We start from the raw sequence: 72089 nt of genomic DNA, 5'->3' as shown, positions 1-72089 counted from the left end.
ACAAATACACTTAATTATAGAAAAAAAAAAATGAATTGTGCAACGTTTTTTTTTTTGTTAAGTTTTTTTTTTAATACAAGACGTCTTGAAATTAACGTCAAGAAAGTGAAAATAAAATAAAAATTTTAAAAATTATAAAGCCTGTGGTATTCGATAAATATGAACATTAATAAACATCGAAGTGTAAAAAATTTGGCGAATGGAAAATGGCGAATTTTGTTTCGCATAAATGTTTCCCAACTACATTTATGACTTTAGTTTTGTACATCATAGATTCTAATAATTTTAAACGTGAGCTTGAATCGAGTTGCTGGATTTCAATAGAATATAAATTAATATATAATATAAAATAAGTATATAATAATTAATAATTATTTAATTATATATTAATTAATTAATTAATTTATCTTAATTATATAGTATAATCAAATTAAGCTTTTATCTGTTATTAATGTATTTATTTTATAATGTTAAAATGAAAAGAATATAAATAATATAATTTATCAATAGCTTATACGCAAAAGGAAGGAACATTCATATTTTATTTAAAACATTACGTTGTTACATTTATATTATTTTTTGTTATAAAACTTAGTATTATAACAACAAAGATTGTTGTAATTTAAAAAAAAATATTAATTACTTAATTACGTTATAAAATAATTCGGATTGAATTTATTTCGTACTAACATCGTATTTTTTGTTTTTTTTTTTTTTATAAATGTATCAGATATTGTCGGTTTAACTTTAATATTTATTATAAGACAAGGAAGTCAACTTAAAATTATGAGCGTACAGCCAATCTGATGGTAAGTAGTTTACCGTAGCCTATATACGCCTACAACACCAGGAGCATCGCAAGCGCGTTTCTGACCCTACCCCCGTTCTCACCTGAAGCTCTGGTCACCTTACTCACCACTGGAACACAACACAACTTGAAAGCGATATTATTTAGCTGTGATCTTCTGTTTTGAGTTACTTTCCTAGGCACTAGGTTTTAATTTACGAGTATGTTCCAATTAAAAAGGCCGAAGGCTTCCGCAGGGGCTTGGTCGGTAGTGCACCCCCAAGTGCTGAAGCCGACATACGGTCTAGTAATGCCTACCCGGGCGTCCTGGATATCACCCGTAAATGGGTTCCCCTGCGATAACAAAAAAAAGGTTTTAATTTATGTACACTACTCCAGTGAAAATATATTAAGTACATCACACGAATAATTGATACTGTATTACATTTCCTTAGTAAACACTTGAAAGAAGACCAAACATTGTGTAACCTCGCGAGGCTGAACTTGACTTACAACGGTTCGACGCGTGCGACGCTCTGATTGACGCGTAATATACACTCGCTACAATATAGAGCGACTATTATATATAAATAATAATAATTGTATTTGCTTGCAAACGATAAAAAAGTAACTTCAATTACAAAGGTAGTCATCAAATCTCGATCAAATTTAAATGTGACCACAAGACAAGTATCAGCTTTCGGTTAAAACAAGAATCATCAACATTATTTATAAAGAATAAGCTACTACTGCCCTCTAGTGGATAATATAGCTCACTACTTTACAGTAGATCCGGCCGTGTGAGTTCATTTGATCGAAAGTCCGAAGCTTCGATTCAAAGTTATTTTATTCGGTTTCAATAGATGGCATGACAATGACGCGTAAATACGCGTCATAAAAGATTACTCAAAAAGTAAAATCAAACTTAAATATTATGTTAAACAAACTTTCAATAAAACTTAAAGACAAGAAGGTACACCCAATGAAAAGTTATGCAGTATAATACAACGTAGATCGACGACACAATAGTCAAGCAGATACGCATTACTTGATACCTGTAATTCGAAAAACACTAGTTAGATCTCAATTAAATTTAAATGGGACCACATGACACGCACCACATTTTCATTAAAAAAAAGAATCATCGAAACCGGTCCACCCAGTAAAAATTTCTGAGGTAACATACACAAAAAACGAACCTCCTCTTTTTTTAGAAGTTGGTTAAAAATATTCATATTTCTTTTTAACTATTATTTGAAACGTAAAAACTACTTATAAAAGTTGTTTATTAACTTACATTTACATTAATTTCCATATATTAATTAGATTTGTGGATAGTTTTTTCAGTACATTATATTCAAACTCGTTATCTGACATCTCAAGCAAGAGGAGACATTTCTTGCCCAAATAATTGGTATTGCGAACAAATAGGATAAGGCTTTCAATACCATTCGTAGACATGATTTACGACAAAAAAATATTGGTAAACAAAAACCTCAACTTTACGTTACATGTATAAAATATCACGAATTGCGAAATAAAAATTGCCATTTAGAAACATTAAAATATTAGAGAAACAACAAAAGCGCGCACACTTGTTAAGCGAACGAACTAAGCGAGCGTAAGTTTTTGTCATGCGACCATTACACAACTAATTTGATGTACTTATGATAAGTACGCACTTTTTAAGTGTATTGCAATTGTGATATTTCTAGCACTAAATTTAGGTCATTCGAATAAATTGTTTTCTTCTTTGAGTAATCTTATGTTTATTAGTTGTTAAAACCACGTAACAATATTGATATTTATTGCTGTCGTTTTTGACAGGAAAATCAAAAAAATCTATCAAAGAACCTTTGAATCGTGATTTCACGAATTAAAATGAACCTATCACTGATTCGGAATCAAAATGAAAATCAAAAAAACTTTATTCAAATAGGTCCCAGGAGCACCTTTGAATCGTGTTCTCGTAAATCGTTAAAAACTAAAAAAAAAAATGTTTTTTTTTTGTGTATTTTTGTAAAAGTAAAGCTACCACCAATTCGGAATGTAGTTCTGCAGAGAAGAATAGGTAAGAAACTCCGTAGTCGCTCTAAAAAAAATTGTCCATCACCAGACTCGAAACAACTAATATTTTCTTTAACGTACTCACGTGTCCGTATAGGTTATTAGGTAAATGGCTAATAATATAATATTAACAATTTAAATTTTATACATTCATAATACATGTATTAATTTTTGGTCAATCTCAAGGCGCTAATCGTACTCACAACTCAGAAGCAGAAAGCAGGCTATTTGTTGATGTTTAATATATTTTATGATGTTTATTTTGTCGTACTATTAGAAAAAAAAATCTATGAAGGATTTATTACAATAATTAATGTCAAAAAGTGGAATTGTAATTTAGATAATAGGTAATCAGAAACTAAATATTTTTTTTATGTAAATGATGATAAAACCAGATGTTTAAAATTATTTGATTCGAGTTAAATAAAACAGGTATAATTTATTCATAACTAGCTGTACCATGCGCGCGTTGCTACGCTTTTTTTATTTTATTTTTTTCGTCGTACCAACTCAGAAACCTTTGTGGGCTCATGCACAACACTTTGCTGAAGATCATGACATGATCAAATGTTTACCATTCTATAAAGGACATAATATAACATTCATTTATCTATAATTATTACCCGACTGCCAAGGAAAGGTTATGTTTTTCGCGCGTATCTTGTATGTATGTATGTATGTTTGTATGTAATATTCTTTACTACCTCATATTTCCAGAACCACTGAACGGATTTACATAATTGAGGTATTGTTGGGTCGTCTTAGCTGCCCAAGTGTTCTTAGATAGGTGACATTAAAAAAAAAAAACAATCATGGCGGCTGCGCGAAGCCATTGTAGTTAGTGAAAAAAATTTTTTTTTATTTTTTTTTTTCGTCGTACCAACTCAGAAACCCTTTTGGGCTCATGCACAACACTTTGCCGAAGATCATGACATGATCAAATGCATAGTTTACCATTCTATAAAGGACATATAACATTCATTTATCTATAATTATGTCCATAATTTTCACCTATAAAATAATATTATATATTATTATCATATAAATTATTTTTGGAAACAAATCTAACTTCACCTTGCATTTACGCCGAGTGTAAAGCTCAGAGATCAGTTATTTTTGAGGTCTTTGACCTTTAATATTCTAATTACTAACTATATTCTTAGGACTGTTATCACCGCTTGCGGATAAATTTATCCTGTAAGTACCTAAGTTACGAATAGATTTTAAAAGTAGGAGATAGTATGATTAGGACCTGTTTCTCAATTAAGAAACCATTTCAACTTTAAGATTTGCATTTGCAAATGAAATTGTTTTAAATATAGTGCAATTTCTGAGGTGCAATTCATTAGCAAAGATAGAAGCAAAAAATAATATACACTAATCTTTAATCTGTTCGATACATAACAATCATTAAAAATGATTGTAAGTATAATTATGTTTGATAGGATTAATAGGCCAAAAACAGCGTCAGTTATTCGACACGCGCCTCTGCGATAGTTGAGACGCGTGCGAGCGGATCGTAATCATGAGAATCATATCCGATATCATCACTCGCTGTTCAGTCGAGTCAGTTAAGACCCTTCTGATGGCAATCGTTTTAACCTACAAAATGTGTTAAGTATAGCAAGAACAACAAAACGTTAGCGCGATTTAATATACAACTAGCGCCATCTAGTTTCAAATTTTTGAATTACATCGACGACTGATGACAATGTAGAGATACTAATAAAAATATCGAATTAAATGTCTTTAACCAACTTCAAAAAAGGTGAAGATTCTCAATTCGATTTTTTTTTTAATTTTTTTAAAATTATGTTTTATCTCATAACTTTTACTATGTACCAGTATTTGATAATTCTTGATATTTTTTTACCTTTTAATAGTTACTGTACCAGGTTTGATAATTCTTGCTTTAATTGAAATCTGTTATACTTGAAATGTAGTCCTATTTAAATTTGACCATCATCGGATGTGTATTTTTTGACTTATTTCTCATAATAATACGTATTTAATTATATTTTCCACTACCTATGTTGATATTCTTGTTTTACTACTTCTCATGTGAATTGATGTCGGTTTTTAATTTTTATCATTAGATTAAAAACTCAATATGATTGTATAATTAACTCATACGTGAATCAAGAATATATACCTAAATATTTAGTTTTGATTGGTGTTTCAACAAATTTAGTTAAATTATACCTAGTGTTGTCACAACGAAACTATTTAATACTAATACAATTTCACTGACAAAAATATTAACTATTGACGCAAACGTGAAAAATTGCTATTTTAAAATAACTAGTGGTCGCATAGAGGTCGAAATTCGACCAATTTTAAAAATTTAAATTAAAGAAAACCAAAAAATTATGAAAATAAAGAACCTTTTTAAAAAAAATTTCGATTTGACTACAGACTTAGACAGTCAACAAAAGAGTATAATGTACATGGTAGTGTGTGTAATGTTTTTTTATAGATTTAATATATTTTTATGCATAACTTAAAAAAAATACCACTCTGTACTCCTTCTGTATATTATAAACTATGTTTGCGAAATTTCATACTCCTCCATCTGCGCAATTTTCGTAAAAAGGGGTACAAAGTTTTTGCTTATAGATGTCGAGACAAAAAGTTACAATACTTGGATGGAAGGTATTATTTCAAAATAGTTTGTTAACAGACAACAATAATAGTCTTTCATTCCATACCTTTGCAATACCTTTATTATATTTGTTGGTATTTTATTTGTTGCCATTATTAATCATTACAATTTGTAGATGAAAAAAAAAAAATGTTATAGAGTTCAGGTAAATAAATAATAAAGGAATAAATCTTGAAACAATAACGAAGTATCTGACCGGATATTTATTTGATTGAATCTTGTTACAGGGGCTCTCTGTGTCTTTGTCCACGGCTGAGCCAAAACTATCTATTTGCTGTTAGGTAGCGGTCTCTCTCTTCAAATGATATGAAGAGCGATAAAATTAAAAAAAAAGTAACTGAACCCGCCGAAATCGTTGTGACAGTGCTTTTCAATCGTGATGTAACAAGTATTTTTTTTAGGATTGCCCGTAAATTAAATTTAATAAAATTTTACTTAACTTAAATTGTGTCTTCTTATTTAAACGAATGTACAATAGGTTTTGATATTAGTAGGAAAACACACCTTTTTTTTTACATGGGGAAAATCCATCATGGATACCCTCCGGCGCGTAGCCGCCAGAGGATTTTGTCAGACTCCTACTGACTAAAAAACCACAACGTGTGAGCAGTCGTCCGCCTGGGTGGGGCGAGATGGGGTCGCGCTAACATTCACCACCTCGCCCCAGCGGTAGGAGGAAAACACGTCTGCTCCAGCTGCTATCGGTCCAACGACACATGTGTCCCATTCACTTCTACTTATAATTGCTAATTTTATGACTATATCGGTTACGTTCCCTCTGATAATCTCGTCTTATCTTTGATAAGACGATGATGTTAAAGCTCGTTTCATAGCAGGTTACGTGACTTTAAGGTTTGTGGAATTGTCTAACTTTTCCATATCTCGAGCTTCCAACTGCTATCTGTAATAAGTGTAGATTTTCTAGAAGTGTAGAAGAGGATTTTCTAGAAGTGTAGAAGTTCTAGACGTAGGTATTATATTCTTACGAAACTTATATACAAAACAACAAAAAAAAAGTTGGTTGTCTGTAATTAAAAGTTGGTTTACGGAGGACAGTTTAACGTGACAACGTCATAACAAAACATCTCCTCGGACGTATAGGCCAATAGAGTGTGATGGTAAATGGAATCTAGCTTGATGCGGTTTGCGCCTCATCGGTCTATATTCCATATAATATCACTTAGCGGAACGGGACAATGCGGAGCGTAACGCAATGAGTCATACTTTTTCGTGAATGCCGCCGGCGTTTATCGATATATTAGACGTTGTCACATCAAAAACGCCGCGGGCGTTGTACTTGTAGGCGAATTTTATAAGTGGAACGCATATTTGGGCGCTGTCAGGTGTCAGCTGTGTGCTCGCAATATGGCGGCATTGTAAAACAATGATTTAATAATATTCCTGACCTCAAAGTGATGAAAACATGCAGCTTTGGGGTTGTGAGTAAATATTTCGCATGCTTTGGAGTAAAATTTAATTCAACAAGGATTCTTGAATTTACTGTTGCGTTTTTTGAATCGAATGAGAGATAACAAGTAATTTGAATTGTTTACTGAAACTACCGTGATATGTATTTTGAATTTCTTTTAATTAAAATAAAATAAACCTTAAAATGACCTTTGTCCCTATGATCCCTATCTTCAGAAACCATTAACGGTCCACTAAAGGTAAATACATTGGACTAGATTTCAGCTCTATCTACTCCACATTTTCCTGCTTTTACTTTAAGTCAGTTAACCATGTGATATTCAAAAGAATATTTTGGGCATCAGCTCTGATGCGTTTGGTTCTGACAGCATTAGCCGTAATATAATTATTGCGATTCTTGACCTTGTGGCTTCTATATTTATGTACGTCTATTTTCAATTTCTATCTCCAGACCTCAACATTGGCGCCAGCGGCTTTAAATAAATAAATGCTAATGTAATTTGTGGTTATTTATAATTTCCTGCCTGCCCAGCGTGGTGACTATGGGCAATACACATGAGTTCACGCCATTTTTGGCGCTAACTTGTGGAGCCCTATGTCCAACAGTGGACTGTGATAGGCTGAAATGAATGATGAATGAATGATTTGTAATTTCATATAGCATTTACAAGCATGTTATGTCCAATCAACGGTGATCTTAACTATGTACAATAAACTTAAGAAATCTGGAGCGTTCTATGTTGGAAAAGATGTTGTTTTACAAAATCTTTTTATCTCGAACACTATACTCAGTTTAATTTTGTATCAATATTAAGGATTACATAAACTATATAAATAGAGATGTATATTATTTTTCAATGAAATGAAGTTCTTGTTGCTGTTTGTAGGAATTCTGTTTACTTGTGAGATTCGATAAATTATTTTTAACATTATAAGGCCTTTGTATGTAAAAAATTATGTTATATGTTGATATGTAGACTATCTAACACGCTTCTTTTTGGTAACATTGTTTCCAATTTCTTTTGGCAGGTTGTGTCTTCCGACTAACGCTTCTGCACTTTGCTTGATTTTCAAAATTATAGCCTACATGACATAATTAACATAATCTGGCATATCAATATTAATATAACGTTTGATGACGCATTGGTTCAGCGGTCGGTTCGATCCCCGCTGATGACAAACATTCGTATAGGCCATATATATGTTTGTCGTGATCGAGAACGTGCTGAACCTACCCAATCTATCCCAAGAGGTCTCTGGTCACCTTACTCACCACAGGAAAACAACGCTACTTGAAAGCAAAATTATTTTGCTGTGATCTTTAGTAAGGTCGAGGTACTTCCCCAGTTGGGCTGATCCAGATTTTGACCAGGATATTTCCCACTCTTCACTGCAGTTAAAATGAAATGAAAATCTTAATTTTCTTATTATTTCTTAAAAGTCATTTATTATCATTGGTACGGAAACAAACTTAGTTACTTGCCATGGAAAGCGTAAACGATATGATTAATGATTTTTTTTTTCATTTATAGTTTTGTTTGCTTTTTAAATTTCCATGTGTAAAGGAATACTCCATATGATTATCTTACATTGCGTTTTTATGTCTCATATTCACAAGTTCTATATAGTAAAAGCACCAGTGGATTGATGGGAAAGTGTATTATTTGAAGAATCCTTTTATATAACTTTCATGGTAAAAGTACAACCGGATGGCAGCGCAAATTGGTATCGAAAACCGGAAATGGTATATTGCATGCCTGATTCCGCTGGGGCCAGCTTTCTATGAATTATTTTCTGTTCTACTATTTATTCATAGTCCCATTTGTTAAGGACATTTTTCATATGACAAAATTTTCTTTCACATATTTTATAACACTGTAAATGTACATTTATATGTATTTCCTTCTAGGAACAAATTGAAACTACATAATTTTATTTCAAACCGACTTAACAAAAAATTGTAGCAATTTGACTGGTTTTTATGTGTGTTAACTCAACTTTTTACTGAGTGTACGTACCGATTTGGTAATAAATTTTTATTCGAAAGCAGATACTTCTCATCCCGACTAGAAAAAAGGTCGGGCTCATCCAGATCATGTATCTGGACCGGATCAATATAGAGTGAGGCATGCCAGATCTGGCACGCTCTATCAGGATCAGGTCTGGTCCAGACAAGGATAGCCTGGTGTAAAATATACCCGAGTAGAAATTTTTTCGTCTTCCTTAGAAGGACTGGACCAGGCATGCCTGATCAGGACTAGATAAGGCAGGTAACGCAGATGATTGGTCTGGACCTGATCAGGATGAGATGAGATTTCCTGATCGGGTCCAGATCAGGAAATCTCATCTCATCCTGATCAGCCGGTTCGGTGCGGTCCTTTTAAAAAACACGAATGTATATTCTTGAAAAAATTGTTTAACAAAAAAAAGCGTATTGATATTATAAATATGTTACTTAATATAATTATTATGATATTTATTTCTGTTTATTTTTTCCAATGTATTATTTATTTATGTTTTTACTTTCAATATTAAGTAATTATTTTTATTTATTTTTGTAATTAATTATTATTAATAATTAAAATTTATTTATTAACCTTTAATAATTGACTACTAATTAACTACTTACGACTGCTCCACTGTGTAGAAATGGACTCCCTGCTAGACTATCCTGATAACTGTATATATACTAAGTGCACTTAAAAACATTAATAGCGCGATTCAGGCTCAGTTCGCGTAATTTCTTTCAGGCTATCCTGATCTGGACCGGACCGGGTGCTGATCCAGCTTGCCTTACCATACTTGCCTGCATGCATGCTTCATTCTATCCTGATCCGGTCCAGATATATGATCTGGTTGAGCCTGACCTTTTTTCTAGACGGGTAATCAAGTATGGTAAGGTATACTGGATGCTCGTTTAATAGTATTAGATAAACAACAGCGTCATTATATCACCAAAAAATGTAATAAATAGAACTTATGAAATATTAATGAAAATCAACAATCCGTCTTCGCTTACGCATTAATCGTTTGGCGTTTTATATGCATTTGTAACCGGTCTTAAAAATCAGACACGTCGCAATTAAGGTTTAAAATTAGGTACAAAGTACGGTTGTCTCTTCCTGAAGTAATCAACTTAATATGCTTGTGTTATAGGTACCATCCGACCGGCATCGCTAAACATTTTGATAAACAGACATAATATGAATAATACATTATATATAAACAAATATATATATACTTAACTCTCAGATTCAGGGTGGGAATCACACATAGAAACCCCGGAGCAGTATGCAGTCATTACAAACTGTGCCAACGCGCTAGTTTAAGTTACTGGGTGTTGCTACCGATTTGATGTTTTTTTTACCCGACTCCCAAGGAAGGGTTATGTTTTTCGCGCGTATCTTGTATGTATGTATGTATGTTTATATGTAATATTCTTTACTACCTCATATTGCCAGAACCACTGAACGGATTAACATAATTGAGGTATCGTTAGGTTCGTCTTAGCTGCCCAAGTGTTCTTAGATAGGTGACATTGAAAAAAAATCAAACATGGCGGCTGCGCGAAGCCATTGTAGTTAATGAAAAAAAATTTTTTTTCTCGAATACTACAATATGGGTATCAAATTGAAGGGCACAACACAAGGATTTTAAAAAGGTATATCATGATTATTATTATCGTAATACTAATAAAAAAATACAATATTAAAGTTTAAAAAATGTGGACTTTGCTCTTTCCCACGCCTATGCCATGCCAAACTCGCCTCCTAGGCGAAGATCAACTTTGGGGTGTAGCCTTTCTAATAAAATACAATACTTAAAAAAAACATACAATTAAAATTACAAATAAAAATTAATAAATGTCACACCAATTTACAATTACATTAATAAAATCAATAACAAATACATAATACCAAATACAAACAAATAATTTTAATAATAATTTTATTATATTAAAACTAATAGTTGTTGACTTAAGCAGTCACCTATTTGCTAAAGGTCAGGCTTACGTTGCTTTGAGCAGAGTGAGATCTTTCTCCGGGCTTGCTGTCAGTTCTCTTGACCCTAAAAAATTACTTAATCAACCACATGATGTAAACTGTTTTAATTAATTGAACCGATTACGTAATTTGTCTGATTAAAAAGACATAAATAAAATAATAATTAAAAAAAAAAACAAAAAACCCGCCTGCGTGAAGAACAATTAATAGAAAATCAACTGAAAAAGCTGGAACAAGATAAAAATTCAATATGCACACAAAGTCAGCGAAATAAATAGAAACAATATCAAACATTTTGTGCTGTACATTTAAAATATATTAATACGGTAGTCCTTCGAAATTTTATGCAACGTCGTAGATAATATGCAGTCGGAGGCATGAAATTGAAGGATAAGTCAAATCATTCTCTCTTTGTGCATGTCTCCGACTGCATGTTATGTACGACGTTGCATAAAGTTTCGAAGGACTACCGTATTAATATATTTTAAATGTACAGCACAAAATGTTTGATATTGTTTCTATTTATTTCGCTGACTTTGTGTGCATATTGAATTTTTATCTTGTTAAAGCTTTTTCAGTTGATTTTCTATTAGTTGTTCTTCACGCAGGCGGGTTTTTTGTTTTTTTTTTTTAATTATTATTTTTTAATCGTAAGATATTGCTTATAGTGGTCTGATTTTTATTTGACCGATATCTAACGCTGTGCTGCGTGGCTACGGCACCAAAGAATATAGCCACCCCCTCTCTTCCCGTGGGTGTCGTAAGAGGCCACTAAGGGATAACAAGGTTCCACTACCACCTTGGAACTTATGGAGCCGACCGATGGCGGGAAAACCATCTAACCGCTGGCTTTGAAATACACAGGCCGAAGACGGGCAGCAGCGTCTTAGGTGCGACAAAGCCAGCCCTGCGGTCACCAACCCGCCAGCCCATTGTGGTGACTATGGGCAACACACATGAGTTCACACATTTTTGACGTGAACTTGTGGAGGCATATGTCCAGCAGTGGACTGCAATAGGCTGAAATGATGATCTAACGAGAATTTTTTGAGTTAATCCTAAAATGCGTATTTCATTAACAATTTTTTCGACTTCCTACGTTGTATTAGATACTAGTAGTTTCTTGTAATATTATTTTTTAAAGTAAGCTGCGACAGGAAATGTCTTACTTAAAACCCGGAGTAAATTGATAGGGGAAGTATCCCAAAGTTAGAGAAGTTAACAACATTGCTGTCAAGTTGTGTTGTGTTACAATGATGAGTAAGTGAAACACCTTGATACGCTTTGTTGAGAATGGTGGTAGGGTTTTTTTTGCGCAAGCGATCCCGTAGTTCCTCCAACTTCGTGTCGAAGACGGCCATCGCAAAGGTTTTAGTGGGTAAGAATCCCACATAGCCCGTTTCTACCCCAAGAGCCGGGCATCTTCTTGAAGATTTCCTCTGCGTAAAAAAAAATGGTGGTACGGTTTGTTAGAGTCAACTGCTTGCGATGTTCTTTTTGTAGCAAAGATCTAGAAAAAGTTAACCGCTTTATATAATGCGACCTCACTCTTGTTTGATACTTTAATGGTAATAAACGCAAATAAATGCTTCACACTCAACGGCGCCCTGTAGGATTTTCTCCTCTGTCGAGAGTCCGGGAACACATCACACAAGAACAAACGCCCAGACTACGACAAACATCTATCTATATGGCCAATACAAATGTCTAGTGGCAGCGGGGATTGAACCCACGACCGCCAGCGCAACAGCCAGTGCTGTGACTTCGACGTCAACGAATCGTCAATTGTATTTTTTGGAATGTTTTATAATTTATTGAAAGCTTAAATACACAAAAAGAGAGAGTCAGCTGCTTGAAAGCATTAACTGAACCAATAGTAAATCACGGATTACTTGACGCAGAAGATTCGTTTGAGTCGCTATGATCGTAGGAACGTAATAAATAAGTAAAGATTTCCGATCCTTCCTATTTTGTCTCGCGGTAAAGCGAAATTGACAAAATATCGGTAACGCGTTTTTATTTATCTGTAAAAAAAAAATTGCTCTATTAAGAATAACTAGTGGTAGAAATTCGACCATAATTATAAATAATTCAATTTGAAAAAACAAAAACTAATGAAAATAAAGAACCTTTTTTAAAAAAAAAATCAATTTGACTACAGATTTTGACTATCAAGTAGACAAGACAAAATAGTATAATTTGCACGTGTGTGTGTGTAATGGTTTTTTTTTATTATGTTTTTATATTAATATGTTTTTATGCATAATCAAAAAAAAAAAACATATTAACATTCTGCACTCCTTCTCTATGTAAACTATAAGTGTACGAAATTTCATACTTCTCCGTCCGCGCAATATTCGTAAAAAGGGGTACAAAGTTTTTGCTTCACGTATTACAATATAAGTATAGATAGATTACAAATAATACACTAGATTTGTAATCAACGTTTCAATAATTAGGAGTGATTGTTAATTATTACTTGGCTATAGTATTTAATTTAGCCTAACATTTATAATTGAAGCACGAGAGAGCTACCGGATGCAAAATTAATTATTTAAATCCTTGTATACTTTAAGACAGTTATTATATTTTTTAGGACATTTAACTTATTCGATATACAAAAATAATCATTATTATTTTCGTAATATGCAAAGATATATACGGACTAAATTCTTTTACTTCACAAAATCATAGATATCTATATTCTATATTTCAAGAACAATGTCGCTTTCAAATCTACTCCTATCTTAACGCCTGATTAAAAATAATAGCAATTACATTTTATGTAACATTCTTGAAATATTACCAAAAGGCACTATTAAATTGAAAAATAATTTTCGTAACATAATAATTGTAATGTTTTAATAGGTATTTGTATACAGTTTTAAGTTTAATCAATCTTTTGGATGAGTGTAAAATTTGCTATTGTAGCTTTAAACAAGGCTATTCATTTATAACAAATACACTCAGTATATGAATTTAAAAAAGAGTATTTTATCAGGTAGTCTATATAGGAAGACAATTTAAATATAAATAATATAGAATGTATGTAAGTTGTAAGTTTATATAAATCTATTTTTTAAAAAATATGTCTATTATGTTTGCGTATGAGTGTATTTATTCTTTTGTGTATGTATTATATTGTTGATATATTGAATTTATCGAATACTTATCTATTATTCTTCCTTGGTTTCCTTATATTGTACACTTTTCAATCCCTGCTACTATATCGTGTTCTGTGTCATAAGGTTGTCTGCAAGAAATGGCTCATCAGCGATAAGATCGCCTTTGTACATTTTTGTCTTCATTAGTTACCGTGTTTGTTTGTGCCATTAGTGTACAATATTTTATACGTTCGATTCCATTATAATCTATATCCTTAAAAAAAAGTGTGTGTGTCAGCTTCGAAGCACGACTGGAGTTTACTCCATCAGATTGACTAAAAAAGGCTTTAAAAGGCTAAGAAAAAGATTAATACCATATATCAAATGGTATATAAACGAATCAGTTAATAACGCCATCTATCATTCGATTGATGTCATTATTAGAATTGGGTTCCAATAGACGACGACGTCGTTTTTTCAGTAGTTTATATTTCCGATAGATGGCATTACGATAAACAATACCTATTATTATAAAGATAAAAAAAGTTACTTTACTTTGTTTTGGGATTTGAATAGGTACTATAACTTCGACAAATTTAAACAGAAATATTACACTAATAACAACAAGGTTTTATCAAGTTAACTGAACTATAACTATATATAATTACAAGCAATTAAACATTTTCTCTTTGTTATGCTTAATTGATCGCGTATGTTTTAATTAACCGACTTCCAAAAAAGGAGCAGTTTCTCAATTCGACTGTATTTTTTTTAATGTATGTTACTTCAGAACTCTTGACTGGGTGGAGCGATTTCGAGAAATTTTCTTTTGATCGAAAGGTGGTGTGTGGTCATTTGGTCCCATTTAAATTTATTTGAGATCTAACAACTACTTTTCGAGTTATATCTAATAATGCGTTTTTACTTGACGCTTTTTTCGTCGACCTACGTTGTTTTTATACCGCATAACTTTCTACTGGATGTACCGATTTTGATAATTCTTTTTTTGTTAGAAAGGGGATATTTCTAATTTAGTACCATGATAAGGAAACCGGGATCTGATGATAGGATCCCAGAGGAATCGAGAGAAGCCCTAGCCCTATGGAAAATCCGCAATAACTTTTTACTGCGTGTACCGATTTTGACCACCGATTTTTTTTTTATCGAGATCTGATAACTATTTTTAATCTTTGTAATCTTTGATAACGCGTAGTTACTTGACTATTTTTTCGTCGATCTACGTTGTATTACTCGTCGATGTAATTGAAGTCGATTTTTTTTTCGTTTGCGAGCAAACACAATTATATACTTACTAATGAATGCGCTGATCAAGGTAACGAAAGCTACGGTAACCCTTGATATGATTACAGCAACGTTGATTTTAATAATTCCATGACGCAGCTGTCACAACATTTTTTTTTTTTTTTTTTTTTGATATCGCAGGGTAACCCATTTACGGGTGATATCCAGGATGCCCGGGTAGGCATTCTTAGACCATATGTCGGCTTAGCACTTGGGGGTGCACTACCGACCAAAACCCCTGCGGGAGCCTTCAGCCGCTTAATTGGAGGGTCCCGGAACTGCAGGCAACAGGATCCCTCCAGCGACAGGCTGGCCTCGGCGAAAAGACCAGACTTCTCCTCCATGGGACTGTCCGGCTCACCTCTGAACAATCCCGACGACGCCATGTCTAGGAGGACCGGGTTCCCATCCCGGCCCGACATGGGCACAGGGGCGTTACTGGAGACGCATTAAGTAGCGCCTCCTACGCACCCCCGTTCGTCGCCTGCGGACGGAGGCCTCGTCGGCGGCCCCCTCTCTCATCCGCTCGTCGTTCTCCTTCTGGGACATTACTGTCTCGCAGAAGGAGACCATCGCCTTCCAGGACTCGTCGTCACCGAGCATCGCGGTGATAACGCTCGGTAGTGACAAGTCCCCTCCGAGGACTGTCGTCAGATCGCGACGTAGCGCCGCCCATCTCGGGCACACCTCGAGGGTGTGCTGGGCAGAGTCCACCGCCGCGCCACAATCGTGACATTCAGTCGTCGGCTCCCTTTGGGCCGTCCGACACAAGTATTCACCAAAGCAGCCGTGCCCGCTGAGAACCTGCGTCAGACGGAAGGTGAGGGGTTTGCGCTTACGGCGCATCCACCGCTCAAGGACCGGGCGCAAGGCAGCCGTTACGCGTGTGCCATACGGCTGCTCCACCAGGTCCTCCCCCCACCTCCGCATTAATGCTTCTTGCCCCATCCGGCGCACCCGTAGGATCCCGTCCAACGTGAGGTTCTCACCGAGAGCCCTCCTACCCGAGACGTATGAGTAGGTCTCGGCAAGGACCTCCGCCACGAGCTCCCACGGGGGGTCGCCAGCTAGAGCAGTAGCTGCAGCCCACGATACCGTACGATACCCCCGAATCACCCTCACCGCGATGATCTTCTGCGCCGAAGCTGTCACAACAGGTTCGATTCTTGTTATATATATAGCACATATTTTTGTATGCTTTATATTTGTATATCTATGGTCAATTATTGTCTAAATTTAGATATTAGATGTAGAGTCTGTATTATATAATAATACATTGAAATACTAAAATTGATTTCAAATGTAACATCCAACGAATACGCGGTTGCGTTCACACATTTTCTGTCATTTTCATAACGTGGCCTACAGGTAGCCTAGCCAGTATTCGGTGTTCATTATTGTATTTGATGTTTGTACAGGTGAGAGCAGACTTCAAAAACAGGATGTGAGATGTGCATACACATACGTCTTATTCTTGTGCGTCATCTTTTAGGTCTGTGACTAAGCGTCTGACGTACAGCGCCGCGTTGGTGCAACGGTCGCAGCCATGGATTGTTGCCTGGTGCGCTGGCGGTTGCGGGTTCGATTCCCGCACAAGACAAACATTTGTATTGATACAGGTGTTTGCCGTGATCTGGGTGTTTGTGCAGTCCTTGTGGGTCTCCCCACCGTGCCTCGGAGAGCACGTTAAGCCGTCGGTCCCGGTTGTTATCATTTACACCTGATAGCGATCGTTACTCATAGTAGGGAATATATCCGCCAACCCGCATTGGTGCAGCGTGGTGGATTAAGCTCTGATCCTTTTCCTACATGGGGAAAGAGGCCTATGCCCAGTAGTGGGATATTACAGGCTGAAGAAAAGCGAAGTACAGCGCTATAATGTTTAAACAGAGTTGAAATAAATGTTGAAATAGAGTGATCGAAACCTACTGGAGGTTGTTGTATGTGAGGATGTATATACATGTTGTTTGTTTCTACTTGCAATTAGCTTTCAACAATGATTCAAGATATATTATTAACCAACTTCAAAAAAAGGACGTTATCAATTCGAGGGCTTTCATATTTCGTAGTATTACTGGTCGTTGTAATTGAAGTCGATTTTTGAAGTGAAAACTTATTATGCCAACCGTACACATATTTTTTCGTTGGTAAGTAAGGCTGATCGGGTGAATTCGGGAACGCCGAGTGTAACCGAGCAAGAAAGATACAGATGCTGCTTTTCGCTGCTGAACGGTGAAAGGCTCGATCGGGTGAACTCGGGACTTATCGCGTTATTGTTTTATTGCGATTGCCAATGGAGTTTTTACTTTTGCTATGCGGTCCCAATTAAGCACGCACTCTATTATTATTACTTTTTTTCTTTTGTGAGCAGACATAATTATTTCGCTATAACTAATTTTGTTTATTTCGTTTATATTGACAACAAAATGTGCCAAAAGGAAAACAATCTTCGTCAATCTTGGAAATAACAGGCTGATGCGACAGAAGCGGAAAGACAAAGACAGCTGAAATGCATATTGTTAGTGGTTCAGACCGGAACTAAGTTGAATATAATGCGTTTTATTACAATACTGTCATTCCTTACAATCTAAAGAAAATATTTCCAAGGTAAACAGTAATGTATTAATCTCACGATATACGCATACATTTAAATATTAATGTAATATAGATAAGTAAAAGTTTTACAATATAGAAGATAACAGACAATGATGTAGGGGACGTGTTAAGGCGTGTCTTTTTGTGCACAATTGTTGATGGACACAGTAGGAAATATCAAGTTGTTTAAGTATAAGAACAGGGCTTCCTTGATCCTTCTCCTACATGGGGAAAGAGGCCTATGCCCAGTAGCGGGATATTACAGGCTGAAGCGTAAGAACAGGGCTTCTGAACTAAGTAACTATACACTTTACACTTAATGGTCTCTACGTCTTCGCCTGTAATATCCCACTGCTGAGTATAGGCCTCTATCCCTATCTAGGAGAAGGATCAGAGCTTAATCCACCACGCAGCTAGAATGCGTGTTAGCACTTTGGCAGATATATTTCCTACTATGAGTAACGATCGCTATCAAGTGTCTATGATAACAACCGGGATCGATAGCTTAACGTGCTCTCCGAGGCACGGTGGGGAGACCCACAAGGATTGCACAACACCCAGACCACGGAAAACATCTGTATGGCCAATACAAATATTTATGTGCGGCGATCGAAAATGATCCCTAGCCAGCGAAAAATGTTTGTCATGAGCGGTGATTGAACCAGCAAATGCACAGCCGGTGCTGTGGCCAACGCGTCATCAAAAACTTTTATTATCAAGACTTATATTTCACGGATACAGAGAAATTACGTTTGTGTGCGTTAAGTACGAGTATTTTAAACCTTAATTGCTCCGTCTTGTTTCGGAGACCGGTTACAAGTGCATATATATAAAAACAAACCATAAAATAACACATGCGAGAACGGAATTTAAATTTTGTTCTTTTTATATAAAAAGGTTATACGACGTTAGTACGACGCCTGTAGTCGAAATGCCTTATACACTTGCGTTTCGTATTATTTTAGTGTCATAGTGTCACTCATACTTTAGGGAATTCTGGACATTTTCGCGCGGTCACTTAGAACCGAACATAAAAAAAGGTCGAATTTCGACCATTGGGCGACCACTAGTAAATATATAATATATAAAATACACATTACATTCTTGTATGATTTTTTTTTAACTTATCGCCGTTTATACTTATACACATACATATCAATACATACAATAAAAATGTAACGGGTTGTTGTCTGTACATTTAAGATATATGAGAATAATATTATTGGGACCTTTATAAAATATATATACAAATAGCACCCAAAACAATGATTGACAGAATTTTTGCCTGTTTGTATGTGCCTTTGTGCTAATCTCATAAACGGCTTATGCAATTTAGATGTGCTTTTTACTTATATATTTTGGCAATCTGAGCTTAATATTTAGTGTTTGTTTCATGTCGATCGGTTCATAAATAAAAAAGTTGTGCCAATTTAAAGAATCACGTTGAACACGTAACGTCACTATTCCACGCGGACGAAGTCACGAGCACAACTTGTCTCAAATATATATGACACTTGCATGTATTACATTACTATCATATACACACAAAGCACCATATTACTATATATACATACTAGCGACCCGCCCCGGCTTCACACGATTACTCAAAAAGTAGTCATGATAATTATCTCGATCAAATTTATATGAGACCACATGACACGCCACCTTTCGATTAAAAAAAATAAACTGAAAGAAGAAACAACATTTAACATTTTTTTCTTAATAATAACTATTATTTAAATATTTACAATTGCAATATAATTCTCACAATCGTTTAATATGAAAAAACAGCTCCATAGCAACCAATTCGCAGATCAAATACAACTGAGGTAGGGCACAGCAGGAATTTCCTGCTTAAAATATGGAGCAGCCCGACTGGGGTAGTACCTCGACCTTACAGAAGATCACAGCAAAATAATACTGTTTTCAAGCAGTATTGTGTTCCTGTTGGTGAGTAAGGTGACCAGAGCTCCTGGGGGGGATTGGGGATTGGGTCGGCAACGCGCTTGCGATGCTTCTGGTGTTGCAGGTGTCTATAAGCTACGGTAATCGCTTACCATCAGGTGAGCCGTACGCTTGTATGCCGACCTAGTGTCATAAAAAAAAAAAAAGATCAAAGAACAATTACAAATTAAATAACTTAAATGAAGTGTGAAGCACTATGTTTACATATATTCGGTATGTTTACGTTAAATTAAATATTCAACGAATCTATACAAATAAATAAAATTGTAGTCTGTTTGTAATATTAAAATAACCGGTTTTTACTAAATGCCATATACCAAAATTACATTCCTTACACTTTTTGACTGTCTGTCTGTTTGTTCCGGCTAATCTCTGAAACGGCTGGACCAATTTTGACGGGGCTTTCACTGGCAGATAGGTGATGTAGCAAGGAGTAACTTAGGCTACTTTTATTTTAGAAATTTATTTATTTTATAACTCAGCGAACTGAACAACAACTTTTTGGGTAAATTCCACGCGGACGAAGTCGCGTGCACAGCTAGTGTGAAAATAAAATTAAAAATCTTTATTTATTTCGTTTAAGATTTTAATTTTATGTCCTGACTTTGACTTTGACATTGCTTTTTATAAATACACTTACGAGTGTATTATAAATCACTTAACAAACGCTTTACATTCAACGAACCTTAAATTCTATTTGTTAATTTTTCATTTAAATTTTTTCAAGTCTTGAATATGTATGATTTAGTAGCACAAAATAAAATATAAAATAAATAGCCATTTTAAAAATGATAAAATTATGTTAGTTAAAATTAACAAAATAAAGTCACTAGGCATAACCTTGTTACCGAGTATTGTGACTTTGGGAGTACACTCTACATATATATCACATGTTAATTATCCACGTAGGACATTATTATGGAAGGATTACACTTACAGAGAAGAAAAAAATGGCAATTATAGAGACTGCCGATAGAAGTGAAAGCTTAGAATTTTTAATTTTTAGTATTAAAATATGCACTAATCTTGCACAACGCGTCAGCTGTATATACATGTCAATGCACGAGATTTCACCTATCCAAAAAGCGTTTAATGCGTACAGCACACGGTCGCTGCGCGTGCGTCAGCTATGAGCATGTCGGTGACGCTAAACCATCAGATTTTCCAAGAAGTGCCCAACGCGGCAAAAAAAAAATTCAGTTCAAAAATAAAAAAATTGATTCATAAATGAAAAAGAAATATAGCAGTAGGTAGAATATAATAATAGGCAGATTTCCGGACGAGTTAGTTTAATCATAAAAAATGTTGATGACTGCAACACATTGGACAATTATTTTAATTGTGTTCCTTTCAGGATAGATTTTTGAAAAAATAACAAACCGCGACATCAGCTATTCGGAAAATAATGTACGTAAATGTATTAAATGTATTGATTTGTTTTAAAGTTAGGTCACGTGGGCTTCTTGCACTGACTTTAAGAAAGCAGGGTAGCAGGAGTCAGTCTGCCGCCTTATCACTAGCACAGCGGTCATGGATTGTATCAATTTTCACGTCAACGGTATTCCACATTCGGGTATGTGATTAACCGTTCGATTTCATTTTTTTTTTTTGTTTATGTGTGTGTATTACCGTTTTTATATTTGTGTATTGTATTGGTTTGTTGTAAACGTGTGTTTTTAGCAGTGTGATTTGTGTTGCGAAATTTATTAAATTCGATCGATTTAATTAAACGGTTATCGAATATTTTTTATTTTAATTTTTTTTTTCATAAATACCGTCAATTTTACGAATTAAATAATTTAATTAGATAAGGAAATTGATATTTGTCACATGCATGATAAATGTATTTATTAATATTATATACTAGCTGTGTCCGCGACTTTGTCCGCGAAGAATATTAACTTTGGACATCACTTTTTGGATATATCTTTTGGTTTATTTTTTGATTATAAACACCGTCGTTTGGGTGTTTACACATTCAACGTGATTCTTCAAATTGGCATAACTTTTTTATTTATGAACCGATTGACATGAAAGAAACACTAAATGTAAAGTGAAGCTTACCACATTTTTTTTTGGGTAAACCACATCCAAGGCCGTTTCAAACAGACAAAAACATTTTTATCATATATATCATATATATTGATGGTATTTAATTTCTGTTTTCGCATTCGAGATAATATTTGTTTGATTTGCACTTTTTTATTTTATGAATTGTTTAACGGACATTTTATTAATGTTACTAAATAGTTTGTTTCCTTAAGTATAAATAAACAAATAGTCTAAGATCCATGAGCCCCCAGACCTTACTTATTTTCTGACAAAATTAAACAATAGGCAGTATTAGAGAAAATCGAATGTATGACCGCTAGCTGAGACTGATGGAAAATTCGTAGATATCAGCTGCTAATGTAGTACGTGAAAATTCTATACAATTAAGTACAATTATTACGAGTCAAATTATTTCTTTATTGCCAGGTGGATGTAGAACACTCTTAGAGTAATCATGTGGTTTTCATCACATCACAGCAGCCTTTCGCAGTCCACTAATGGACATAGGCCTCCACAAATTCACGCAAAAATGGCGCATGTGTTTTGCCCATAGTCAACACGCTGGGTAGGCGAGTTGGTGACCGCAGGGCTGGTTTTGTCGCACCGAAGACGCTGCTGCCCGTCTTTCGTTTATCATTTTGGTTTTAATGCAGTTTTATTCTAATTACGTAATTAATTGTCATTTATTTCAAATCTGTTACTTATTAATGAAATTAACTAAATTAACAATTTGAATTTACAGTTATTGCTTAAGGCACATGCTCATCTAATAGACATAACACAACCAACACCAAAATAATACTTTTACTGTGTCATAAAATTTATAAAAAATTACTTATTAATCTCGAGGTCTTATCGAGTTATCACAGATGGAAATGGCATGTTCCATAGATAAATACCGACTGCATTGGTAACAATGTATTAATTTTAGCGGCACTCTTTTGTTGGATATAATTCGCGTCTCTCTACAGGTCTGGTTACTTTTTAGTTAATTGATGTTAGTGGTCGTGATCTTTGGAGGATCCACTAATAATATTTAGAATCAAGTGACGAAGATTTCGAGGAGAAAGTGACAGAATTCTAACTAAGGTAGAGTACAGCAGGAAATTTCCTGCTCAAAATATGGAGCAGCCCGACTGGGGAAGTACCTCGACCTTACTAGTCGTATTCCTTTAAAGTGGTACTTTCTAGAAGTGTTCCTTTTAAGGTATCCAGAGTTCCTGGTGAGGGTCAGCGATAGAGTCAGCAAGGCGCTTGCAATGCTTCTGGTGTTGCAGGTGTTTATTGGCTACGGTAATCGCTTACTATCCACTGGGGCGCACACTTGTTTACCGACCTATTCGTGTAGAAATATTTATATTCACAACCGACTGGTTGTTGCCCAAAACACAATAATATAAACAATGTATGTGTACCTATGTTTATTATATTTATTTTAAGCATATTGATTAAATTTGTATAATTTCGTTATCATTTTTTTTTATAACAACCGACCGAAGTTACTCAGTCGTGTTTTATTCTTAAAGGTTATCTGGAGAACGCTCAGCGACAACATAATTTATTGTTTATTTATATTTACATAATTTGTTTGCTGGCAGTAAACGAAAAAAAAGTTTGTTTGTTGAAAAAAAAAAACTGACTTCAATTAACAAACGAAAAAAATTAACAAACGACAATTTTCGAGGGTTCCTTTCGATTTCTTTGGGATTCCATCATCAGATACTGGTTTCTTTATCACGGTACCACCCTTGGGATATCTCCTTTCCAACAAAAAAGAATTATCAAAATCGGTTTATAAACGACGAAGTAATCCCCGAACTCACATAAAAAATAATATTATGTATATTACGGTCGAATTGGGTAACCTCGTCCTTTTTTAAAATCGGTTAAATAGAATAATTTGTTATTAATAATTATTGACGACGCGTTGGCGCAACGGTCACAGCTCTGGTTTATGACTGTTGCGCTGGCGGTTGCGGGTTTGATTCCCGCACAAAATAATACAAATGGTATTGGCCATGAAGATGTTTGCCGTGGTCTGGGTGTTTGAGTAGTCCTTGTCGGTCTCTCCACCGTGCCTCTAAGAATAAGTTAAGCCGTCGGTCCCGGTTGCTATTATGTACACCTGATAGCGATCGTTACTCATAGTAGGGAATATATCCGCCAACCCGCATTAGAGCAGCGTGCTGGATTAAAGTCTGATCCTTCTCCTACATGGGGAAAGAGGCTAATGCCCAGTAGTGGGATATTACAGACTTAAGCGTTATTTATCATTAGTATATTGGTAATATACAAATATGTATGTAATTTTAATGAAAGAACCTTTTCGGATTTTATCGCTACTTTCGATTACATTACAGCAGTGATGTACCTGAGTACTCGATTGTTATGATGCTGTAAATGTAAGTACCTCAATACTTACGACATTATGTTATTACGTGACCCACATTCTCAACCGACGATGCAATTGCGTAGTGTACTGTATTTATACAATTTGTATGTAATTACCTGTTTCTACGTAAAATAACTGCGAATTGTACGAGTTTCACTGATTTAATTCTTTAATTTATTTATGTATGTTTATTTATTCCATTACCCTTTTCGAAATTTTCATACAATTAGTATAAGACAATTATGTTACATAGATTTTTTTTAATTAAGAGAGTTAAGTCTTCATCCCGCCATGTAACTACTAAGCTATACGGATTTTGACCTGATGGTAAGCGATTATTATCGTGGCTTATGTATAGACGCTTGCAACACCGCGACCGCGGTGCAGTAATATTATATTATTAGATATAATAAAAAATGTTTTTTTTTCAATTTTTTTTTTAAAAAATGAGTAGTCTACTACTCAATAATAGCAAACTATTACCTTTTGTTTAAATAAAAAAAATGTTTTATTTTTTAATATTTTAAAGTGATATTAACTATCCACGTTTTGATACTTTAAGAATTGTTTTATTTATTTTTTATTTTTCTGTATGAGTTTACAAAAGTGTAGGTAATTAGTCGTCAGAATTAATGTAACAATTATTCTGTTTGTGCAAATAAATCTCTACAAATAAATAAAATTGGAGTGTCTGTTTGTAATATTAAAATAACCGCTTTTTACTTAATACATTTATGAATGTATACACGGTATATATACCAAAATGACTATTCTTACAACTTCTGTCTGTATGTCTGTCTGTCTGTCTGTTTGTTCCTACTAATCTCTGAAATGGCTAGACCGATTTTGACAGGACTTTCACTGGCAGATAGGTGGTCTAATAAGGAGTAACTTAGGCTATTATTATTTTAGATTTTTTTTTACAACTCTGCGAACTGAACAATAGCTTTTGTTAAATTCCATGCGGACGAAGTCGCGGGCACAGCTAGTAAATAAATAAATGTGTGTGTGACATTTCATTTTTCAATGTTTAATTTTAAAATACATTTACAAAGTTTAAAACGGTGTAGTTAAGTTTTTTTACAAAAAAATGCCCGAGTAAAACAAGTTTGGTAACGGTAAAACGTAATAATGCGTTCACACTGTACGAGTACGATGCATCCGTAGTGATATGCTCACACAATGTGGCCAAAGTGCAACGTACAAAATAAATACACACAATTGACTAACCCGATGATGTATTTTGCAGTGACCTTTCTCGTGTGTAAAAAAATTAAATACACACACACACACATGTGCGCTCACATATATGTTCACCTACATACACGCAGAACACACAGAGACACATAATTGTGTTTGCTCTCAAACGCAAAAAAACTGACTTCAGTTAAGACCAAAGAGACCAAATATAGTTATGTAAATACGTATTTTTAGAGATAGCTCAAAAAGTACTAGTCCGATCTCGATTAAATTTAAAAAAAGACTACCAAACAAGTTTTAGCTTTTGATTATAAAAAATTGTAGCGACATCTATCTAGTGGCATACAAACTAGAGAAAACTGACGTATCCTACATCGCGCTATCAAAGTTATAAAAGTGATTGAGTATATATACAAGATCCCGACGACAATGGTTTGGCCAGTAGCTCACCAGACATACTAACCGTCAGGTCGGAGAATCCTCCTTTTTCGATGGGGGATGAGGGACTCAAAACCTTCTCACGCACCCCCAAAAATTAAATTTAAAAAACCCCCGACACAATAACCTGAGTTGTCTTTAAAAAGTAAAAAACAATTAAAGAAACTCAATCTAAAGTACCTAATTATGTACCACTATTAATAATTCTAAAAAAATACATTGCGTTGGAGGACCGCTCCTACTTATTTATTACCTACTATTTATTTTTTCATTAGTATCACATGTCTACCTAAGTCTTTTACCCGAGCCTTATTATCTTACACGCGAGGGCAGACGCCATTGACGGTCGTATCCGAACGCAATATTTTGAAGTAATTTTATAAAAGTATTCTTTTCTTAATTTTATTTTTAAATTCATCTATGTTGCTTACTTAAGTTAGGTTAGTTTAGACTATTTGTCATGAATTGTTAGGTTTGGAGATTTTTTTTATTAAAATCGATCAATTCAGTAAAAAGTTCTGAGAGAGAATTATATAGTACAGATGAATTGAGAACCCTATTTTTTTAAAGTCGGTTAAAAGTCCAAGGGAACGGACACTAAGGGATTTGACAGGTAGTTGCGATTTTATCGCTAAAACAGCAATATCTTGAGATCACTTGAATACAAAACTATTGTAACAATAGCAATTTGAATACGCCATTTAAATACATTACACGATTTTGAGATAAATTCCACTATACGTTCTTTTTTACTCCAATGTCGTGACTCCGTCATTTATTTGGTTTAATGGCTTTCAATGCTACCAAAAGAGCACGGATGATTTCTTTCATATATATATGTCGGCAAACAATTGTACGGCTTAGCTGATGGTAAACGTTTGTTTTCATAAAAGATTTGTGATGGGGACCGTTGAGTGTGAGACATTTAAATTGTGAGGCGTTTTAAAAGATCATGGTAGCTTGTAGACGCTTGAAATACCAAAAGCATCGTAAACATTGCCGTTCCTACCCCTCAGCCCTCCCCAGGAGCTCTGGCTAACCATATTCACTACACGAACACAAAAATTGAAGCTTATTTATTTCCTGTGATCTTCTGTAATGTCGAGGTACTTTCCCAGTCGGGCTGCTCCAGATTTCGAGCAGGATAGTCCCTGCTGTGCTCTATCTTAATAAAAGATTCAACAATATCATTTAGAATGGCGAATACAGGAAGGTGATTCGAACTCGGCCATAAACTATCGAATATTTACTAAAGTATTAGCTGACCCCGCAAACGTTGTTCTGCCATAACACAAAATTTCAAATATTTTTCTCAATTTGATCGTAACACCAACTGTCGGAACAACTGAGAACTTTTAACTGAGGTAGGGCACAGCAGGAATTTCCTGCTCAAAATATGGAGCAGCCCGACTGGGGTAGTACCTCGACCTTACAGAAGATCACAGCAAAATAATACTGTTTTCAAGCAGTATTGTGTTCCTGTTAGTGAGTAAGGTGACCAGAGCTCCTGGGGGGATTGGGGATTGTGTCGGTAACGCGCTTGCGATGCTTCTGGTGTTGCAGGCGTCTATAAGCTACGGTAATCGCTTACCATCATGTGAGCCGTACGCTTGTTTGCCGACCTAGTGACATAAAAATAAAAAAAAAAAAACAAACTGAAATTAAAATAGAATAATATTTAATATATGATGCTGCGATGGTAGCGCAGTCTACCGGATCCAATTAAAACATTCCAAAATTAACAACTACTTATAAATGAAAAATTAGTTAAATAAACATTTTCCAGTGGACCAAATTGTAAATCTAAACCATCCTCGAATCCCCTTGAACTCACACAAAAATTTCATCAAAATCGGCCCAGCCGTCTAGGAGGAGTTCAGTGACATACACACGCACACAAGAAATATATATATATATATATATATATATATATATATATATATATATATATATATATATATATATATATATATATATATATATATATAAAGATTATTAATTCAATTAAACGTAATCAAAAATCAATATTGATTAAAATCAAAAATCTCTTTATTTAAATATACATACTACAAAACACTTTGGATTCCTCATTTTTAATTATAAAATAATAAATGACGTTAAAAAAATAATTTTACTGACTGGCCCAATGGCGCAGTGAGCTGTGATCCTGTTTTCTGTGCCGATGATTGTAAGTTCGATTCCCGCCTCGAGTCTATGTGTAACATATGTATTTATTTATATATGTATTATTTATAAGTAATTTTACCGAAAAAAATGTACCTATAACGGTCGGTTGTTACCTATAAACACAAGCATTAAGTTGCTTACAGAACAGACGACCGTTTTTATTTATTTACTAGCTGTACCCGCGACTTCGTCCGCGTGGAATTTAATAAAAAAGTTAATGTTCAGTTCGCAGAGTTTATTCCTAAAATAAATACATTTCTAAAATTAATGTTGCATAAGTTACTCCTTATTACATCAGCTATCTGTCAGTGAAAGTCCCGTCACAATCGGTTCAGCCGTTTTAGTGATTAGATGGAACAAACAAACAGACAGACTGACAGACGAAAATTGCAAAAATGTTATTTTGGTATATGTACCGTGTACATCCATATGCATTTAGTAAAAAGCAGTTATTTTAATATTACAAACAGACACTCCAATTATATTTATTTGCATAAATATTTAACATAAAGCTACAACCGACTCGAAATGTAAATTCCTCAGCTAAAACAATCTAATGCCTCTTTCCCTATGCAGGAATCGAGTAACTCCTTAGACCAAAATAACTAATAATCTATCTGTAATATAAAAATGAATCGCAAAATGTGTTAGTAAGCGCATAACTCAACAGCGCCTGGACCAATTTTAACAATTCTTTTTTTTTAAATATCTGTTGAAGTCCAAGGATGGTTTTTACGGCGAGAACAATTCGAATAATTTTCAGGAAAACCCTAAAAACAGCCCTTTTCTTTTTTCCATACAAACGTTTCCTAACTAAAATGTAGAGTCAATTTGAACTTTATTGCCATTCAATAAAGTTCATATTAAATTACAAGCTCTCACTGTTGTCTAACAGTTGTCTACAGGTGTCCGTGGTCTGGGTGTTTGTGCAGTCCTTGTGGGTCTCCTCACCGTGCCTCGGAGAGCACGTTAAGCCGTCGGTCCCGGTTGTTATCATGTACACCTGATAGCGATCGTTACTCATAGTAGGTAATATATCCGCCAACCCACATTGGAGCAGCGTGGTGGATTAAGCTCTGATCCTTCTCCTACATGGGGAAATAGGCATATGCCCAGTAGTGGGATATTACAGGCTGAAGCGTACTGTTGTCTAAGCAATGTAGGTGTGTTCCTAACGTCAAAGAGTCAATTTGCAAATTCAATCATATCTCATAACAGTGTGCGTATTCGCGTTGGACGATCTAATGCCGCGTTCCGAAACTCAACAAAAGTGATAATATCGCGAACCCGACCAAATTGACTAGTTAAAAAATGTTATAAGCTATATATACATCATTAGCACTGATTTTTATTTTGGTTGGCTTTGCGATATTATTTCTTTTGTTTTAGTTTCGGCACGCGACATAAAATGCATTAGTTTTCAAGTCATTACATCTGTCAAACAAATCGCGTGAAAAAAGGGTTTTATTATCTTTAATTATTAATTTAATATCACGTCACGATCAGGCCAAATCGGCGCGATCGGGCACGACGCGTCTCGCGTTCTGTGACGTAGACTTGCGCCACTTTTAAATACAATCACGCCGGTTATTAACCCGTCTATCTCTATGTTATGTCATTGAGATTGATTGTCATTGATTGACTATAAAATAGGTAGGAACAAAAAATTGCCACATTCCAAATTTTTTTGACAGTACGAAGTCTGTCGGGTCTGCTAGTATTAGTATAATATTTTATCTTTCATTTAATACACCTTAACAAAACCCATATAGATATCTTTTTTACTAACATAATTTGAAACCGGTTAATATAATTTCGATGTTAAATACTTTTTATTACTAACATTAAAAGTATAATTCATTTCAAAATATAATTACGGAGATAATTATCTTGCAATTTTTTTAACTATGCATCGTAATAGACTATTTAACATACTTCTTATGTATAACAGTTTTTTTTCATCTGTGCAGGCTATTTTTAGATTTTGTATTTAAAATTCTGATTTTAATTTTTTTATTTCTGTAGTTATGAAGCATTTTTTTAAAGTTATTTTAAAGGTTTTTTTTTCTTTTACTTCTCTACATGCTTGCTGCATATACATAACAATTTTGATAAAATCATGAAAATAACTTATACTATATATATATATCGGTGGCTGTTTGTTTGTCTCACTAAAACTGAAGAATGGCTGGACCGATTCGGCTTATTATCTTAAAATATTTGTAGAAGTTCATGAAAGATTTAAACGATGACAAACGTAAATAACAATTGACGGAAAATTCTTAAACCGACAATTTAGTTTTCCAATACAAAATGTTTCTAGCTGTGAATCGTTTGATCTCTTTTGTCAAAAACTATTTTCACTTGGTTGTCAAATAGTTAAAGATGCGTTCAGAAAGTCTTTTGTCATCTATTATAGAATAGTAGTATTAAACGAGCAATTTTTGTATATATATATAATCTGAATCTCGGAAACGGCTCCAACGATTTTCATAAAATTTAGTATATAGGAGGTTTCGGGGGAGATAAATCCATCTAGCTAGGATTGATTTTTAGAAAATGTCGTTTTATCCCTGTTTTTAAGGAGTGAAAAAATATCGTTAGAATACGAAAGTAAATTTGTCAATAAAGTTGTAATAGCTCGGTGGGAAATCGGCTGGGAGGGATAAACTGAGAAGATCACGGTTCAAATCCCCATGTCCCTGATTAAGTATTTTTTCCTTTTTTTTTCTAATTGCACTCGTTATTTTTTATTTAAATAGGCAGTTCTTATTTTTTCGGTAAAATCGAAAAATAATATTCATATTTTATCATTATTATTTTTTAATTATGTTTTATTATTGATTTTTTTATATTTATTTATATTTTTTATTATTGTCGTAAAAAAAAATATTCATATTTTATAAACATGTAATTCATATTTAAATATGACTTCCAAAAAACACGATTTGTTGGAGCGCCTATCAGTTTTTGAGAAGCAATTACTCTCAATCTTGTAATTGTGTGATTTGCATCAATCTTTAAGTAATAAAATTGAGTAACCTCTTCCTTTTTTGAAGTCGGTTAAAAAAGACTTCATCCAAACAGGCACCGAATCATTTTAACTCTCTCTTCTATAATTCTTCACGATTTACAAAAAATACTGAGCTGAACTCGGTCACCCAGGTACTAGTCATTAACTTAGAAACGGAAATGTGTAATAAGATGCTAGTGAACTGCTAGCAGACCTACTAGATGACAATAAAAATCATATAACAAACCGCATAAAATATGTAAATACTCAATGAAATACGTAGTATTATTGATAACTCAAAAGTAGTGAAATAAAATTTAAATGAGATCGCATGACACGCACTGGCTCATAAATAAAAATAAAATAAAATTATGTGGTGGGACGCCAGGTAGGAACGAAGTTCCTTCGGATAGTATAGAGGCAATACAATTTGAAAAAAAAAATGTTGAATTTTATATATATTTCCTAGTTCTTGATTTTTTTTTTTTTAATTTTGTTGATTGGTTTTTAATTAAGTACATAAAAGTACTTAGGAAATTTAGTATTTTAGAAAATAACAAATACCGTAAAATAAAATAAATCAAACTAAATAATAATAATAATAATTCAAATTATTATTTTTTTATAAATAAAGTTATGTCCACATGCTTAAAGTGCCCATGCTTTGTTATTCCGATTTGAATTATATTGCGCCTTACTTTAATTATTGTTGTCACTATTATAATTATTATTATTATCTATGTTTATATATACACTTACTTGCTATCTATAATATATGTACACTTATTGTCTAGTTAACGTATATGTACACTTATGGCCTACTTGGCCTACTTACAATATACTTACTTTCATTACAGCCTATACAGTCCACTGCTGGACATAGGCCTCCACAAGTTTACGCCAAAAATAACGTGAACTCATGTGTTTTGCCATAGTCACCACGCTGGGCAGGCGGGTTGGTGACCGCAGTACTGGCTTTGTCGCACCGAAGACGCTGCTGCCCGTCTTCGGCCTGTGTATTTCAAAGCCAGCAGTTGGATGGTTATCCCGCCATCGGTCGGCTTCTTAAGTTCCAAGGTGGTTGTGGAACCTTGTTATCCCTTAGTCGCCTCTTACGACACCCACGGGAAGAGAAGGGGTGGCTAAATTCTTTAGTGCCGTAGCCACACAGCACACAATATACTTAACCTATGTTATTATTAGTAATTGTTTTTTTTTTTTTTTTTACTTCTAAGTTTTTTCCTTACATTAAATTACAATTTATTCCTGAAAATAAGGTGTGCTACAATTTTTAACATTTCGAGCACACCCTCAATGACGGCGGCATCCCTGTGATGAATCGCCATCCTGAGGCTGTGCTCGAGGATGTCTTTTTCAGAAGTTTCCGCTGCCTTCGCCACAAAGCGACCAATTGCGTCGTCACGGTCGTCGGTGTAATAGACACAGGTGTTGGTGTGCCTAGTCACCGCGACTACAGCGTGCGAGACGCTGTCGTGAATCTTGAGCCTCCTTGTCTTCGTCTGGAGGACAATGACGTCCTCATAGGTCTAGCCCTGCGCCTCATGGATAATTAAGACGCGCGATCCCTCACCGGACCCGTATCCCTGGTCAGTCAGCAATCTCTTCTCCTCTTACGTAAAGACCAGGTACAAGGTCCAGTCCCTTCCTACAGGAATGCGCGCGCCCGTGAGGCTCTCCACTTGCAAAGATCGGATCTTTGTGCTTGAGCTGTACACGGTCTTGTAAACCTCACTGATGGCAAAGGCGACGTCTTTGGGGTTACGATGCGTGCATGACAACTCACATGAGATGATTGTTAACAGGGTTGGTCTGCGGTATCGCATTTCGAACAGGTTGTCCCTGTCGATGTCCGGCAGCTGATTTATATCTCCAATGAGGACTACCTTCTCTGCTCCCGATAGTCGGGCGGCCATTACTATGGCTCCGAAAGGGTTCATGAGGGCTTCGTCCACCGTTAGGCGTTTGATTTTTGAGCCCTCACGGAAACCATTTACCAGCACGGATACCATAGTGCGCACCTTTTGCTTGGCCTTGTTGCCATAGCGGTGCGCCAGTTTTTCCTTTAGGTCTTTTGCCGCCTCGACTGTGGTCGTAATCACGACCTCCGTGTCCTCATCGAAGTCTCTGACTATTCGAGCTGTCTTGCCGCATCCCGGTACACCGTTTATCCACTCCAGCGATGGTAGCCCCCAGGTCACGGACGGTAGACCGGCTTCCCGGTCGCCCGAGATGGTTTTCGCCATCCGCAGCATCCGGTCCCCCAGCATTACTTTCGTGGATCTGGCCACTTACACCACCGGGTCCCCTTCAAGTGTGTCGAAGGTTTGAGACTCCTCGTCACTCCCCTCAGACTCGACCGCGCTCACGAAACCTGCTGTGATGTTATATGCAGCCATATACCTACCCGACATCTTGCCCTTGAGTATTTGTCGGGTTTTGCTGTTGTATATGGCTGCTTCGGCTTCCTCGAGTTCCACATGATGATCGTATCCCTTGGTGATCGTACTGGTAGGCCTGCATGATCTTTTGGCAGGTGGCCAGGCTTACCTCGCGGTTTGCCTTTATTATGGCCAGGAACTCGATTAGGGCGTTCTCCGCATGTTGAAGCGGTGTGGACGCAGGTCGAAGTCTTGGTGGTTCTACTTGTCCCATATCGGCCCTAGTTCGAGCGGCGAGTGACGCCTCCGGGTGCCTCGGACTGTCGTCTTTGGTGAACCCGCTCAGCGCCCCCGATAGTCGCTCTCCCTGTCCAGCCTTTTTGGGAGAGGGTGATGCGGGAGCTTACCTTGTTTCGGGGAGAGGGTTTCCTGGATAAAGGTCGCCAATGACATCGAGCTCGGCTTAGACTCAGGTGCGGCCCTTGCTTTGCGTTGTTCAACCTTCTGGCTCTCGATCTTTTGTTGTAGGCGCTCCGAGCCACTAGGTGCAGGTTCGCTGACAGTCGGCAATGCAGAGGATGAAGGTGTTTTGGATTTCGGTCTTAAGTAACCAAGATCCTCCTCCCTGTCTTCGTAAACAATGACCTCATAATTCAAATTATTAAGTGAAACAAAAAAAAAACACAATGTCTTCATTTATATTTTTCGACAGTATAAAATTACATAAATAATTTAAAAAAGTTTACTAGTAATATTTTACAAACGTCATATTATACAGTCGTGTGACAGATATTACGTCACTTTCGTTATATATTTTTCTTACGGTTTTAGTATCACATTTTTTTCAGTTCGGTCGCCCAGCCAAATGTCAAGCCTGCCGTAAGGAACTTCGTTCCAAAAAAAAAAAAATTATAAAAATCTGTACACCCAGTAAAAAGTGATGTTGGAAACACACATAAAATACGATTGAATTCAGAGCCTCCTCATTTTATATAACTAGTTCGGTAAAGAAGCGTACTGATGCTAAGTGATTACCGTAGCTTATAGACATCTGCAACACCAGAACCATGGTAAGTGCGTTGCCAACTCTTTCCCACAGGTTCTGGTCACCTTACTCACTAACAGGAACACAGCACGGCTTGAAAACAGTGTTAATTAGCTGTGATCTTCTGTAAGGTCAAGGTACTACCCCAGTCGCTCCCAGTACATCCCCTGCTCCACATTTCCTTAGAAAATTTCCTGCTGTGCCCTACCTTAGTTTTAAAAAGCAGCTAAAAATAAAACTAACTGCAGTTTAGGTGAATTTTTGTCTATCATTTTTTATTTTTACAAAATCGTGAGTTGCATATATTTAATGTTTGTACATATCATTATTTTCGCATTTGTATATCAGATGTACTTGTAATTTTTATAATGATTAGTTACAGTGAAGAAGATTGTATTTATTCATATAAATACAATCTACACAGGTCTTTTCGTTATTCATGTCTTGTTTATTTATTACTTTTCATTTATCATACAGTAAATAAATTTTATGTGTGGCTACGGTAGTAAAGAATATAGCCACCCCCTCTCTTCCCGTGGGTGTCGTAAGAGGCGACTAAGGGATAACACAGTTCCACTACCACCTTGGAACTTACAAAGCCGACCGATGGCGGGATAACTATCCAACTGCTGGCTTTAAAATACATAGGCCGAAGACGGGCAGCAGCGTTTTCGGTGCGACAAAGCCAGCCCTGCGGTCACCAATCCGCCTGCCCAGCGTGGTGACTATGGGCAGAACACACGAGTTCACGCCATTTTTGGGGTGAGCTTATGGAGGCCTATGTCCAGCAGTGGACTGTGATAGGCTGAAATGATGAAATAAATTTTAAAACCACTATGTTTTAGTGTCATATTACGATCACGGTTCAGCCTGTAATATCCTACTGCTGGGCATAGTCCTCTTTAATATGTGGGAAAAGGATCAGAGCTTAATCCACCACGTTGCTCCACTGCGGATATCGCCGATCGTTATCAGGTGTGTATTATTGCAACCGGGATCGACAGCGTAACGTGCTCTTCAAGCTTATAAGCTCTATAATGATGCGTCTAGTTCTTTAAACAACAGACACACACGATCGTCTGTTCCTATTGTTAGCAACTTAACGCTTTTGTTATAAATATACATAGAGTTACGTTTTTTTTTTCTCTATACCTCCAACATGGGGGTCGGAGCACGTTTTCTGCTATTACTCTTTCATTCCAGTTCTCGCTTTCATGCCTCTCCTACTTTCATACCGCATACTTGTTCTTTCTTTCATTCATCTCTTTCTTACTCGGGGTGGGTTCCCACTATTGTTTGGCTTACTTTATCTTGGCTAATTTACTGATCATTTCTAGATCTACGGGTAAATAATTACACACAGTTTAGTTGGTATATTTTTGGTTTCCCTCTCTTCCCGTGGGTGTCGTAAGAGGCGACTAAGGGATAACAAGGTTCCACAACCACCTTGGAACTTAAGAAGCCGACCGATGGCGGGATAACCATCCAACTGCTGGCTTTGAAATACACAGGCCGAAGACGCGCAGCAGCGTCTTCGGTGCGACAAAGCCAGTACTGCGGTCACCAACCCGCCTGCCCAGCGTGGTGACTATGGGCAAAACACATGAGTTCACGCTATTTTTGGCGTCAACTTGTGGAGGCCTATGTCCAGCAGTGGACTGTATAGGCTGTAATGATTGATTGATTTTTGGTTTAACAGGGCTGTTCTTTTGCTTGTTACTTTTGTACATTATAATTTTTTGTCTTGGTGATGTTATCATCACCATTACAAACTTTTTTAATTTTGACAATCTTTTATTACTACAATTTTGTTTTCTCTTATATCTCTTATATTTTGTATAATCTTATACTATAGGGTCTTAGTTCTATTCTTAAAATATCTTTATAAATTTTTATGTTTAGTTTATACGTGTACTTACTTACTAACAATTTATTTATTAGTCTTGATCTTAAGTTTTATTACAATACTTGATTTTTTACTAACTACTACGACTAAATTACAAAAGTATATCGTGTATAATTAGTTATAATTTACAGTAGTATATAGTGTTATAATTTTTTGTATGCTTATATGTATGTTTACTTAATTACTATAATTTATTTATCTTCTAAATCTCAAACTTAGATTTTGTAATACTGATAATACTGCTAGCACTTTTTACTTTTGTTAAAACTAGTTTACGAATGAAATAACTTATTTTAATCCTAATTTAAACTTTTAACTAGATACTAAAAACTAATTTACAAAAACTGATGACTTATTCCTATACTAATTAACAACTTAACCTATGCTATTTACCTGTATACTTATTATATAGAAATAGCATAATTGCCTGCCTCATTAATGAAGAACGACTAATTTACATGCCGTCGTGTTATATTGAGATTAGGACTCGCCACCAAGTTTGCAGACCTACACGAGGGAGGGACGGCCGCCGCCCAGTCCACGCAGTCCGACTTGAGGTGCAGGCCACCACAGTGACTGCGCACGTCGGCCAACTTCGCACAGAACCTCTTGCTGTGGCCATAACCCAGGCATCTCGCACACTGGACCAGCGGTGACTGGTCCTCAGCCCTGACCCTTTGGAGATCGATATGCACGTATCCTTTCTGGATAATCCTGTTCCAAAGGGTGGGCGAGATTTCCAGCACCACGTGGCCCGCATGCGGATTCCTGGCCTTTTTTCAGAATTGACATAGAGTTACGTTAGGTCAAGCTCATTTCTCAGGCGGGAGTCGAACTCGCAACCCGCGGAACAGAATGCAAGGCCACTAGAAACTGCGTCCTCGGGTTAGTCAATTTATAAGGTAGAAAGGCATAAACAAATAAATAAGCTAAGCAAGAAAAAAGTCATATTTTAATAAAAAGAAAATTAACGCACATATGGTTTCAAAGTTTTTTTTGTATTTGCATTTTAGTTGGGTCGGAGGTGAGTTCAACCACGAGTCTCCTCGACTACCTCCGGAATACGCTCGAACTACGGGGCACGAAATACATGTGCCTAGAAGCTGGCTGCGGAGCCTGCATTGTCACAGCTACCAAGACTCCCGACAAAGTTCCTCTAGGTGTCAATTCGGTGAGTTAGGTCATTTCTAGCATCAAATTTATCATACAATACAAATGCTGTTTCTTGTACATCAAAAATTTACAATTATACACAAAATACATCTTATTATATATAATTATATGTAATCTTATATATAAAATTCTCGTGTCACAATGTTAGTTAAAATACTCCCCCGAAACGGATGGACCGATTTTTATGAAATTTTTTGTACATATCGGGTAGGTCTGAGACTTGCCAAAATTTATTTTTCATACTCATAAGATATGGGGGGGAGGGGCGTCCGTCCGTCCGTCCGTCCGTCCGTCCGTCCGTCCATCCGTCTGTCTGTCCCTGTCTGAAAAATGCCCGCGTATTTTTCGAGTGTATTATTACAATTGTTTTATTTTACATGAGTTTAAATAATAAATAGAAAAGGTACGATAGTCGAAAGTGTTTTGTATCTGAATTTCCTCTCCTGGTTGCTATAAATATAAGTGCAGATCTATATAACAGATGGCACTTAGAATATTTGCTGTTGCAGTGTATGGTATCAGTAACATCATGTCAAGGTTGGGACATTACAACTATAGAGAAAGTCGGAAATCGTTTGGAAGGCTACCACCCTGTGCAGAAGACCCTGGCTGAAAACAACGGGACTCAATGTGGGTACTGCTCTCCAGGATGGGTTATGGCTATGTATAGGTCAGTAAGTTTTATTGAATGTAGATTTATCTTTTTTTTACCCTTCTATCGCGTTTATATGTGTGTTTGTGTTTGTTTGTGTATGTGTGTGGGTGTGTCAAATCCCGTTCACGACGAATACTTGTATAAGCAAACCAATATTTCTCATGGTCCTCTGAATCAAGATTAGAATTACAAGAATAGATAATATTTAGATAGAATTATAATTTGAGTTAAAGAATATTTTAACTTCAATTGTAATTCTGACTGAGTATTCACATTGCTTAAAATAACGTGAGTACTGAATTAAATAACTTTTTCATGTTCTCATTAAAATTGACATAGAAGAGCAAAAAATTATTTTATAACTCAGTTACAAATGTTATTATATTAAATTTTTATCGTAATTAAGATCGTTGTGACGTCGAATAGCATTTTAAGTGATTAAATTTAAGTTTTCAAAGTTAGCGATTCGTTGCCAAAGTCACGACTTTAAAAACAATATATATATATTTTTTTATAGTCTTCTAAAGAATAAGAAGATGACAATGCTTGAAATCGAACAGTCATTTGGCAGCAATATATGCAGATGCACTGGATATCGACCTATCCTAGAGGCCTTCAAGAAATTCGCCACAGACGCTCCAAATCCACAGGAACTTCCAGATATTGAAGATTTAAAAATATGTGACAAAACTGGTGAAATTTGCGAGAAACAAAAATGCGAACACAGCGATTGGTGTTTCATTTCTAAAAGCGAAGTGAACACTGAAGTAAAATGTATAACACTATGCGACAATAGATTATGGTATAGAGTTGGGACACTAGCAGATGTATTTGTAATATGGCATACAAGAGGCGTCGAATCTTATATGTTAGTCGCTGGGAATACAGGAAAAGGTAAAGCTATCACATTTAAGTGCAAAAGTTAGATATAAAAACCTTTATTGCCGTCACTACAGTCACAAACACTTACATATACGGGACTTATCGGGAACTTTGATATTCCGGATATTCCGGCGTCGTTGTAGATACCGTGGTCACGAGGGACTATTGGTATAATTATATGAGCGGCAAGTCCCGTAAAATTAAAAATAGTGATCATTAAAACTCAAAAATTTATACACCAAAAAATATTTAAAAAACTAATTAAACGCATAACATAGCTTCAGTGCACAAAGACGGTCTTATTATTGGCAATTGTAACCAGAGAGCCCTTTGTGAATGTAATCAACTTGCCATACGGCGTTAGCGCTATGTACAGAAAGTTACAGCTAGTGTTGAATAAAAAATTACGTATTAATAACGCTACGGTACGCTTCAGCCTGTAATATCCCATTGCTGGGCATAGGCCTCTTTCCCCATCTAGGAGAAGGATCAGAGCTTAATCCACCACGCTGCTCCATTGCGAGTTGGCGAATATATTACCTACTATGAGTAAAGATCGCTATCAGGTGTACACGATAACAATCGGGACCGACAGTTTAACGCGTTCTCCGACTAAATAATAAAATAAAAAGCATAACAAATGCAAATTTAAGTACAGAAAGTTACAGATAGTAATAATTATGTAACAAATTACGTAGAATATAACATAGCAATACATTTTATTGTACACAAAAACAGAAAAAATACATATCAGATTGATTTTAATAGAGTATCATAAGGTACAAAGGGTGGCCTTCCAGGCAACCTAGGGGCAGAGGACGTATTAATAAGTTAGACGTATTAATAACTATAAGTTAATAATAAGTTAGTTACGCTAAAAAGTACCTACCTAGGTAACAATATGTAAATGTAACAATGTGTAAGAATACTAAAAATATACCTACTAATATAACGATATGACCGTAAGTTTTGGAGTTTCATACATAGTCTTACTCAAAGGTCAAAGCTGTGCAAAGTTGACTGATTGTTTTTTATATCAGAATCATTTAGTTGTGTCACATAAAGATTTTTGTAGTTTGATTAAGTTCAATGTACTTTAATATGACATAATGTAAAACTAAAATAAATTGAATATTTGTATTAAAAAAATTTTTCAGGTGCCTTTCCAATATTAGAATACCCTAAAGTACTTATAGATATATCTGGAGTGTCAGAACTCAAAGGGTTTTATATAGATCAGAACTTAATCATAGGAGGTGGAAACACGCTCACTGAGGTTATGAGCATTTTCACTAGAATGTCGACGTACGATTATTTTGATTATCTGAATGTTCTAAATGATCACTTGAAGTTGGTGGCTCACATACCAGTGAGGAACGTAAGTCAATGTTTATTTCCATTGCTCATTTGTTTCGAAACAGTCACTTCATCATCACTTCAGCCTATCGCAGTTCATTACTGGACATAGGCCTCCACAAGTTCAAAAATGGCGTGAGCTCATGTGTGTTGCCGATAGTCACTACGCTGGGTAGGCGGGTTGGTAACTGCAGGGCTGGCTTTGTCGCACCGAAGACGCTGCTGCCCGTCTTTAGCCTGTGTATTTCAAAGCCAACAATAAAACAGTGCTAGAAAATAAATATAAAAACGATACCTTCCGAATTCTGAGTCAGATTATTTTAATAACAACAAAAAAAAAACATTTATTTGCATGAACATGGTATTGTAGTTATACAAGGTTAAAATTAACATAATACAAATATATTCTACCTCGCGTTGTGCAAATATTAAATACTAATAAGGCACAATAAAAAAAATAGCATTATTAACAATAGATATCATTATTAACAGAAGTTCATTTGTATTTTGTTTTATTTCTTTGCTTTCAAAGCTATTTTGAATTTTCATTTTGAAATTGGAAGCTAAAACCAGGTTTCAATATTAGGTTCATTAAAGAGTCCATATCTAACATAAAACTCAATGCAATTAAGGATAAAAGAATAATAATTAATTATATTTCAGTTGGGGACGATTGCTGGAAATTTGATATTAAAAAATCAACATCACGAATTCCCGTCGGATATTTATCTACTTCTTGAAACGGTTGGCGCGCAAATAACTATACGTAAGTATATTAAAAGTCCTCCTGTGACCATGGTTGCTGTAAAGCAGCGGTCGGCAGCACGTGGCTCGCGGGCCATCTTCCGTCGCAATGTTTTTTCAGTAGTTATTTTTAGAGCTATCAAGCCCAAACATTAACATAATGTAAGTGTAACGTGTACGAATTAAATTCCGTATGTTTTAACTATTTGAATACCATTTTAATTTTTTCTATGGGATATGACCAAATACCAGATAGGTATTAGATAGAATCTAGGGCTAACATCAAGTGGGGCCGCTTTTAGTTTATTTTGCCACATTGTGGCTCTTACCTGTTGAAAGGTTGCCGACCGCTGCTGTAAAGTATCCGATTCGTTGGGCATCTAAAAAACTTAATAAACCGCGATACAATCCGAAAAAGTTATTTCATCATGAGTATATTAAAAGCTTATTTTTACATATACATTACATATGCGTCTTGCCAAGTATCCAAGTTCTCGAAAGTCACTACTGCATCTTACTGATCTTTGGACTAGCAGGTCACCTAAGCTTAGGTTATAATAATTATACTTTTTTTCTTATGTTATTGTCTAACAGTAAAATATTACTTTTTTTCAGTTCAAGCACCTGGATACAGTCGAATATTGACAATGCAGGATTTCCTCAAAGAAAATATGACTGGAAAAATTATTTTAAACGTTCTTTTACCTCCACTTAATAAATTTCACAAGATAGTAACGTTTAAGGTTCGTTAGAAATAACTTTTACAAATATGAAAAATTTATAAAAATTTTCTTTTCGTTTTTATGTATCTATCTGTTTGTTGCTTAATCAAACTTAAAATAAAACAATACTTTATTCGAGTAGACTTCAAAAGTACTTTCGAATCATGATTTTACAAATTAGTTACTGAGGTAGAGATAGAATTTGATTACTGCGGTCCCTACCTCAGAGCAGGAATTTTCTGCTCAAAATATGGAGCAGCCCGTCTGAGGAAGTACCTCGACCTTATAGAAGATCACAGCTAAATAATACTGCTTTTGAGCAATATTGTGTTCCTTTGGTCAGTAGGGAGACCAGAGCTCCTGGGAGGGATTGTGGGTAGGGTCAGCAATGCGCTTGCTTGTGTGCTGGTATTACAGGCCTCAATAAAGTAAGATAATCGCTTACATCAAGGTAATCCAGGTGAGCTGAACGCTTGTTTGTTGACATGGTTTTACAAAAAAATCCATGTGTTTAATGATAGCTAACGGTATAGTAATGTGAGACAAATTTAGTCATGTCTTGTATGAAGCCAAAATGTGGCAGCATCATCAATGTCGAAAGCGTTTTATTATTAGCAGATACATTTATAAAATGGGCTCGGACTATGTCGTAAAACGCGTATCTTCTATCTCTGTACTTATCACATGATATAAACATTGCGTAAATCTTCATTATAAGCTCATTTGAACGCGTATTTCAACAAATACACACAATATGTATATTTCCTTTTGGTTAAACGGCCTCTAAGAATGCGTCGTCCAAAAACAAGTTTACATAGCCAATTGCCTAAAACTAACATTAATTTGGAGTTATTGTTTTTTTTAATTTATTTCGAAACTCTTACAATAATAGACATATTTGTAAAGAAAACCTTGAAAGATAATTTTTTAGAGACTATTTTTAATATTTACGTCAAATGGTGTCAATAAAGCTGATATTTATTCAATGAATCGCAATAACGATTCTCGCGACGAAAACGCACCAGTTTTCCTATCACCTGTTTAGACTATGAGGAGTAATATCAATAAAAATCAAGCATTTTTTTTTTCAGATAATGCCACGATCCCAAAGCGCCCATGCCATTGTACATGCTGGTTTTAATTATAAAATAAACACGATGGGCGTAGTGGTGGCTAGCAGAATAGTATACGGAGGTCTGTCTGCCGTATTTACCAGAGCTTGGAAAACTGAAACATATCTTCTTAATAAAAAAATATTTCAAAATGAAACACTACAAGGTGCCTTAAAAGTATTAAATAAAGAACTTGTTGTTACGGAACTCCTGCCGGAGCCTCCTGTTGAGTATAGGAGACAAATGGCTTTGTCTTTGTTCTATAAGGTAAGATGATAATATCACAAGAACCGACATGTAAACATTCCTTTAAAATTAGTTTGTTTACTTTGTTCATTCCAGAATCAGCACCGTGATATAGTATATTATTTTTTCCCTTTTTCTGCTTTTTATACTTTCATTAATTTGCCTTTTTTCTTTCTCTTTCATTAAATTAATCATTAACTCAAATTAAATGAAAAAAAAAAGAAAAAAAAAAAACAATGAAATGAATAAAAATTTATTATAACTAAGTATTAGTGACCGTGGTATGTCCTCTCTTACCAGTAGACTGTAATTATTACAATTAGTTTTGAGGTAATTTTCGGAATGATCAAATATAGCCCAAAACTACAAAAAAAAAAACAAAAGATTGAAGTTGATATTTCGTTTAGAATGGAATGAAACCTAAATTAAACAAAGCTAACAGTTCATAGACTCGAAAAACTTCAATTTATTCTAGGGTCTTCTTTCACTGTGTCCCCGGGACAAACTGAACCTTCGCTATCGATCCGGAGCTGTAAAGATACATGAAACTCGACCGGTGTCGGACGGCAAACAGATATTTACAACTAATCCAACTATGTGGCCTGTAAACAGACCTTTTCCGAAACTTGATGCTTTAGTAAGTATTGTAAATTTTTTATCCATACTATACGAGTATACAATATACTCTTGAAGTGTTTTTTAAGGTATATATGGAAATTGTGATACTGTAAACGTACTGTTGCTGTTACATGCGCTTAAATAGAAGATAAAAAGTGTTACAGTCATGTAACTGTTTCAGATTCAATGTGCTGGAGAGGCCAAATATACAGAAGACTTGCCCTCTTTACCGGGCGAAGTATTTGCGGCATTCGTTCTTACAACTGTTGGCCGCGGTACAATAGACAGGATCGACCCGAGTGTTGCTTTAGTAAGATTTGGAAATTTTTAATTAATACGCACACCATGATAAATTTGCATTATCAAACATTTTTCTGAATTTCAGAAAGAACCAGGAGTTATTGCTTTCTATTCAGCCTCTGATATACCTGGCACAAATAATTATACCCCACCAGCAAGTATATTTTATGTAGTAGACGAAGAATTACTTTGCAATGGAGAAGTTAAATACTATAATCAACCTCTTGGTATTATTGTTGCTGAGTCACAAAAGTTAGCTGAAAAAGCAGCTGCTTTAGTTAAAGTAAAATACAGTAACGTCAGAAAACCAGAAATCGATATAAGAAATACAATAAAAGATTCAACTAAAGTCACCTTGCTGAAAGCTTTCGATGCTACTAAAATAGGAACTGAAGTATTTAAAGTAATAAAAGGCGAAAATACAATTTATGGACAGTATAATTTTTGTATGGAAACATTAGTATGTGTCACACAACCAACTGAACAAGGATTATTAGTGTATGCTTCGAGTCAATACATAGACTTAGTACACAGAACCGTTTCCAAGCTTTTAAACATTGATCAGAGCAGGTATAATTCAAAAATACTTTTACATGATTTTCATACAGGGCTTAAATGTGAAAACAACTGTTCAATAAGAGCTGGATTAAATCTGTAAACTGAAAACATTATTCTTCTAAGACTATTATATTATTATGCTTCAGGATAGATGTATTTGTCAGACGTCTTGGAGGTGGTTATGGATACAAAATATCCCGAGCTTCGCAAATATGTGGTGCGTGTAGTCTTGTGGCCTTCAAACTCAATAGACCTTGTCGATTTATTCAGTCCCTCGATCACAACATGAGAGCTATAGGCAAACGAACCCCGTGTGCTTCAAACTTTGAGGTAATTTTTCAGGTAACTCAAATAAATACCACATCACTAAAAAAATTTTAAAACAGGATATATATATATATATATATATATATATATACCTTTTTTATTTTCATTTTGCGGAGTTCGATATGAAGAAAACATTCGTAGATAATGTCGACATATCGAGCTTCGCAAAATAATAATAAAAAACATGGTAAATATCCTGGTTTAAATCATTTTAGTAATAAAAATAACCATGTTAATTTAAGATCTTAAATATTTTTTAAGTTTTTTGAATAAATAATGTATCATTTTTTTATGACTCTTTAGTTTTTATAAGACCCACTTCGTTCCTCATTTTAATATCTAGGAAAAATTGTACAATATTTTTCTCCTTATGCACACATTGTATTTTTGTTTTTTTTTTCTTAATTTAGGAAATGGCTTCGATAATGACTTGTATCTAACCTTGTTGTAAATAATTAATTTCTTTTATAGGTAGGCGTCGATAAAAATGGAAAAATACAGTATTTAAATCATAGCTTATATGACGATAATGGATATATTGTTAATGAGCCTCTTCTGATGCTCGGAGTCGAGTTGTATTCAAATGTTTATAACAATGAGGCTTGGAATCATAGGTCTCTTAATGCTGTCACTGATACGGCTTCTAATACTTGGGTTCGTTCACCTGGTAAGTTCTGTATCAACTGTATCAGTCGGTCAGTTCAGCCTATTGCAGTCCACTACTGGACATAGGCCTCCCTAAGTTCGCGCCAAACATCCCGGTTTTCCGCAATCCTCATCCAGCCTACACCGGTAATCTTATATACATAGATCAACTGTATGGATTAAAAAAATGTAATGTTTTTCCAAAATGTAATTGAGGTATAGCTTGTACAATATTTCGAGCAGCTTGACTGAGAAAGTTTCTCAACCTTAGAGAAGATCACAACTAAATGATACTGTTCTCAATTAGTCTTGGGTCTCTTTGGTGAATAAATTAACCAGAGCTCAAAAACAGAGTTGCGGATAGGGTCATCAACGCGCTTGTAATGCTCCTGGTTTCGCATCCAAATTCTACGTTAATCAAAAAATTAGGATAATTATTTTTTTCAAAAAAAAATTTTTTTTAACTAATTTATAATAATAATAATTTTTTAAATTTTTTGACGTTAATCAAAAAATTAGGATAATAGTTAATATAATATTAATTATTTAAAAAAGCCTGAATCTAGAAGTGGTAATTCCTTGTTTTCACACCTCAAGCCTTACTAAAATTAGTTGGTAACTATCAAGATTTGAATAACGCGTAAGCGAAGACACTGCCGCTTCCCCTATTGTTCGTCGGAATTCATAAAAAATATCGTAACGAAAAATGCCGCATGGTGTCAGAACTAAAGATAAAATTTATAACTACTATATATATTATATAATATCTATGACTAAATATTGATTATCTTCCTGTCATAAATTAAGCTTGTAGCACAAAGAATTAAATACTGTCGTACATATTTGCACAAGCTCTTTGACCGCCTTAATCTGGTCCTGTCACTGAATCCTTTCTTAACGGGCGCTTATTAACTGTAAACTGTAAATGTGACAATTTTTAACCATGTAGCGTAAAAATTAGGAGTTTTCGAATGCTCTTAGACCGCCTGAATGTACGTCTCTCACTGAATTAATTCTTTGTGGATGTCTATTAATTACGAAACATCTCGCCGCCTAATTTCAAGCTTGTAACACGAACAATATAGTGGTTCATAAAAATATTTTTGTGTTGTATAGTCCGTTTAATGTTTTAGTATTATTTTTGAAACCGCGGGAAATATCTAGTGTTACATATTTTTTTTAAATATGTATTATTTAAATGTACATATTATCTACCTAGAAATGCACGGCCATGCAAAGGATAGTAGCTAATTGAAAATAATAGGAATAATAATAATAAAAACTCTTCATTGGATACCAAGTATGAGCCAAATTAAAAAAAAAATCAAAACAGTAGTTAAGTACAAAAGGCGGCCTTATCGTTAATGAGCGATCTCTTCCAGGCAACCTTTGGGCAGAGGAAATGGTATATATGTAGATGGTCTAGGTGTACAGTTTTTATCTAAACACACTTATTATAATAATAAAATCAGACAAATAAAAATGTAAAAAAATAAAAATAAAGTAGATGTATGTACATAGCACATATAAAAGGAAAGTTACGTATATATAGTTAATAAATTATAAATCAAAATCACATATTATTTTTAAATAATATATAAACAACTCTCCAGGTACTCTGGAACATATAGCAATGGCTGAATCATTAATGGAACGAATTGCATATGAAATGAACTTGGACCCACTCGAGGTTCGTCTAACTAATCTAGACCTCGTTAAACATGGTTCTGTTAAAGAAATGTTAGATACGTTGATAGCTGATTCACAATACACAGAGAGAAAAGCTGCTGTAGAAAAATTTAACACCGATAATAGATGGAAGAAACGAGGGTTGCGATTCTCATTCCTTAGATGGGATCCAGTAGGTAGCATGTACTTCGATATCACTTTGTCAGTTTATAGAGATGATGGCACTGTTGCTATCACTCATGGAGGAGTCGAAATGGGTCAAGGAATCAATACAAAAGCCATCCAAATATGTGCATATTTTCTAAAAATACCAGTAGAAAAAATTCAAATAAAACCTAATGACACTATGAACACACCGAATACTTACCCCACCGGTGGTAGTATAGCTTCACAAAACGTTGGAATCGGGGTTCGAAAATGTTGCGAAGAATTATTGAGGAGATTGGAACCGGTAAGAAGTCAAATGGTTAATCCAACGTGGGAGCAACTAACGAAAAGAGCATTCGAAATGGATATAGATTTACAAGTTCATAGCTTCGTTAATACTGCTGATGTACAAATGTACAATATATATGGTGTAACATTGGCTGAAGTTGAAATAGACGTCCTGACAGGAGAGTGGGAGATTATAAGAGTTGATTTAATAGAAGATGTCGGACAAAGTGTCAACCCTGAACTGGATGTTGGCCAAGTATGTTTAGCTAGATATTTTAAAAAACGTTACAGCTACTGTTAACTTTGTATTATCATTTTAATTTAATAATACTTTTTAATAAATTTATGGCTAAAGTTTAATTTTCAATGTCGTTTTGCCGTCGTAGTTATAATATGAGTCCTTATTCAATGCTTCATCATTAAATTCCATTCAAGGTGGAAGGTGCGTTCATCATGGGGGTGGGTTACTGGACTACGGAACAATTGGTCTATGAAAGAAATACTGGAGAACTGCTCACTACTCGTACTTGGGATTATTGGGTTCCGCAAGCAAGAGACATTCCACAGGATTTCAGAATATACTTCAGAAAGCTATCCTACAGCACTGAAGTTATTCTTGGTGCTAAGGGTAAGTAAGAATTTATTAATGTATAGTTTATATTTGAAATGATTGTTATTTTAGCAAATCATAGTAGAAGGTCTATAAAGCTATGATAACGCATCTAAATGATATTATTACTTGTGACTGAAAATATAATTTCAGTAAGAAGATCCAATCCTAACTCCATTTTTAGATCATTTTTTAGATCACAGCAAAATAATACTGTTTTCAAGTAGTATTGTGTTCCTGTTGGTGAGTAAGGTGACTAGAGCTTCTGGGGGGATAAGGATTGGGTCGGCAACGCGCTTGCAATACTTCTGGTGTTGCAAGCGTCTATAAGCTACGGTAATCGCTTACCATCAGGTGAGCCGTACGCTTGTTTGCCGACCTAGTGATAAAAAAAAATATTTTTGGCATGAAACAAAATGTTTTGATAATTGATGCCAACCTTCATTTTATAATGTAATGAAATATTTCGTAACAATTTAATTAAACAACAATAAAATTATGTTACATATCATAAACGGTACCCGCCTGCCCAGGGTAGTGACAATGGGCAACACACATGAGTTCACGCCATTTTTGGCGCACAATTGTGGAGGCCTATATATATGGAGGCAGAGGATTGCGATAGGCTGAAGTGATTGAGTGAATAAACGATACAGCTTTGTTGATTTAAATAGGCGTAATATGATCATGATGAGGTGTAATATGATCTTATACCCAGCGTTTTCGATTGATTTACACCCTAGTGGTCATATCGTGACCTAAAAAAATATTTTTATAGCAAGTGGTGAACCAGCAACGTGTATGGGCATAGTAATAGCTTTTGCAATGCGAGCAGCTATAGCAGCTGCAAGGGCTGAATCTGGTTTTCCTTCTACTGAATGGTTCCAGATAGGTAACAAAAAATTTTAAATTTATATTTTAGCTAATTATAATATAAGATGGATGAAGCAACGGGCAGTGTATGGGATGGGTTTCAATTTAGTTCAGGTTTCAAATGATTATAGTAAATAAAAAAACCGAAGTAGTCCCATGTGTCCCATCTTAAAAACATTTATTTCTCTTTAACTCGTTTTATTTCTATTTGTATTAATTGAGTTAACTACTTGTCTAATATTTTTACGATTCTTATTTTATAAGTAAAGAAAATAGTAATTCTGGTAGCAATTTCATGTTTTGCATGTCAGATTTATTAAATGTCTCTAGGATTTTAGCAAACTTCTCTCTTTTTTGTGTGCAATCAAGTTTTAATAAATAAATAAATATATAAAATTCTAGTCAACAAATGTCGTAAGAGATAATTATAGTCCATTTTACTTATCGTTTGTTAGTACTTTGAAGTACAGCTACTTAGTTTTTTAGTCATTTTCGTTATATGATGGTTGATTATTTTCAGATGGTCCATACACCGTGGATAAAATTGCCTTTCACTGCAAGAATAAACTGGAAGATTTTAAATTCTATTAAATTAACCTTTTTAAAAATTAAATCTTTAAATATTATAATAATAAATATATGGATAAATACTAAAATGTTAAGAAAACAGCTACTAAACTTAACACTACGCAATAATATTTATTTCTTAAATTAATTTGGAATTTTATTTTCTTCGATTATTATCATGCTTACTTTTTTTTCATTGACTATTTTAGACTCAGTTTAGTAAATATATTAAGAGATTAAATAAAGTATTTAGAGTGACCATAAATTATTAATGTTTTTTCTCTTTGTATAAATAAATACATATTATTTATGTTATTTGTAGATTTGTAATAAATAGGTACATACTTTTAAATAAATGCTTTGAGACGTGCTTAAAACACTACTTTTATTTATCAATATTATCCCAAAACTCTCTTATACAGTCATATTTAGGTAAAAGGCAGGATCCGTACTTCATAGGTTTTGTAAAATTTTGACGGTGTTAATTTTTTTATTATTATTACAATTGTACTTTGTACTCTGTCGCTTAAAACACTGACAAGTTGTGGGTTCGATTCCCGCTCGGTTGGAATATTTGTATTTGTACAAATATTTCTTCCTGCTTTGGATGTTTGTTCCTGTAGGTCTCTTTACGGTGCCTCGGAGAGCACGTTAAGCTACCGGTCTCGATTGTTATCATAAATACCTGATAGTGATCGTTACTCATAGTATGGAACATATCCGCCAACCCATAGTGGAGCAACGTGGTGGATTAGGCTCCAACTCTTCTCCTACATAGAGAAAGAGAGGCCTATGGCCTTTGATGTTACGGGCACTAAGCGATTCACTAGTACATTCTTGATGCGTACGGGCAAAGAATGGAACTCTCTTTCAGCGTCTGTGTTTTCGGAAAACTATAACCTGGGGATCTCTAAGTCGCGAGTGAATAGGTTACTTCTAGGTAAGCGTGTTCCATCTTAGACCCCATTTTCATTTATCATCGGGTAAAGCAATGGTCAAACGCAAGCCTATCATTGTATAAAAAAAAGCTGAATGCGATTTACTTAATTCAAACAAGTCCAAAGCTATGAACAAAATTTTCGCAGATTTCAGGCAGGATTTGGCAATACACATTATACTCTAATAAAGCAAGGAGAAACCGGATTTCTTACAAGTTCAATACATATCATAACTTTTGTAACTTTCGAGTGACTTTTGTGTTCAGAACAAGGTATTAGGAAGGTATAAATATATTATATACTTTATTGCACTAAAAATAATGTACAGAAAAATTATACAAAAAAGTTGATGGCAAAGGTGGACTTATCTCTAGAAGAGATCTCTTCCAGTCAACCAATGTTCATGAGAGAGAGTGTCATATAGCGGGGAACACAGTGCAAGAATTAATAACGTAATAGCTAAAAAACTGTAATATATTACATACTTAGAGGTATAAATACATACACTTACATAGATATATATAGATATAATACATATACATATACACACACACTACTTACATACATATATATATATATATATATACATACATACGTACACACATAAATACAAATATATGATATAATATTATAGGTAATTATATACTTACATATTCATTAAGTAGATGATTGTAAATTGAGTTGAGATATAAAATGCTCCTTTAATTTACGTTTGAAAGAAACAAGGCAAGGACTCTTTTGAATGTTTTCTGGGAGTTTGTTCCACAGTAAAGAGGCGCGTACCGCAAATGAATTTAGTTTGAATTTGGTATTGCACTTTGGTACATCCAGCTTTGGTGTAATGCCAGGGCGCCTGGAACGATTAGGAGAGGGTAGGAAGTGGAAACGAGATCGAAGATAAGAAGGAGAGTTCGGGTTACGTATGATGTTAAAGAGAGTAGAAAGGATATGCATATCACGGCGAAGGCGAATAGGGAGCCATTTGATCTGAGCACGGAAGTGAGAGATACGATCAAACTTTCGTAGGCCAAAAATGAAACGTACTGCGAGATTCTGAAGTCGCTCCAATTTTCTAAGCAGCTCCTCTGTCACATCCAGATAGCATACATCGGCATAGTCAAGGATAGGTAGTAGAAGGGTCTGCGCGAGCATATATTTGGTTTTGAAAGGAAGAAAATACTGGAGACGCTTGAGAGAGTGGATCGAGTAATGTATTTTTTTGCTGATTTCATTAACATGAGGTAATTAATATAAGGTAAGGTATAAAAGAAAATTGAAACAAAAATAGACATTATCAAGAAAAAATTAAATGGTGGGACGAAACAACTAAAAACCATGGTCCTCCCTGTGACCATGGTTTCTGTAAAGTACCCGAAACGTCGGATGAAAAAACTCAATAAACCGTGATAAAGTCCGAAAAAGTAGTTTCATTATAATGGAGGAACGATCTTTGCTGGGTCAGCTAATAGAAAATAAAAAAATAAAAACTTTAATCTTCTGCAATCCAATATTCAAACTTTAGAAAACTTGCTAATGATGCTACAATGACGACGCATGGTACTTTCTTACTTGGGCTGGCCTAGATTTTAAGCAGGATATGTCCTCCTCAGCCCTACCTCAAATATCTCCCTGCTTTTTAAGGGTTTTTATTTGTCTTCTTTAATAGCAACCAAAACCAACAGATCTACGTGCTGTCCAAGACATGGTAGTGAAACCCATAAGTATATTTAAAATGAGATAAATGAAGATTTACATCAAATAAGTCTCCATAAATTGAACCCTGGCCATTTGCAAAATCAAATGACACAATAGGGAGGAATAAATGAATGTCATAAATTATAAAGGTTTCTGATGTACGCACCATTGAACCTCGAACCTCTTTGACAGTCGTTTATGGGACCCCTGCATACAGTGATAAGAAAAGTATTTATTATATATATTTCTTTGTTATTTTTCATTGTCATAACTTAAATGTTTTTATTTGAAACTAAAAATAGCGCCGAGAAAAGTTACTTTTTATATTCAATAAATATTTTGATTTTAATTTCAGAACCAATTTCAATCACGTGTATTTTTTTATTTCTTTCTAGATAATAATAAGAACTTTTTAGAAATTCGTCTGTCTAGTGTCGTATTAATGTCAAAACTTTCGACGTAAATGTCAAACGATAATGTTACGATATATTTATTTTGTAAGTTTATTATTTTGTTTATCTCTATCCGAAGAGGAGATAATAAGATCGGGAAGAAAACATTTTAGAAACAGTAAAAAACATGGAATGGGAAAAAATCATAGGAAACGTGGCGATTACGATGTTTTTGACGAAAAAGAATCTTTAGCACAAATCGACGTAGCTAACTTCATACGAAGCCCTGATGATACTTCTTTTAACTATGGTTACGAACAAAAGTAACACTAAATTTTTTGGACTAAATGAAATTATTAGCTTTTCAGCTTTAGATTCTATTTAGCGGTTTGCTTTTGCATTTCATATCATTTGTTTTTATACTAAAAATCATTTACAATTTCTTATGATATTGTTGAAGCTAAAGTCGTAAAATTATAAATAATACATAATTTTTTAAAGTAATTTAATTTCTTTTAGTATAAGACGACCGGTGTTCAATTATATTGATGATAATTTAGTAATGAACGCTGAGTATGATAAGGACAAATCCCAAGAATATCAAGGTTTCGAGTCTGATAATATACCAGAAGTAAATATTTATAGCAGAAAGCATATCCGCCAATACGAAAACTTAAATACACACCCGACTGATGAAATAAATGAAAAGTTTTATAAATCTCACGAAACAAAACGTGTCAAAGACGATAATTCTTTTGATACTAATCACGGACACAATACACACGCAGAGAAGAAATGGTTAATTTGAAATTTATTTTTTATATTTTATATATTTTTTTTTTAATTCAACTAGGTCGGCAACCAAGCGTACGGCTCACCTGATGGTAAGCGATTACCGTAGCTTATAGACGCCTGCAACACCAGAAGCACCGCAAACGCGTTGCTGACTCTATCCCCAATTCCCTCTCAGGAGCTCTGGTCACCTTACTCACCAACGGGAGCACAACAATGCTTGAAAATAGTATTATTTAGCTGTGATCTTCTGCAAGGTCGGGGCACTATCCCACTACTCCACGGGGGCACTACCCCAGTTGGGCTGCTCCATATTTTGAGCAGGAAATTTCCTTCTGTGCCCTACCTCAGTTACACAATATTTCATTTCCTATATATTGTTATTAATTTTACAGCATTTTGAAAAATATGAAGATCCCGTTTTTTTCCCGTGACAAGCTTACGACAACGAAAACGAAGAAAAATAAAAAAAGGAGACTATTCGGTTTTCGTAATTCCAAAAAGAATACAAATCTGACAAAGCTTACCGGAAGCAATAGTAACGATAGGCTGATAACTAAAGAACCGCAAAACTTTAAAGTCAACAAACGATCGTATTTTGAAAAATTGTGTCCGGTTTGTAAACAAAAATTTATGTCAGATTCGAATATGGATTTTATGGAGAAAGTTCGACGAACTGCGAATAACGTGATACATAATAGCAGACAATACTATCAAAATAAGATAAATGGTAAAGCTGAGAGCAATATGAGGTCAAGTAGCCCTCCAATAGAATACCAAAATTTAAAAAATACGGATCCGAGATTTGATTATAAAAATTTTAATAGTTATATAAAAGAGAAAAGGAGGTAAAAAAACGCAATTATGACAATCTCTAGGACAAATCTCTAGGACATATCCGTTTTACGTGTTAAGTAATATTTTGATTATTAGGTATACATTATTTTGTAGTGGTTGATATTTGTTTTAGAATTAAAGATACATTTATTGAAAATGTGTAAAATTTTATTCATATTTTTTAAAACGTTTATTTAAAGATATTTTTAAATTCATAACATAACAATTGATATTTAAAATCATGAAATAAATAAAGATAATCACAGTTTTGTTGGCACTGTAAGATTAAAACATGGATTTGCAGTTTCTCAAACGTATCGAGATCTGGATAAAGTAGATGTAGGTGATGTTTAATTTCTTAAAACAACGAAACGTAATAATTGAAATATTGATTTATTAATAATAATATTATAAGGTTTAACAGATTCTTTGTTTGTTTAAACGTGCTAATATCGGGAAGCTAAAGGTTCAAATTGAACAAAATATTTTTGTGTTGGATAGTCCATTTACCGAGGAAGGCTATAGGCTATTTTTTGCTTAAATTAACGTGCAAGGTAAAACCACGGTGCATAGCTAGTTAAAAATAACTTAAAAATATACTATTTTAACAGTTAGGTTAGAATTAGAACCGTTGAATTGGTAAAAATCACAATTCGATAGTTAGAAATTTGATGCTTTGCTTAAAATAAAGTTTGGCATGATAAAAACTTGCCTTGCTGTCCATGAAAAGTAAGACAGAGAAATATCAATTTCATTTTGTATACATTCGAATAACTTTTTTCATTTGTGAGATGTCTTGTACAAGTTGCTTGATTATATTCATAAAGGCAAGCTCTGTGAAAATACTTTTTGTCCAAAGTATTCGTATTACAAAAATATTACCACAGCTATTTCGTTATCTTGAATATAAAAAAGAGATAAAAATATTCTTTTTTGATGTTTAGATACATTTTTTTGATTAGACCTATATATAAAAACCTTATAAATAATACTGTCTCATGTAGTATTTTATTCATGTGGTGATGAAGGTAGCTAGAGCTTCTGGGGAGGATTGGAAGTAGAGTTGACGATGCGTTTGCAAAGTTTCCGGCGTTGCAAGCGTCCAAAGGTTACGATGAACGGTTGCCAACGGCTAGGCTGTACGATTATTTGCCGGCCTAATTTTATACATATGAAAATAAATAATCCTTTATTAACCATCTCGGTTTGTTATTTCTATTAATTAATTAGATATGAAGCTTTTACTTAAAATTAAAGACAACATGTTGATTAAAACATATTACGAGACGCATTGCTGTCTTAAAGCAATACATATCGTTGTAAACTAAACGTTGAATATATACGGATTGTGTTCTCCTTAATTAAATTACGCAACGATGTTACTGTCTTCGAGTCAAGCTTACAATTTACTTGCTAGAAATTAATAATGTATTAAATATAATAATAGCGTTGTAATTATAATAACAATTAATCTAATTAAATCAAGCTGTAATGACCCACTGCTGGGCAAAGACCTCGTTCTCTTTTCAGCAGTATTATTGAGATGTGATTTTCTGAAAATTTTAAGTACTTCCAATTGCCAATAATAAATTGTATTGTTTACTAGTAGTGCTTTGCAGTTTTCGTTTTACGAATTCCATTCTTTTTCCAAATATAAGATAATATATTAATTTTGATTGTCCAGCTAATCATCTACATATTAAATTTTATCATAATTGACTTCAGCGTGAAAAAGTAGCAAATTTCCACTCAATTACATCCATTAACCTACTGTCACATACTTTCACTTTTTGTTATTTGTAAGAATTTGAAATCTGTCAGTTTTTTCCTAATAGAAAATTCTAGAAACTATTTTGAATATTTTTACCAGGACCTAATTAGGTAATTCATATTAATTTAAAGTTACTCGTGTAAAATATTTTTAAAGGATTTCAAGAACTCTGCATCAAGCTTGGTTCAGAGGCTGCGTACTAATTTTAAAATACTATTTACATCAGGTGAAACTCAAATATTAACTAAACTTGCCACTCTTGTCGAGCCCCCAACCATTTGTTCTATGTTGAAATGACAACGAGGACATTTCATTTCTTTCTTTCTCTTTCGCTTCTACTTACCACTTCTACAAAGGTCTCTTTCTGCAAAAAAGAGAAGTGTTGGTACTTAATAGGTAAATAATAGTATATTGATTTTGAATTTATAGTGTTGTTTGATTGGATTTTGATTTGGTATAATTTGTTTTTTCACAGTTATTGAAACTAACATAGTTTAGGAAAAAAATATTACTAACAAAATTATGGACACATGTCTGAAATAAATTATTAATATTATTATTATTATTATTATTATTATTAATCGACCATTGCTGCACTACAATGCTTCACAGTAGATTGAAGTACAATTTCCCTAGCACGAATAACAAACCGGAACATTTACAGGCATATACATTTTTAATACTATTTTAGGTAATCAAGTAAATTTAACCGCATTTTTAAGGGTTTACCTATCTTTACTCTGCGTTTTCCTGAAGAGTGTCCTAGGCGACACAGTGTCTGTCTGACACTGTCTAAATCGTCTGCAATAGACGGAATAAGGCCAATGACCTATCTTTAACGACATAAAACCCTTGGGATGAAAAAAAATGTAGAGTGCAGTTGTGTGAAACAATTGGCGCTGACGCTCAGTGACGTTGGTTCTAAATGAAGCCGAGTCTCGCGTTTCATAGCATCTTTAGGTATTTATTTAAGATATATGAATAACAGTAAATCATCTGTGCTCATTTGGCACTATTGAAAGCCATTATTTATTTCAGTTGCGATTTGGATCCGATACACACTCGTTTCAATTCCAAACGTTTCTTGTCTCGAGTTTTATATGAGATTAACAAATAGTAGTGTCGAGGGAGCTTCAAACGCTTCTGAGCTTCCCTCAAATACTCTTTCAATTGTAACTCAAACAATCTCTCCTTTTGCACTTTGGTTTTCAAATTCGACTCCGTTTCCTAATAAGGACTACCCCCATCTCGTGACATGTTTTGACTACGTAAGAACTTCGTTTTATTTAATTTAAATCTGTGTCTGATTTGCCTACCATTTTATTTTGTATTCAAATTTTGTTCTAAAAATAAGAAATACAAAGAAAAGTGTGTTTGTCAGACCCGACGCACGACTGGAGTTTACTCCTTCAGATCGACTGTCTAAATAGGCACAAAAAAGCCATACTAGTTTTAAAAAAAATATTGATACCATATCAAATGGTAAATAAACGAATCAAATAACGCCATCTATCGGAACCATCACAATTACCGTAGCTTACAGACGCCTGCAATCGAGAAGCGTTGCGTTGCCTCACTATCCCCAATTCCAGGTGTTCTAGTCACCTCACTCGTCACAGGAACACAACAGTCTTTGAGAGCAGTAATATTTAGCTGTGATCTTCTGTAAGGCTGTACTTCGCTAGTCTGGTTACTACAAAATTTGAGAAACATATGCGCTGTGGGCACAATAGTTGAAAAGCGTATTACACAATGGATGAATAAAAATATTAAATTAAACTATTTTTAAATATATTTCTATATCATTCTAGAAGCTTATTCCAGTAATTCTCTGTCACTGTTACACACTTAGCATGTTAATAACACAGTAACAAAAATGACAGTTCAAAATTTTAATGCAAGTAATTTATCGATATATTTGTATTCACTTGAAAAAATTATTATTAAATGTTATTAAAATAATCAGTTATTTGAATATATGAATATGTTGGCCTAAACAACTTAGGCTGTTTTTTGCGATTTATTCTTAGCTTACAATACGATGTTTTTTTTTATTTATAGAAATTCTATCAGAATGAAAATAATGTAATGATCATAAATTAAAAAAAAAAAAGTTCTGACAAAAAATTCTTACGATTTTCGTCGAGTTCTTTCCTCGTTCGAAGACGTATTGATCGCACCGAACAAAAAGAAATCCGTATTTGATATGTCCTGTAAAATATTAAATTCATGATGATTCTGATAAAAGTACTCGTTCAATGTAGTCGCTTAATGGGTGCCTTGTTTGAATTTGCTCAAAAGACTTAGCATAGCAAAAGGTTTAAGAGCTGGAGAAAATTGATAAATTATACATGGATTTTATTAAATTTTTATTATACCCTATCTGAGATGAAAATAAAAAAATATACAAGGAAATAAAACAACTCAATGATGCTTAGGTACTGAACTTGTATTCGAAACGAAATATATATCTATATGTACTAAAAATGGCTGTGTTTTAATTATATTAAAAAAAAAAGTAATCTCAAATTAGCTGTGCCTGTTATCAAAATTAAAAAAAAATTACATCGATAGGTAAACGATATGTTACTATACGCATTATTATGTATAATTCAAAATCTCAAACGACAAGCACTTTAGAAGAAAGATTTAAGCAAGACGCATTCATTTTTTTTTTTATATAAGTTAGTCGGCAAACTAGGGTACGGCTCACCTGATGGTAAGAGATAACCGTAGCTTATAGACATGTGCAACACCAGAAGCATCGCAAGCGCCTTACTGACCTTATCCGCAATCTTTCCCAGGAGCCTTCACCTTAATCACCACAGAAGTAAAACTGCTTGAAAGTAATGTTATTGAGCTGTGATTTTCTGTAAGGTCGAGGTACTGCCCCAGTCGGGCTGCTCCATATTTTGAATTAAAAATAATTACATAAAAAACGTCAGCATTTTAAATTAAAAACTTGCAGTATTATCATATATATGTACTTTCATATTAGTATCTACCTGTGTATTTAGATTTATAATTTGAAATATCATGATTTCAGAGAGCTCCTCGTCCATATTTCAAAAATTATAATACTTTGACATTCACATTGCCTCTTGAATATGATATTTTGAAATTTCGTTTGAGCTAACATGCTGAAAGTAAATGCAAAACTCTATGCTAATACACTCTCAATGGTTGTTACTGAAGCGCCTTTGTAGGTACGGTCAGCGCAAAATTGGATAATGAAATGTATTTAATAAGAAAAATGCACAAAATGCGGTACAAAATGGATATAATTGTGTTGTGTAGCAAAGCTTCTGGCTCGGGTTCTTACCGATTGGCGTCGGCAATATACTCCTTAGTGGCGAAGCCTTGTCTACACCCCACAGTAACATTTCATTTTACATATACAGGAATTTACTTTAATATCAGAAGAAACATAATCAAAATAACCTTTGTTGATAACAGGATTCCATAAACTGTTAGACCATTCTAAATCTCACAATGACTTGAGAAATTTGCTGAAACATTTTTTTTACTCGGATAATGTATTCAAAATATAATATTTACAATAAATAAACTCTCTATTTAATTGATTTAAAAAAAACGGCGGTTATCAATTCGACTGCATTTTTAACCAGCTTCTAAAAAGAAGGCGGTTTTTCAATTCGACCGTATATATTTTTTTACGTGTGTTTGCGGATAACTTTGTCGTTTATGAACCGATTTTGCTGAATCTTTAGGAGATATCCAAAGGGTGGTATCATGATAAGTAACACAGGATCAGACGATGGCATCGCAGAGAAATTGAGGGAAATCTTCTTAAATTGTAGTGACGACTTTGGTAATTTTTTTCGTCTACTTACGTTGTATTACTTGTCGATATAATTGAGGTTGTTTTTTTTTCATTTTGCTAGAAAACGCAATTATTATGTGTATCATAAGTGATAAGTAGTTTTTGAGTGATTAACAATGTGTACTGTAGATGTAAATGTTTGTAGATACTTGTAGATGTAAAGTTGGTCTTTTTTTGTTTGCGAACAAACACAATTATAAAGATTCTTATAGTCACAGTATTTATTGTATCTTGCTGACGGTAGATACGAATTTGTTTCACTTCGTATGAATATTCAGCATCGGACTTTCAGAACCGCGGCCAGAGGTGTGGGGTCAGTTTTGAAGATAGGTCATAAGGGTCACAAAATTTAAATGATACCTAAGATATTTACTCTACAACTCTCAAAACTTCTCTGTTCACTGATTTTATCACAGCTAAATAATACTGATATAAAGCAGAGTTGTGATCTTTTGGTGAGTAAGGTGACCAAAGCTTCTATGAAGATTTAGGGATAGGGTCGGCAACGACCTTGCAATGCTTCTGTTGTTGTCTATAATATATCGCTTACCATCAGGTGAACCGTACGCTTGTCGACCTGGGTGTACAAAAAAAAGGTGGCGTTGGCATTAACATACACACACTTTTGAATTTGTGTTTTTTTTTTAATGAAGTCGATCTGACCGAATTTTAAAAAAAATACGCATATATTATAAAATATAAATTTTTCAAACGAGCTTTTGGTCACAGAGACATGCTTTACATATTTGCGTCGGCAGTGAACCCTTGAAGGGTCGGAATGTATCCTGCAGTATTTGGAGGACATTATTCTAACATTCCTGTTAAGGAGGATGAAAAAATAAAGGCTGACTACTATGTTGTTCGTTATGAATGATATAAATATTTTTATATAAATATTTCGCGTTTGACGACGCGTTGGCGCAGCGGCCACAGCACTGGCTATTGCGCTGGCCGCTGAGGGTTCAATCTTTCCCCTCTCATGACAAACATTTGTATTGGCCATAGAGATCTTTGTCGTGGTCTGGGAGTTTGTGCTTGTCTATTGTATGGGTGACCCCCGACACAGGAGAAAATCCTACTGGAGGTCGTTGAGTGTGAAGTATTTGTTTATTGATCGTGAACCAGAACTGCACAGTTGATAGTATATAAATATGAAAACAGTCGCTTCAGAACTTATTTTTTATATTTTTTATATGAGAGGGATTTTTTATATGAGCAAACGGACAGTTGGCTCACTTGGTGGTAAGTGAAAACAACATCCATAGACACCCGCTACATCAGAGGATTAGCGGGCGTGTTGCCTTATATTTCACTACTGACTAGCTTACCGTCGCAGCTTTGCCTGAGTTTTTAACGAGTAACTACAGAGTTTCTTGTCGATTATTCTCTGTAGTATCAACATTCATCAAATCGGTGGTTTTTTTCTATTTTAACAAAAATTAAAATTTTGATTTGCAAGATGACGATTCGAAGGTCCTTGTGAAGCCTATTTGAATAGTTCTTTTTGATTTTGATTATGAACAAGGTGACCCATGACGTTGTCATGTCTTGTGTGTTTTTACGCTTTAGCCTGTAATAGCCTACTGGGCATAGGCCTCTTTCCCCATGTAGGAGAAGGATCAGAGCTTAATCCACCACGCTGCTCCAATGCGGGTTGGCCGATGTGTGTTTTAATAATCATTAAAATTTCTTCAATTTTCCAATTTTATAATTAATTTTCTCAATTTATCAATCCATAAGATTATTTTTTTTATATACAACTAGCGGCTCGCCCTGACTTCGAACAGGTATTTAAAAAAAAATCAAAATTGATTAATAAAAAACTATAATATAGCCTATGTTACCCGGGGATAGTGTAGCTTCCTAACACTGAAAGAATTTATCGGTTCAGTATTTTCGGAGCCTATTCAATGCAAACAGACAAACAATCAAATCTTTCCTCTTTATAATGTTAGTATAGACTAGTTCAGCGAACAAGCGTACGGCTCAACTAATCGTAAGCTGTTAACGCCTTGCAAGTGTGTGTCACACACACATTTGCATAGGTACGTCGACCGATTCATCGGACGCGCCCGCTGCGGCGACCCGCTCACTTCATTCTCGTTGACGATTGTACAAACACACGTCTATGTATCTTATTTATACTTGCTCATTAAATTGTATTACTGTTGATATTGAGTTTAAATACTACCACAAGCGAGCACCAACCAACGCAGACGACCAATTCCATACATAAGCAGTTATCGTAGTACACACCTACAATACCAGAAGCATCGCAAGTGCATTGCCGATGAAATTCCCAAGCCAGCCCCCACGACCTCCATAGGTCTGTACGAAATAAAGTGTTGATATCCACGAATCAAACTCATTATTCGTTCATATTAATAAAAAAATAAATTAAAAGCAGCAAAAGAGACCGTAAGAATAGAACTCGTTAGCGCAAATGAGTTTTTCCTTTAAAAGAACATTCTCATTTTTTTCTTTTAAAAGTTTTTTTAATACTTATCAAATGAATATGAGTTTCGCATGAACTATTTCTCTTCTTTCGTTAGTAATTTATACAAATATGAAATTCTTTATTGTATTTCTAATAAATGCATTACTTTCGTATTAAAAGGTTTTTATTAAAAATTAGATGTCTCTAACAAATTTTTCGTTTATATTCTACTATACGCTACAATTCTATTTATCTCTGAAACGGCTGGACCGATTTTGACGGGACTTTCACTGGCTGATATAGTAAGGGGTAACTTAGGATACTTTTATTTTAGAGATTTATTTATTTTATAACTCTGCGAACTGAACAATAACTATTTTGTTAAATTCCACGTGGACGAAGTCGCTGCCACAGCTATTTATAGCAGTATATTCATATAAATGAAATTGAATCACTGAAATATTGACGCGCATAAATTTCGAGTGACAACATCAAACTTCCGTCGTATACTTTTTCCTTTCAGTTTGTAAAATAATAAAATACTGTCACATATAACATATTTTAATCTACTGGTCGCCCGGTGGTCGAAATTTGACACTGATTCATTTAAATTGTAAGTTGGAACTTTTTGGAGGTTCTGTTGTCAAAGCCTACAACTTCTATGATGATAAACAAAAGAGTATATATAATATGTGTGTGTGTGTGTGTGTGTCAAATAAATGGGAGTGTGAGTATTTATAGATTCGATGTATTTTATGAATAATTAAAAAAATATATTAGCATTCTGCAGTCCTTCTCTATATAAACAATAAGTGTGCGAAATTTCATACTCCTCCGTCCGCGCAGTTTTAGTAAAATGGGGTACACGTACTTTTGTTCACGTATTAATATATAGATAACTAAAACTAAGACTCATTATGAACAAAAACCCAAAATTACAAAAAACATATTACATTTTATTCCCAAAATTCCCAATTTCTTATTAGTTTCAAAAATTACACGTTAGTCTTTTACTGTTGTAACTCACTCACTTCAGTCTAATGCAGTCCACTGCTGGACATAGACCTCCCCAAGTTTGCGCCAGACATTCCGGTTTTCTGCAATCCTCATCCAGCCTACACCGGCAATCTTACGTAGATCGTCGGTCCAACGGGCCGGAGGACGTCCCACACTGCGTTTGCCAAGACGCAGTCTCCACTCCAGCAGCCACTCCAACAGCCATCGTTCGTGCGACATAGATGACCAGCCCACTGCCACTTTAACTTGCTAATTCTGTGGGCTATTTCGGTTACTTTCGTTCTCTCGCGGATCATCTCGTCATCAGTCTCATTTCTAATCCTATCTTTGAGAGAAACCCCAAGCACTGTTGTAACTACATAGTGGTAATAGCCGAGAGATTTTTTTTTTCACCGATAATATGAAACACTGTGTGATTTATTATATCTCATTCTCTTCTATACGTTTATGTGTTTGTTTATCATGACGCATTTTCGTTTCATCAAGTTTCAAATCACGGCGATTCAAAAGAAGTTACGCTTCAAAAGATGATATAAAACATATTTTTAAATCCGAAATAGACGAACTAAATACATAAATTGAGTCACTGAATTTATTATATTCTACCCATGGAATGGTTGAAAGAATAATTTTATTTGCTCGCAAACGAAAAAAAAAACCAGCTTCAATTACATCGACAAGTAATACAACGTAGGTAGACGAAAAAGCTGTTATCAGATCTCAATGAAATTTAAATGTGACCACGTGATAAACATCAGCTTTCGATTAAATTAAAAATCATCAAAATCGGTACACCCAGTAAAAAGTTATGCGGTATAATACAAAGTAGGTCGACGACAAAATAGTCAAGTAAAAACGCATTATTAGATTTAACTTAAAAACTAGTTGTTAGATCATAAATAAATTTAAGTGAGACTAAATGACACACACCACCTTTCGCTTAAAATTTTTTTGTCGAAATCAGTCAACCCAGTCAAAAGTTCTGAAGTAACATACACAAAAAAAATACAGTCGAATTGAGAACCTCCTCCTTTTTTGGACGTCGGTTAAAAATTAGGTCAAATTCATTGGATTAAGTGCATGATTCGCAACCTCCACTTTTTAAACAGACAATGAAAAGAAACATTACATATAATAACCTATTTTACAAGAAAATAAAAGCAAAAATTAAATGGTACTTACGTTTGTTACGTTCAACGCTTAAACCTTTTATAATGTTGACGGTAATTCATCTGAGAAATTTGGTAACAGCTCTCTAAGTATGTCAATTTCATGAGAAAGGATAATACATATATTAGGTATGTCATTCTATGTTAGCAAAAAAACAAAAAATACAGCAGTAAGAAAATTATTTGTTTAGGAAAAACATGGTAATGGACATAAATAAAAATAAGTTTTTATATTTTAAAATTACAGTACATAGCAAATATTTGCTTCGTATATAACAATAACCTAAATACAAAACAATAAAATTAAAATATAATAAAGAAAAATAGTGTGTAAATTTTAAATTTTACTGACCGCACGGCAGAAATGAAAACTTCATTGGTAATCGCAATCAAGCAATAATGTAATAAGTCCCGATTCACCCGATCGAGCCTTTCACCCCAGAGCGTGACGGATCAGCCTAATTTACTATCTACGAGGAAATGTGTGTGCGGTGCGACAAAAGAAGCTTTAGCTTAAAAAAATATGATGAGACGTTGACGAAATGTTTGACATTTCACATGATGTCTCACCATGTGTAATAAAATGTTCTATTATATTTAAAAATTATATATTTAGCAGCCCGACTGGGGTAGTAGATCGACCTTACAGAAGATCACAGCAAAATAATACTGTTTTCAAGCTGTATTGTGTTCCTGTGTGAGTGACGTGACCAGAGCTCCTGGGGGATTGGGGATTGGGTCGGCAACGCGCTTGCGATGCTTCTGTTGTTGCAGGTGTCTATTAGCTACGGTAATCGCTTACCATCAGGTGAGCCGTACGCTTGTTTGCCGACCTAGTGACATAAAAAAAAATTAAAATGTTCTATTATAATTAGATTTATTTAAATTATAAAGATAAAATAATACGGTCTTCAAAGAAATGAATAAAATTTCTATACATTGTGTCTCGTTAAAGCTGCACAAAATGCTCTCAGCGACTGTATTGTTGGTACTGAATGGCGTATTGTTGTCATTATGTGATAAACTCACTGAAAGACGGATGAACCTTATCCTTGACGAATTTTAACGCAAATTATTCGCGAAACTTTATTCGTATTTCGTAAAATTGTTTACTCTGTGAGCTATTTTTATGCAACTAGGTTTTTTATACAAACAAGTATATGGGTCACCTAATGGTAAGCGATTACTTAATAATAATAAGCGCTTAACAAACGTTTTACACTCAACGACCTCCACTAGGATTTACTCCTATTTCGGGGGTCCGGAAATACACAATACACAAGCATAAATACTTAGACCATGAAAAATTTATATAGCCAATACAAATGTCTGTCACGAGCTGGGAGCAAACTCGCGACTGCCTGTCAAAGTAACTGTAGCTTATAAACGCATGTAACACTAGAAGCATAGCAGTGCTTACCTGGGGGTACTATATATTAATATATTTAACTACTTATTACTACTATAGATTAATTTATATATAATTATATACTTAACCTATAAATTTAATATATTTAATACATTATCCGTGTTAAAAAAAAGTTTCAGCAATATTTCTCAAGTGATTGTGAGACTTAGAATGATCCAACGATTTATCCTATTATATCTTTCAACAAAGGTCGTTTTGTCTGAGGTTATAGTGTCTTTTTTAAATTAAAATAACGCCCGGTATATGTGAAATGAAAAGTTAATAAAGACAAGGCTTCGATACTAAGAAGCATATTACCGATTCTAACCTCTTATTAGAAGTTCTGGTAACATTATTCACCACGGGCGAATTTTCTATTGAAAAAGTTATTTTATTATAATTAATTTATTACATACTCGTTTGTAATACGGTATTTTTAATTTCAAGATCTGTATAACAGTAAGAACTTATAACTTAATTACATTTTATTAATGTGAGAAGATATTTTACTATATCTAATATATAAAATTCTCGTGTCATGGTGTTAAACATTGAACTCCTCCGAAACGGCTCGATCGATTTTAATAAAATTTTGTGGGCATATCGGGTAGGTCTGAGAATCGGCCAACATCTGTTTTTCAAACCACTAAGTTATAAGGGGGGGGGGATTAAGCGGGTTAATAACATATATGGCAAGGAAACGTTTGCGGGGTCAGCTAGTTTAATTATATAATTATGTATAAATAATTTATCTTATATGCATTATCGACGTTTTTTGACGAATCAGTCAGTACCAAAAACCCTCAATAGATATTTTTATTATATATTCTTAGATTAGTTAAACTTTAATCACTGAGGTAGTCTAAAGCTTTTTCTAAGGTAGGGCACAGCAAGGATATCATGCTCAAAATATGGAGCGGCTCGACTGGGGAAGTATAATGACCTTACAGAAGATCATAGTTAAATAATTTGTTTTCAAGCAGTGTTCTGTATCTGTTGGTGAGTAAGGTTACTAGAGCTCCTGTGGGGATTGGAGATTAGGGTCAGTAACGCGATATATATATATATATAAAATTCTCGTGTCGCGGTGTTTGTAGTTAAACTCCTCCGAAACGGCTTGACCGATTCTCATGAAATTTTGTGTGCATATTGGGTAGGTCTGAGAATCGAACAACATCTATTTTTCATCCCCCTAAATGTTAAGGGTAGTACACCCCTAATTTTTTTTTAATTTATAGATAAATTATTTATTCTTTTATTATGATTTGGCGTTGAAAAATACATGCAACCCTAAATTTTCACCCTTTACCGGCAAGACAACCTTTGCCGAGTCAGCTAGTATATATATATATATATAATATATATATAAACTAACTGACCTGGCGAATTTCGGATTTTATCGCGGTTTATTAGGTTTATTACTGAGAGAACTTACCAGTTTCTGAATTTTTGAAATATTTAATACATCAGAAGCCCTTAAAGGTACGTAAGGCGATAGTGAATTTAATTTTACCGTCTTATGAAAAGTTGCATTTTTGTGGGTTCGTTTTATAAAATTGTGATTCGAACGAGCTTGTGGAAAATCTTAATTCTGAAGATGGCGTTAGCAAGTCTAGATATCTACATAATATGTGAAGAATGAATTTTATGTGTCTGTCGATACCACGAATTTATTTAAGTACTTTTATAAATTTTCAAATAATATAATTGTATGGAACTGTTTATACACGTATAATCATATAGGACAGTGTTTCCCAAAGTGGGCGGTAGCGCCCCTTTGTGGGCGTTGCAGTACTAAAGGAAGGTAAGAGACCTAGAAAAAAAATGGTGCCGTTGTGTAGAGGCTTGGGGGGCGATTTGTCATTTAAATTTATAAGGACTCTCGACTATAACTTGTGAACATCAACTAATATTTATTTAAATATTGCTCAAAGGGGGCACTATAAAATAATTTATTCTCTTAGTGGGTAGTAGACAAAATAAGTTTGGGAACCCCTGATAAAGGAGAAGATAAGGTGCGAAATGACTTTACTCCACGTGTGCTGTTTTTATACTGATTTGATTATTTATTACATTAATACACGTTAGATACACAATGTATGTGAAACGCTGTGTAGACAAAATAACATAAAAATATATATTGAAACAAATCGAATATATACATACATACTCTGTACAATAATTATTAGTATTTATTTAATGGTAATATGAATGAATAAAAGTAGATTATGGGATATGTTTTAAGTGGACGTCGTCATTAATTTCTGATAATTTACGAAATATCGAAAAACATTCAAACAGCCTCCATAGTCATATTATATTTGTTTATAAATAAAATGATTTCTTTTAATTTTTTAACGACTTCAAAAAAGGAGGAGGTTACTCAATTCGACCGTAATATATATATAATGTAATATGTATGTGTATATATATATATAACGCAAAAGAAAAAAAAAATATATTTTTTTTTTCTTTTGCGTTCAAATACATTTATCTTTAATACTAATCTTGTCCTAATACAAACGAACCCACAAAAAAGAATAAACATTTGAATGATTTATTTTTATGTTTATAGATAGATTGATTGATTGACATATTCCAAATGTGTATGTTTAGCAGATAATGGTGTATAAAAATAAAATAAAAAAATTTATGGTGATTTATATTTATTATGCCGCCACGTTAGCGCAACGGTTACAGCCATCGGATTGTACCTGTTGCGTTGGCGGTTGCGGGTTCGATCCCCGTACATGACAAACATTTGTATTGGTCATACAGGTGTTTGTCGTGGTCTGGGTGTTTGTGCAGTCCTTGTGGGTCTCCCCACCGTGCCTCGGAGAGCACGTTAAGCCGTCGGTCCCGGTTGTTATCATGTATACCTGACAGCAATCGTTTCTCATAGTAAGTAGTATATATCCGCCAACCCGCATTGGAGCAGCATGGTGGATTAAGCTCTGATCCTTCTCCTACACGGGAAAGAGGCCTATGCCCAGTAGTGGGATATTACAGGCTGAAGCGAATATTTATTATATAATATATTCGATTTAGCCAATAAGATCTATAAGATCCCAGCGCTGTCAATAGGCCTCTTTCTTAATATAGGAGAAGGATCAGAGCTTACTGTACCACGCTGTTCCACTGCGGGTTGATGAATATATTCCCTATAAATTATATGTATACCTAATTACGTCGTTTTGAGTTATCTTTGATAAAGCGTATTTACTTGACTATATTTTCGTCTACTTACGTTGTATTACTTGTCGATGTAATAGAAGTCGGTTTTTTCCATGTACAAGCTAACAAAATTATCTTCCCGCAAGCGAAGGTGCTAAGAAAAAGAGAATAAAAAAGAATAGGAAGAAAAAAAACAAGAATCTATGCGTTGTGGCGTCAACAGACCACTAAACATTATAAAATGTATAGAGGTAAAGAATTTTAATCAGCCATCCAAAAGGGTTGTTCATTGGCGCTACAACCACAACCCATTAAGGAATTTAGCTGAGGTCGTCGCTAAGAGCCCCTTCTGATACTTATGTTGTAGTTTGCATTAAAACTTCAATACGGATTATATTCTGCTACAGACATATTTTGTATATCTTTAGTGATAACTATTTCAGTGCATGTTATGTCACGGAAAGAATTAATAAATAAATTAAGTGATTGGGATTACACATGAACATAACCTTGAACTGAATAACGTGCTTTAACGGTAATTTATTTGAAAAGTTGTCAATATATAGTCATTTGTTTTAGACTGCCCCTGTCATTAGAAGACATTACAGCAGCGGCGTATTTTCAGGTTCCCCGGGCCAATAAAGTTTGCCACCTAATAAAAATGTTATTGACTGTTGATTTATTTTTGAGTTTCAGCTGACCTTCATTGAGCTTTTTAGGCCGCGCATATTTTCAGATTCCCAGTACCTAGTACGTATGCTCAGCTTACCCTCTGCTTGGGTTGGTATTTACAACTTAAGAACTAAATATTTACAGATGGTTGTGATATAAACCATGTCCGCGTGGAATGGTGCCAATCTATTGGTCAGGTTCTTCGTAACTCATTTAGGTAGTAATTTTACAGGTTACTATTAAATAATAACATGACAACCGCTCTGTGATTCATCATTACAGCCTATACAGTCCACTGCTGAACATAGGTCTCCACAAGTTCGCGCCAAAAATGCGTGAACTCATGTGTGTTGCCCATAGTCACCACGCTGGGCAGGCGGGTTGGTGACCGCAGTACTGGCTTTGTCGCACCGAAGACGCTGCTGCCCGTCTTCGGCCTGTGTATTTCAAAGCCAGCAGTCGGATGGCTATCCCGCCACCGGTCGGCTTTTTAAGTTCCAAGGTGGTAGCGGAACCGTTTTATCCCTCAGTCGCCTCTTACGACACCCACGGGAAGAGAGGGGGTGGCCATATTCTTTAGTACCGTAGCCACACAGTACACCGCTCTGTGATTAATTTTTATATAATAATCAGAACTGTATATTATACTATATTTTGTATTTGTACAATATCTCTTTCCTGTCTAGTTTTCTTTTCATATGGGTTTCCTCATCATATCTCGGAGAGTACGTAAGGTTGTTGATCCTGGTTGTTATATATATAAATGTCAAAGCAATGGAAGTTATAATAAGAAGCATGGTAGATTAATTTCTAACTCTTCTCCTACATGGAAAAAAAGACTTATGCCCAGCAGTGGGACGTTACCGGTTGAATCAATAAATCAACAGAATAAACGCCGTTTTGAAGTACGATTTTTGATTCTACTAGCCTTCATTATACGTAGTTGAGCTGTCATTTTAGAAGTCAAAATTAATATTCACTTAATGAATTATGAAATTTCAAATTAAAAGCTATTTGCTGGCTCTTCAGGATTAAGAATGTACTTTCATTTTTTTTTTCTCTATTTTGTTAACGAATCAGCTTAAATTTAATCCGAATTGTTAGCTTGGTTCGAATAAAAATAAAAGGAAAATATGTGTGTGGAAAATTGGCTAAATTATTTCTATATATTTGTGACTTCGTGAATAATACTTTGGTAGAGGGATAGAATAGAATTTAGAAGTATATGTAGGTATACTTATAGTCATAGGTGCATGCTTTAACTTTAAAAATCATGACGTTCTTCTTTACAATAAAATTTTAAGTAAATGATAAATAATATTTATTACTCTTTAACATAGCCATAAAATGTAAATTTCACAAAGTGAACATATGAAAATGCATGTAAGAGACTTTTTCGAGATATTATAAAACGTATTTTTGTAAGAAACTTTGAAATCGTTGTTTAAATTAATAACTGTGTTTACGAGCAAACAGACAAGTAATAATAATAAGTTTACGTTGATAAATAGATGAAAAAATTAACAAACGCACTAGTCGTCACTACGATTTTCAAGGGTTTCCTTCGATTTCTCTGGGACTCCATTATCAGATCCTGGTTTCATTATAATGAGATATCGCCTTTCCAACAAAAAAGAACTATCAAAATCGGTTCATAAACGACGACGTTATCCCCGAACAAACATTATATATATATATAATACGGTTGAATTATAACCTACTCTTTTTTTGCAGTCGATTAAAAAATACAAAAAAAAAAATATTTATATATTTTATTTATGCAGTATTTCTTTTTCTTTGATATTAATTCAAGTTACACTTTTTGAGCGTGGTGACCGATAAGAAAACAATTTTTTTTTTCTTTTATTAAATAAATAAAAAGTTA

At 34.5% G+C, this 72089-nt stretch overlaps 1 protein-coding gene across 1 annotated transcript; it reads left to right on the top strand.

Annotated features, from left to right (window-relative positions):
* The first annotated feature begins 21378 nt into the window (after positions 1-21378).
* On the top strand, positions 21379-50206 carry LOC123661029 (xanthine dehydrogenase-like). Its single transcript, XM_045596043.1, has 17 exons — positions 21379-21487; positions 37560-37717; positions 38229-38389; positions 38892-39268; positions 40414-40634; positions 41276-41378; positions 41972-42099; positions 43170-43457; positions 43912-44073; positions 44236-44364; positions 44440-44924; positions 45059-45242; positions 45711-45906; positions 47498-48264; positions 48444-48636; positions 49397-49510; positions 50012-50206. The coding sequence occupies exons 1-17, from the start codon at positions 21445-21447 to the stop codon at positions 50080-50082; spliced, it is 3780 nt and encodes a 1259-aa protein (XP_045451999.1). The 5' UTR covers positions 21379-21444; the 3' UTR covers positions 50083-50206.
* Positions 50207-72089: the final 21883 nt, after the last annotated feature.

Source organism: Melitaea cinxia, chromosome 16, assembly GCF_905220565.1.
Source record: "Melitaea cinxia chromosome 16, ilMelCinx1.1, whole genome shotgun sequence".
NCBI lineage: Eukaryota > Metazoa > Arthropoda > Insecta > Lepidoptera > Nymphalidae > Melitaea > Melitaea cinxia.
This window is presented reverse-complemented; position numbering and strand designations above follow the sequence as displayed.

Bases quoted from the DNA above. Each gene is read 5' to 3' on its own strand.
- LOC123661029 (XM_045596043.1), top strand. From the start codon at position 21,445: ATGGATTGTATCAATTTTCACGTCAACGGTATTCCACATTCGG. The intron at 38,390-38,891 runs GTCAGTAAGTTT...ATTTTTTTATAG, and splicing joins TGGGTTATGGCTATGTATAG to TCTTCTAAAGAATAAGAAGA. The intron at 40,635-41,275 runs GTAAGTCAATGT...ATTATATTTCAG, and splicing joins CTCACATACCAGTGAGGAAC to TTGGGGACGATTGCTGGAAA.